Source organism: Papio anubis, chromosome 6, assembly GCF_008728515.1.
Source record: "Papio anubis isolate 15944 chromosome 6, Panubis1.0, whole genome shotgun sequence".
NCBI classification, from domain to species: Eukaryota; Metazoa; Chordata; class Mammalia; order Primates; family Cercopithecidae; genus Papio; species Papio anubis.
Window position 1 is genome coordinate 165,780,747 of NC_044981.1, and position 72,089 is coordinate 165,852,835.

Below are 72,089 nucleotides of genomic sequence, written 5' to 3' on the forward strand. Positions count from 1 at the left end.
GCCCCCACTCTCCGTCGCCCTCTCCGAGGGTGGCTCTATGCACAGCTCCCTCCCCTAAACCCCTCTGCCCACCTTCTAGCTCCCGCTAGCCATTGTTTTATTATTCATCTAACAGTTACTCCAAAACACCTCAAATTAGCCATTTTGATTCTTCTATTGCATTAATTTAGGTTGATTCTTACAATAGCCCCATGAGGAATATGTTATTTCTGTCGCATCGCGGATGAGGAAACTGAAGCTCAGGGGAGACTAGTGACTTTCCCAGGAACTACACAGGCAGTCAATGGCTGAGGCAGACTGAGGGACATGGCCCGCTGTGCTTGCCAGCCTCAACACGATACACACTCCCAAAAAGCTTCACATTTCCTCAAAGATGAGGTCAGTAACACACTTCCCTGCAAATAAAAAATAATAATTAAATTTCACTGACTACATGTTATGTGTCAGGGAATCTGCAAAGAGCTTCACCCATGTCCCGTCATTCTGGCATCAAAACAGTGAGCCGGGTGCCGAAATGGGCATCCCCACGCCACGCATGAGAACACGGAGGTACCCGAAAGCCAGGCAGCGGACATGCTGGGATTTACACAACCCTACCTCGGGCAAGAGTCCTACCCTCGTGCCATCAGCCTCCCCAGGTACACAGAGGTTGTGTAATCATTACCTACCCAGGCGACTCTTGAACTGAGCTAAGCTTTGGGTGGTATAAGATGCATTAACGTTTAGACATGCCAGGATTCCAGGTGAGGCAAGCACGTTCTCCTCCAATGAAGCCACGAAGCCCCACCCCACTCCTGAGAGGCCAGGAAGGAGACGGGGGCAGATGGAGAAGTCATCAAACAGCCCTCTGGACACAGCCCGGGAGCCCCGGCCAACACCATCCATCCCAAAGGCCAGCTTGGAAGTTCACACCCTCATTCTTCATCGAAAGAAAGCATGATTACTCTGGCAGGAGAGAAAGGCTTCCCAAAATCCAAACTGGCGAGACAATGGAATTCTTCATAAGAAAACTCCAGATGCCCCCGAGCTTGCTCTCCGGCAGAACATCCTCAGCACTGTCTGGTCTGCGCTGTTGGATGAGACACACAACACAGCGCCCACGGCAAGGTCCAGAATCCCTGTGCTGCCACAGCCGGGCACGGGCTGGGGGACCTCAGACAGGGGCTCCATGATTCTGAGCCCCAGCTTCCTCATGGGAGACCCAGAAACAGGTAGTGAACACAGGAATTATTTGAAAATATAGTGAGCATGTAGCATCTATCTCAGGGCTGGACACACAGCCTTCAGTCACTGAATATACATACACACACATGCACACACACAGGCATGTGCACACACACACGTGTGCACACACACGAAGCACTATGGTATGTCAAGAAACACTCTGTCCAATACAACAGCTTGTAGAAATTTTAAGATCATGACCCCTTCAAGAAACAACGAAAGCAATGGAACCACCAGCCAGAAAAACAAAAGGCCCTGTATATATAATAATCCAGTATGGAGCATTCGGGGAGCCTGGCGGCAGGTGGAGAATCTCCGTGAGAATGAGACGAGTCGATACCTTTCGTCACACGGCGCAGACCCCCGATGGGAACTGCAGAGAGCCTAGCAGAGGGGGCCCTGGGACGATTAAGGGGAGGCCGCAGGAGGCCCAACATCACTCAGAGTGAAGATCCTCAGCCTACAATTTTCTCCTTAGCTACTTTCCTAGCACTTCCTTCGCAAACAGAGGCAGCCACCTGCACTCCTCTGCCTCCGGCACAGGCCTCCCGCCACTGCTTCTCCTCTGTCTCTCAAAACTTGTCTGTGCACAAAACCTGAGTGGAGGGGAAAGAACATACACGTGTGGGAAACTCTGTACTGTGCACACACATGCATTAAATACACAGCCTCATTTGGCCTCGCGGAAACTCAGGGAGGCAGACAGTGTGTTCCCATCTTAGAGATGGGAGCAGCGAGGCTCAGTGAACATAAGTTACAGTGTGGCTGGTGTGGTGGAGCTGATATCACACATGGATGCCCCACTCCAGAATGTATCCTTCCCTCCATGTCTGCATCACCACCAGAGAACAGCAGGCGTGAGAACAGTTGGACCTAGGGGAGCAGGGAGACTCGGACTCCTCACAGCCAGGTCTGCCGTGGTCCACACACTTACCTTGGTTTCTCAGCTATATTGAGGGATAGTTGGTGTATGAGGCTGATCTCACACTGCTATAAAGAAATGCTTGAGACTGGGTAGTTTATAAAGAAGAGGTTGCATTGGCTCACGTTCTGTAGGCTATGCAGGAAGCATGATGCTACTCAGCTTCTGGGGAGACCTCAGGAAGCTTACAATTATGACAGAAGGCAAAGGGGAAGCCAGCGCATCGTACATGGCTGGAGCAGGAGGAAGGAGGGAAAGCGGAGGTGTCACACACTTTTAAACAACCAGATCTCACGAGACCTCACTATCACAAAAACAGCACCCAGGGGATGGCACTAACCCATTCATGAGGGCTTCACCCCCATGACCCATTCACCTCTCACTAGGCCCCACCTCCAGCACTGAGGATTACAACTTGACATGAGATTTGGGCGGGGACACAGATCCAAGTCATATCCATTGGTAAATGAAAATTGTTTGCATTCAAGGTGTACAATGTGATGTTTCGATATACGTATACATTGTGAGATGCTGACCCTAGTCCAGCTGCTTAATGTGTTCATCGCCTCACATAGTTATTGCATGTGTGTGCATGCATGTGGTGAGAATATAAGATCTACTCTCAGCAAATTTTAAGTATTCAATACATTATACATTAGTTTGAGATGTAGTCACTGCTCTGTACACTAGATTCTCAGAAACTGTTTATTTTATATGTGTAAGATGATAAATGTTTAGGCCTAAAGGCTTAGGCCTTTTCTCAATCAAAGAAAAAAACATATCTTAAGGTCATTTTATTAGTCTGACAGTTTCATTTACTGAGTGTTTACTGTAGTTATGATTTCTTTCTTTATCTTTTCTTTTCTTTTTTTTTCTCTTTTCTTTTGTTTTTTGAGATGGAGTCTCACTCTGTCGCCCAGGCTGGAGTGCACTGGTGCGATCTTGGCTCACTGCAACCTCCACCTCCCAGGTTCAAGCAATTATCCTGCCTCAGCCTCCTGAGTAGCTGAGATTACAGGCGTCTGCCACCAGGCCCGGTTAATTTTTTGTATATTTAGTAGAGACGGTATTTCACCATGTTGGACAGGCTGGTCTCAAACTCCTGACCTCAGGAGATCCACCCAACTTGGGTCTCCAAAGTGCTGGGATTACAGGCATGAGTTACCACACTGGCCTCTTTTTTCTTGTTAAGGTGAAATTCACATAATATGAAAGTAACAGTTTTAAAGTATGCAATTCAATGGCACTTAGTACATTCACAATGTTGTTAAACTATCACCAAGCATATTCATCACCTCAGAAGAAAATCTTGTACCCAATTAGCAGTCACCATCATTTTCCCCTGCCCCCAGCCCCAGCAAATGCCAATCAGCATTCTGTCTCTACGGATTTACATTTTCTGTATATTTCATATAAACAGAATTATATCTATTGTGACCTTTGTGTTTGGCTTCTTTCACTTTGCACAGTGTTTTAGGGGATTATCCATGCTGTAGGTGTATCAGTATTAAATTACTTTTTACAGATGAGGAAAATGCAGCTGTATGTCCACGCCATGTTGTGCTTAGCCGTTTATCCATGGATGAACATTCGGGTTGTTTACATGTTTGGGCTACTGTGAATAATGCTGCTATGGACATTCAGGTATGGAACTATGTTTGTAGATCTGTTTTCGATTATTTTGGCTATATATCCCTAAGAGTGAAACTTTTGGATCAAAGTTAATCTTTCCTCAAGATTAACTTTCTAAGGAAATGTGAAGCTGTTTTCCAAGGCATCTGCACCATTTTACATTCCCACCAGCAGTGGTACACGGGGGTTCCAATTTCTCACAAATACTTCCCTTTTTAATTATTATTATCACCATCCCAGTGAGTGGCAGGTGGCACCCCAATGTGGTTTCCATTTTCGTTTCTCTAATGACTGATGAGGTCGAGAGTTTTTTCATGTGATTTTTGGCCATTTGTATAACTTCTTTGGGGGAAATGTCTATTCAAATCCACTGACTATTTTTGAGTTGAGTTCTTGGTCTTTTCGTTGTTGAGACACTAGACACTTATAAAATATATAATTTGCAAATATTCTTCCCATTCAGTCATACATCGTTTTACTTTCAAAAGTAAATAGTTTGCTTATGAGATTACACAAAAGTTTTTAATTTTATTTGAATAGAGACCAATTTATCTAGTTTTGTTTGTTGTTGCTCATGCTTTCAGTGGCATATCTGAGAATCCATTGCTAAATCTAAGGTCTTGAAAATTTACCCCTATGTTTTTATCTAAGAGTTTTATAGTATTAGCCCTTACAGTAGGTCACCAATACATTTCTAAGTTGATTTGTGTATATAATGTGAGGTAGGAACCATTTCTTTCTTTGGTATGTAGAGATACAGTTGTCCCAGGGCCACTTGTGGAAGAGCCTGCTCCTTCCTCATTCAATGGTCTTAAGACTCTGTTGAAATCAATTCACTATACATACGTATGTTTCTTTCTGGACTCTCAGTTATGCTCCGTTGGTCTCTATGTTTATCTGTATGTCCATGCTACACTATTTGATTACTGTAGCTTTGTAGTAAGTTTTGAAATCAAGAAGTATAAATTCTCCAACTTTGTTCTTCTTTTTCAATCTTGTTTTGAATTTTTAGAAGACACTGTAATTACATATGAATCTGAGTATAATTTTTTCTAATACTGCCAAAAACCACCCAACCATCAGAATTTTGATAGCAATTGTACTGAATCTGTGGATTACTGTGGGGCAATATTACCATCTTTACAATATTAAGTAGGTGATGTCACCAATAAGGCAAAATAGAAGGTAACTAGCTCATATCCTCCCACCACAATAAGAATTCTGCATCCACGGTCACGTCTCTGCTGGAGCTTCAGGATTCAGGTAGAAGTTTGAAGCCCAACACTGTGGAGGGTCATTTTAAGAGTTTAGACCCACACTCGGGTGGCTGGTCTGCTGAGCTTGCTCCCAGGCTCAAACCCAGAAATGACTCAGTCTTCCAAGGGGTTTGGCTACAGCCCCATTTTGGGCTTGAGGCTGCAATCCAAACCACCTGCCAAGGGATCTGGAAGGAATCACACACACTAGGGCCTTGGCAGAAGGGCTCATCTGCCTGCTAACATCAGTCTCAGTGGTGAACCTGACAGTTTCCCTGTGGTTCGGTCCCAGTGTCCCCCAGTTGAGGTGCCAGCTCAGAGCTGCTTGCACAAGGACCCAGAGAGAGATTCACCCATCTATGGAAGCCCAGGTGTCTGCGACTGCCTGATAGGATTGCCAACCTGTCTCCCACAGCAGATCCTTAGGTGACCCAGTCTCAGCTCTGGCCCCTTCTGCTACAATCAGAGAACTATCCCATCTATACTGAGACATGCAGGGAGATTTGCACGCTTTTGAGTCAGTGAGACCGGGCTCTCCAGCCTGCATGCCACAGCAGATCCTCAGGGGACCCCATCTCAGCTTGGCCCCTTCTGATACAATCAGAGAACTATCCCATCTATACTAAGATCTGCAGGGAAATGTGCACCCCTCTGAGCCAGTGAGACCAGGATCTCCAGCCTGCATTCCACAGAAGATCCTCAGGGGGCCCAGGCTCAGCTCTGGCCCCTCCTGCTATAGTTGATGAACTATCTCATCGATGCAGGAACTTGCTAGACAACATGCATCACTCTAAACCAAGATCAGGCTCTCCAGCCTCTGTGCCACAGCAGATTCCAAAGGGGCCCATTCCAAGCTCCAGCCCCTTCTGCTACAGTTATGGAATGATTTTATCTGTGCAAGAACTCCCTGGGAGATATATACCCACCTGAGCCAATGTGAAAGACCCATAAGCCTTCTTCCAACAGCAGATTTCTAGGGGACCCAGTCTCAATTTCAGCCACTCTTGCTGCACTTGAGAACCCAGCCCAACTGTGCAGAGACCTGTTTGGTGGCACATCCATCTGGGCCATTGACACAGTCTTCCGGACTCAGCTTCCTGGTCGGCATTCCCACACAGCCCAAGTACCTTCCCTGGGTCTTCCCCAAATTAATCTCAGGTGGAAAGCCATGTCAACCTCAGAGTCTTTACAAGACTTGTAGCAAGCCTAGACTTAGAGTGTCTTCTAGTGCAAATATGGTTGCAGTGGTCACAGGCTCAGGGAATTCAACAGTCAATCTACTTAGAATATACTTTTTCTACTTAGAAGAAGGACAGGCACAAACAAAGCCAGACTGTGAAGACTAAAATAAACATGTAATCTTTCAATGTGCTGACATTACCACATATCCATAAGCATCAATGACACTCAGAAAAATGTGACTTCACCAAATAGACAGATCAAGGTGCCGGAGATCAACCCTAAAATGATGGAGATATGTAATCTATGAGACAATTAAGTAAAAATAGCTGTTTTAAGAAAGTTCAATGAACTTCAAGAAAATACAAAGAATCAATTCAGAAATTTATCAGAGAAAATTAACAGAGAGATTGAAATAAATTTTAGAAAAAAAATCAAACAGAAATCCTGTGAAGAACAATGAATAATATGAGAAATGAAATAAACAGTATCAATAACAGAAATTGACCAAAGAGAAGAAAGAATCAGTGAGCTTGAAGACTAACTGAGGAAAAAAAAAGGAAAGAAAAGAGATGAAAAAGGTGAAATGGAATGAAGAAAGCTTTAGAGTTTCTATAGGATGACAGGCAAAAATCAAATATTCAGGTTATTGAAGATAAAGAGAAAACTGAAAAACAAAAAGGGGTAGAAACCTTATGCAGAAATATAAGGTTGGGTGCAGTCACTCATCCCTATAATACCAAGAGTTTGCGAGGCCAAGGCAGGAAAATCACTTAAGCCCGGCAGTTTGAGACCACCTTAGACAACACAAGTGAGTTCTTATGTCTCCAATCACTTTTTTAAAAATTAGTCAGGCATGACGGCTGATGCCTGTACTTCCAGCTATTCGGGAAGCTGAGGTGGAAAGATCCCTTGAACCTGGGAGAGTAAGGCTGCAGTAAGCCAGGATCTCTCCACTGCACTCCAGCCTAGGCAACAGTGAGATCCTGTCTTAAAATAATAATTATCATTATTACTTATGAATAATAATAGAAAACTTTCCAAATCTGGAGAAAGATATGAATATCCAGGTATAGGAAGGTCAAAAGTCACCAGTCAGTTTCCACCAAATTAAAAATACCCCAAAACATGCTACAAGTACACTCCAAGGTCAAAAACAAAGGTAAGCTCTTGAAAGTGAGAGAAGTGTGAGAGAAGAGTAGGAAATGGCATATAAGGAAGATCCAATATGTCTAGCAGCAGAGTTTTCAGCAGAAACTTTACAGGTAGGAAGGGAATGGGACAATATATTCAGAATGCTGAAGAAAAAATACTGCCCACCAGGAATACTAAACCCAGCAAATATGCCCTTTAAAAATAAAGGTGAGATAAAAACTTGACCAGAAAAACAAAAGCTGAGAAAATGTGTTGCTACCAAACATGTTCTATAGGAAATGCTAGAGGGGGTTCTTAAAACTGAAAGAAAATAATGCTAATGTGATTGCTACACTAATATGGCAATCGTGGTGTGTAAACTATTTGTGTATTTACTAAGAAGACTAAAAGGAAAAGCAATTGAAGTAAAAACGAATACAACAATATTTAAGAAATTGACAATATTAAAAATACAAATTGTGACATCAAGATTTAAAATGTGGTGGGAGAAGGGAGTTAATGTATACAGGTTTTCCTGGTTATTTCTTTCATTTGTGATAAAGTTAAGTTGGTATCAATTTTAAATAACTACTTATAATTATAGAATGCTTTTTGTAAGAATCATGGTAACCACAAAGCCAAAGCCTATAATCGGTACACTAAAAATAAAATGCAATGAATTAAAACATACAACCAGAAGAAACCACTTAACCACAAAAGAAGGCAGAAAAAAGCAGAAGAAAGGAAGAGAAGGGTTACGAAAGAACTAGAAAACAAGTAACAAAATGGTAGTTGAAAGTCCTTACCTATGAATAATAACATTGAATGTAAATGGAATAATTATCCATTTCAAAGACATAGAGTAGCTGAATGACTTTTTTTAAAAGAAGAATCAGCTATGTGCTGCCTACAAGAAACTCATTATATCTATAAAGTCACACATAGACTGAGAGTGAAAGAATAAAAAAAGATATTTCATGCAAATGCAAACCAAAAAAAGAGCAGGAGTAACTGTACTCATATCAGATAAAATAGATCTTAAGTCAAAAACTGTAGAAAGAGTCAAAGAAAATTATGATAAAGGGAATTTATCAATTCAGCCAGAGGAAATAAATAAATAAGCACTCAACACCACAGCATGCAAATATATAAAGCAAATACCAATAGAACTACAGGGAGACATAGATTGCAACACAATAATAGTTGGATAGTTCAACACCCCACTTTCAACAGGGGACAAATCATCCAGACAGAAAACCAATGAAGAAACATTGGAGTTAAATTACACTCTAGATCAAATGGACCCAACAGACATTTACAGAATATTTTATCCAACTGCTGAAGAACTTATATTCTTCTCCTGAGCACATGGAACATTCTTCAGGATAGACCACATGTTAGGCAATAAAACAAGTCTCAGGAAATTTAAAACAGTTGAAATCATATCAAGTATCTTTTCTGACCACATGGAATAAAACTGGAAATCAATAACAAGAGGAACTTTCAAAACTGTACAATATGTGGACATTAAACAACATGCTCATGAATGACTAATGGATCAATAAAGAAATTAAGAAAGAAATTACAAAATGTATTAAAACAAACAAAAATGGAAATACACCCACATCAAAAGCTATGGGATATTTTTAAGAGGGAACTTCACAGTGATAAATGTCTATATCAGAAAAGTAGAAAGACTTCAAATAAACAACTTAACAATGCACTGCAGGAACTAGAAAAGTAAGAATAAACCAAAAGCAAAATTAATAGAAAGAAAGATGTAATGAAGTACAGAAGAGAAATAAATAAAATTGAAACTAAAATAATACAAAATATCAACAAAACAAAATGTTAGTTTTTTGAAAAGATACACAATTTGACACTCTTAGCCAGACCGAGTGAAAAAGAGAGAAAACCCAAATAAATAAAAGCAGAGATAAAAACGGAAATATCACAATTGATTCCACAGAAATTCTAAAGATAATTAGAAACTAAGCAACTACATGCCAACAAATTGGAAAACAATGGTAAGAAATGAATAAATTTCTACACACATAAAACCCACAAATATTGAACCATCAAGAAATCACCAATAATAAGTAACAACATTAAAGCACTAATGAAAAATCTCCCATCAAAAGAAAAAGCCCTCAAGACCTGATGGATTCACTGCTGAATTCTGTCAAACACTTAAATAGGAAGTAATACCAGTTATACTCAAACTATTTCAAAAAATTGAAAAGGAGGAAATGCTTTCAAACTCATTCCGTAAGGCCAGCATTATCCTGTTGCCAGATCAGACAAGGACCCACACATACACACACACACACACACACACAAAAAAAAAAAAACTATAGGCCAATAACCCTAATACACATGGATGCAAAACTTCTCAACAAAACACTAGCAAACTGAATTTAACACCACATTAAATAGATCATTTACTGTAATAAAGTGGGATTCATTACAGGGATGTAAGGATGGTTCAACATGTGCAAATCAATATGCATGACATAGCACATCAACAGAATTGAGGACAAAAACCATATGATCATTTCAATAGATGTTGAAAGGTATTTAATAAAATTCAACATCCATTCTTGATTTTTAAAAAACTCTCAACAAATAAGGTATAGAAGGAATGTACTTCAGCACAAGAAAGTCCATATATGACACACCCACATTTAATATCATAGTCAACAAGGAAAAATGGAAAAAGGAAATCGGCCCTCTCATGTTTATTACGACCAGAACAGCACGGTACCAACACTAAAACAGACATGTGGACCAATGGAATAAAATGATGAATTCAGAAATAAATCCACGCATTTATAGCCACCTATTTTTGGCAAAGACACCAGGAACATACATTGGGGAATGGACAGTCTCTTTGATAAATACTGCCAGGAAAGTTAGACATGCAGAAAAATGAATCGGGACCCCCCTCTTTTATCATATACATACATCAAATCGAAATGGATTAAAGACTTAAATGCAAGACTCAAAACGATAGAACTACTACTAAAAAATAATAGGGAGAAAAAATTCCAGGACATTGATCTGGGTAAAGATTTTTTGGTAAGACCTTAACATTACAGACAACTATAACAAAAATAGAAAAATAATATATATATCAAACCAGAAAGCTTCTACACAGCAAAAGAAACAATCAACAAAGTGAAGAGACAACCCACAATATGGGAGAAAATATTTGCAAACTACCCATCCAACAAGGGATTGGTAACCAGAATATATGAGACACTCAAACAACCCAATTAAAAACTGGGCAAAGGACCTAATAGACATTTCTTAAAAGAAATGGCCAACACATATATGAAAAAAGGCTCAACATCACTAGTCATTATGGAAATGCAATTCAAAACCACAAGAAGATATTATCTGACCCTATTTAGAATTATCACCAAGACAAAAAATAGCAAATGCTGATATGAGAAGGTGGAAAAAGAGGAACACTCATACACTTGGTAGGGATGTAAAGTAGTACACCCACTAGAGAAAACAGTATGGAGGTTCCTCAAAAAACTAAACTAGAACTACGTTTGGTATGGTCCAGCAGTCTTACTGCTGGATATACACCCGATGGAAAGGAAATCAGTATATCAAAGAGACATCGGCCCTCTCATGTTTTTTACAACACTACTCACTAAACAGTCGAGACATGGAATCAACTTAAGTGTTCATCAATAGGTGAATGGACAAAGAAAATGTTGTATATCTACACAATGGAATACTAGTCAGCCATAAAAAGGAATTAAATCCTGTCATTTGCAGCAGGATGGATAGATCTGAAGATCATTTTGTTATGTAAAATAAGCACGACACAGAAAAAGAAATATTGCATGTTCTCATTCGTATGTGGGAGCTAAAAAAGTGGGTCTTGTGGATGTTGAGAGCAGGATGGTGGATGCCAGTTGCTCGGGTGGAATGGTGGAGAGGAAGATGAAGGGGAGCTGGTTAAGGAGTACAAAAATACAGTCAGAAGGAATGAGCTATCACATGCAGTATTGTAGGAAAATTAAACTTAATAGTTTATTGTACATATCAAAATAGCTGGAAGAATTGTAATGTTCTCAATACAAAGAATACAAAAGTGTATGAGGTCATGGGTATCCCGATTACCCTGACTTTATCATTACACATTTTATACAGATATCAAAATATCACATATAACCCAAGAATACTACAGATATTATAATCAATTAGAATTAAATCTTCCAAACTATACACAGAGGGTATCTTTCCATTTATATAGGTTTCCTTTAATTTAATTGGCATTGTTTTTGTTTTCATAGTACAAGTCTTCAGCCTCCCAAGTTAGATTTATTATGAGGTATTTTATTGTTTTGTATGTTATTGCAAATGGTATTGTATTTTTAACTTCCGTTTTAAATTGTTTCTGTCTGTTAAACAGACGCACAACTGATTTCTGTGTGTTGATCTTGTTCTCTGAAAGTTTGCCAAATTTTCTACTTTTTTAAAATCCAGAATAAGTATGGCCTGAGACAAGGGAGAAGGTTTGTGTATTCATGATGCATGTTAGTCACGTGTATGTTGCTTGCGTATATAGCATTCAGTAATCAATACATAAATATAAATAATGCATATCTCCATTTTAACAACTGTAATTTATTCCTAAAGCCATATTTTAAAATAATTACATTTTTAAATGGGAAAAGTCGTATGAAGAATTCTGTCCCACCTCAAGATAACTAAACAATTTTTCAGTAGAAAAATAAATCTAAAAACAGAAAAAAATATCATAAATATTTTAAAAGTAAATAAATCGTACGTAAAGCGAAGCGCAATTGAGTTTTGTTGCACTAATACTTTCTTCCTCTCTCTACACCATTTTGTTTGCAGAATCGACCTTTTGAAGGTTCCTGGTTTCCCTGCAGTGAAGCTGTCACTCAACCAGAGTCAGGGCCCAGGAGAGAGAGCAGGGAGGGCGCAGGCGCGCAGGGAGGGCTGGGCATGCGCTCGGCGGGGCCTCGGGCTCCGGGGGAGGCGCACGGGCGGGGTCGCCGGGACTGAACGCGCTCAGCTTCCCAGGGACGCGCCGACCCAAGCCCTGCAGTCCACGCGCGTCTGGGGTGTCCGCTGAAAGCCGGAAAGTTGAAGATCACTTCCCATCCTGCTTCTGCTGTGCTTTGGGGTTGAAAAAGCCATTATGTAGTAAAAAGTGTCTGAAAAGTGGCAAAAGTCTTCAAGGGCGTGAAAATGACCGAGACAGGAACTGAGAAGCTGGCAGGAGGTCCTGCTACGGCTGCAGGGTCGGCGGGTGTCCTGGGTGGGCCACGCGGCAGGGACGGCCGTGGCTCCACGCCCACCCTACCCGTGAGGGGCCAAGCGCAGACTCGGGGGAGCCAGAGAGGCCGGGCCCCTGAGCGAGGGCTGGGGAAGGGTGAATCGAGGGCCCCTGTGGGACTGCACGGGGCGGGGGGAGCTGGGGGCCGGGACCTCTCGGCACAAATGCCCACGCGGTCCCCAAAACTAACGCCGGTTGCGTGGGCCGCAAGCTGCTCTGGACCCACAGCTCACTCCGCTGGGCACAGGGCTGACACCCGGGCGAAGCAGGGGTGTCCAGGCTTGCTTCAGCCCCTCCCCTGGGCCCCCAGACTGGTGGCTCCAGAAGGAGCTTCCTAAGAGGGTGGGAAGCACCAGTGCAGTACCTGCCCTGGGCTAAGGGCCTCGTCTGGGTGATCTCAGCCCTCAGCAGGGCCCTCCCATTTGGGTATTGGCAGCCCACGGGGCTGTGGCCATGGAGCTGAGTGGCAGCTCCTGGATCACCCCACACCTGCGTTCCTCAAGGCCTAGGCACTACTTGCTCCATGGTCAAAAGCATCACTTTGTGAAACTCAGGCTGAGCAAAGCTGGCCTAAGATTTTTTGGTCCTCCAGGAATGATGGAAGGAGCCCCTTCCCGCCATGTAGCCTACAGCTGGGACACGCAGCAGCCAGTGAGTTGGTCACGGTTTGAAGGCCTCTCTCCTCCCGGCAATCACAGATCCCAAGCTTGGGTACTTGGGAATGAAGATGTGTTATTTCACCCACCGACTCGTTCCACACGACCAAGGCCTGTGCCTTGCCCTGAGGGCGAGCTGGTTGAGCCTGGTACAGTCGACTCTCAGAGCGTGGGCCTGGGCTGAACCTTTCCCTGTGAGCAGCAGCGGCAGCAGCGTCTAGAACGATGGCCCTCCCTGTCCACGGTGGAAGGTGCGGAGCTCGGGTGGTGTGCTGGCAGCCGCTCGCAGAAGGGAGATGGAGGGGCACAGAGCAGGCCCTCGCACGGAGTCATTGAGGTCCAAGGACACCTTCCTCCCAGGTCAGCTCACAAAGGCACCAGAGATTAATCCTTGGAGACAACCATTCTGATGTGTCTAAGGCCATCGACAGGGAACATGGCTGTCAGGAAACCTCAACTTTTTGATAAATGACAACAAAACCTGAATGCACGAGAAATGTATCTAATTTAATGCCTGACTTCTAAGCATCCTTATTCAATACAGTTTATGTATTTTTTGTTTCATGAGTAAAATGTGCATTGAGCTTCCTCCAATAGCTGTCCATAGACCAGCCACTACCATTGCCATCATTATTTTGTTTCTAAACTTTTCATTTACACATGTAGATCTAGCTCTTTCCTCCATATTGATGAAATGAAACTCACCCATTTCACAACTCAAAGCCAGGGCCTTCAGTTCACAGCCTGTTGCCTCAGATGGCCTTTCCTATATCTTATTGCTTCACTGTCTGACTCACTCCAGCGTGTTTCAGCCAAATATACTTGTTTTTATTCATCTCGCTCTCTTTTCCTCCCTCCCCCACACTCCCCCTCTGTCTCTTTGTCTCTTTTTCTCTCCCCAGTCCCTCCCTCTCTTCCCCTTTCTCTCTGGATGCCCTCTCTCCCTCTCTCCCTGTTTTTCTTCTCTGAGTCTTTCCTGTGTCTGGCTCCGTACTACTCAGAAATCCCAACAAGAACAGCTGGAACTGCTAAAGAAACCCCAGCATCCTGTGCTGCTGCCGTTGCCTCCTCCAACTGGTGAGCCCGATTGGCCCGTTTTTAGACAGTGCTATGGTTGGAAATGGGCCCTTCCTCTGGGGTCTGCTACTTCCCTCTGCCTCACTCAGAAGAATGAGTCAAGAGGGAAGAACATTTTGTATTAGGGAGAGGGTCCCTTGTGCTGTTGCCTTTTTCTGAATCATTTCAATCATGTTTGCCAAATTCCCTACAAAGTTCTGTTCCCTCGTTTGACAATGAGCAGAGGCAGGAGAGATGAATTGCTAAATGGTTGTATCCCACACCGCGCTGGGAGGCTCAGCAGAACAGAGACCTGTGTCAAGCAGGGCTTCCTTCTCCACCAGGCCCTTCAGCCTGCATTTTAACCTGTGACTTGTGAGGAGATAGCCCGTGATCACACCGCAGGCCTGCTTACATTAGAGGAGGCAAAATGCCAATTCCTTCTACCCCTTTCCCCCCAGTAGAAACCCTGCTAATTCTTTTTAAAAAAGGGAGAGAGATCATGTATAGAAAACCTTTTTTACAATTTATTTCCTGTTGTTAATCTTTAAAAATGAGGTTCTAGCTAAGTGTAGGGTTTCAGTGGTGAAATTTTGACCATGTGAACACATAAATAAATATTTACAGTCTTTGGCAAAACACATGACGTTTCATCAACCTATAGGATAAATTTGTTTAGAAAAACATAAATAACTTACAAAAAATATGGTACATTCTAAATATTCACATCATCATCATTCCCACACCATTGTACGGTTGACCCCGCAACACGGAAACAGAAAACCTGCACGCTGTTGACAGTCGCTACATTTAATGAAGTCTCCCAACGCTTCGTTGGTCTCGGGAATACAGCTCCACACAAAAAAGTAAAAAGTGCAGCAAAACAACAATACAACGATCAACCTCAAAGGAAACAACAAAAATAATTTTATCAAAATGCAATGTGTACATTAAGACTAAAGTTATGGATCGTTCCCATTTGGCATAGAAATGTGATGACTATTAACAGAAAGGGGAAAAAGATTTGCCCCCTATCAGATAGACAGACTTCTCTTACTAAACCCCTTACGTGGAGTGGGATGAGCGACTATTTCCTGCAGAAAGATCATGCAACTTAAAGAAAAAAAAAAAAAAACCAACAAACAAAAAACAAAAACAAACTTGTGCATATCACACATGACTGATTACTGGGTGTGCCTGGCAAGACTAAATACTGATTCGTTTTCAGCATTTGAATTAAAAGAATTCCATATACAGCAGATAGATAACAGTAACAAGTATTGAACTAAAATCACTGGCAATATTATATATTAAGGTTCCGTCATAAACTCCTCATTATTCTCTATTTATTCTGTTACAGCTTCTAGCATGCTTCATCATGACAACCTAATATTATAAAGCCTCATATTTTCACAGGATTATATACTTGTTAGATGTTTGTTTCTAGAAATTATGCTACATATGTGTTACTAGGCATATTTAAAATAAGTTATTGGTAAGTGGAGCTGCATTCTATATTCATTTAATAAATATTAACAACATTTATAACTGGAACCTTAATGAAATGTATTATCAAATTAGGTAAAAGCAACTTGTCTGCAGTTACCAAAGCCTAGATACGAGTTAGATGTGCCTTTTCTGGCCTGTGCGTCTGCTCTGCCTCCTCTCAGGCAGCAAAGCTGGGGAAGGAAGCTCAGGCAGGAGCCTCCCCGACACCACAGCGGCACAAGCAGCAGCTGAAGCGCAGCACTTTGCTCTGCTAACCTTTTACTTAAATGAGGTTTTGCCAAATCCACATCTGGAACCGCGTCACACCCATTTTGCAAGGATATTTGTTCTTTGATGAAACTGCATCTCTACTGCACATGAGGGCTTTCATTGTAGGACAAGAGGAGAGTTCGTTTATTTTTATAACTATTTTACATGTTCCAATTAGTTAATTGGTAGCTTATGTCATTTGCTATGCCTGTTGTCTTCTAATCTCTCCTTATTATAACATTACTTCAAATTTGAATTGAACCTTCTTTATAATTGATTTAATGGGATTTGTGTGTCATTGTAGAGCAGCTCTAATTCAAGAATAGTGACAACTTTAAGCACCAAAAGTAGTTCAGCAATATTTTTCATGCTTAATTTATCATAATGGCTTATGCACAATATTCCCTTCAACTCCATATACACATAAATACAATAAGTAATTACATTTTATATGTAAACGTCATTCTTTTTAAACAAACAAGAAAAAGCAATGTAATGGCATGCCCAATTTTCACTCCACATAAAGTCTCGTATATCACCAAACTGGTTTCCTCTAGTGGGTTAGATGTTCATCTCTAAGTTCCACTTATATTTATCCTCTGAAGGCACTTGGGTTTGGGTTTGCTGGCAAGAGGTGAGGAACCATCAGAGTTAAGGTCAAAGGACAGGAAGTGCTGCTGGAGAGAGAAGCCGCAAGGACCACGATGAACTGAGGTGTCTGGGGACCATGGCATGCATGGGGCATTGCCGGAAATGCAGCAAATCTTGTTTAAACATCTACAAAAAGAAAAAAAGCAATAAACAGAGTTAGGATGACTGGGCCATGGGTAGTGTTTTATTTTGTTTCACCTAGAACCTGAAATATAACTACTTTAATTAAAAATGAGAGCTACCATATGGATGGATGGATGGATGGGTGGATGGATGAAATGGATGGGTGGATGGATGAGATGGGTGGGTGGGTGAATGAGATGGATGGATGGATGGATGAAATGTATGGATGGATGGATGAAATGGGTGGGTGGATGGATGGGTGGATGGATGATGAGGTGGGTGGGTGGCTGGATGAGATGGATGGATGGGTGGATGGATGAGAGATGGATGGATGGATGGATGGATGGATGGATGGATGAGATAGATGGATGAGACGGATGGATGAGCTAGGTGGATGGATGGATGAGATGGGTGGGTGGATGAGATGGATGGATGGATGGATGGGATAGATAGGTGGGTGGGGGATTAGATGGATGGGTGGCTAGATTGGTGGATGGATGAGTGGATGGGTGGGTGGCTGAGATGGATGGATGGATGGATGGATGGATGGATGGATGGATGGATGGATAGGTGGGTGCATGGATGGATGAGTAGGTGGGCGAGTGGATGAAATAGATGAGTGGATGAGATGGGATAGATGAGTGGGTGGGGGTGGATGAAATAAGATGGGTGGATGGGTGGATGGATGGATGGGATGGATGGATGAGATAGGTGGGATTGGATGAAATGGATGGATGGATGGATGGATGGGTGGGTGGCTGGATGGATGGATGAGTAGGTGGGTGAGTGGATGAGATGGATGGATGGATGGGATAAGATGGAAGTAGGTAGAAGTGGATGCAAATGGATAGAGTAGATAGAGTGGGTAAATTAGATGGATAGATAAAATGCGTCGTCGATAGATAAAGTAGATAAATGCGTCGATCATCGATCATCGATAAGCCGTTCGTAAAACCGATCGATAGATAAATGGAATGTCGATAGATCGATAGATAAAATAAATGCATTATATAGAATTAAATGCGTCGATAAAATAAAACCGATAGATCGATAAAATAGATAAATTCGTATTAAATCGATAAAATAGATAAAGCCGTCATTAAATAAAATAAGATAGATAGATAGATAGATAGATAAGATAGATAGATAGAATAGATAAAGATAAATAGATAGATAGATAGATAGATAGATAGATAGATAGATAAGATAGAATAGATAGGAATAAATAGATAGACCGATAGATAAGCTAAAATAGATAGATAAAGATAGATAGATATAGAATAATAAGATAAGATAAGATAACATAGATGGAGTAGAATAGAGTAAGATGTATATGGATGGATGAGATAGGTGGGTGGGTGAATGAGATGGATGGATGGATGGGTGGGTGGATGGATGGATGGATGAATGGGTTGGTGGATGAGATGGATGGATGGATGAGATAGATGGGTGGGTGGATGGATGAGATGAATGAGTGGGTGGGTGGGTGACTGATATGGATGGATGGATAAGATGGATGAGTGGTGGCTGGCTGGCTGGATGATGAGTGGGTGGGTAAATGGATGAGATGGATGGATGGATGGATGGATGGATGGATGGATGGATGGATGAGATGGATGGATATGTGGGTGGATGGATGGGTGAGTAGGTGGGTGAATGGATGAGATGGAAGGATGGATGGGATAATGAGTGGGTGGGGGTGGATGAAATGGTTTTGTGTGTGGATGGGTGGGTAGATGGATGGATGAGATGGATGAGTGGGTGGGTGGGTGGATGGGATGGATGGATGAGATGGATGAGTGGGTGGGTGGGTGGATGGATTACATGGATAGGTGGATGGGTGGGTGGATGGATGGATGGATGGATGGATGGATGAGATGGGTGGGTGGATGGATGGATGGATGGATGAGATGGGTGGGTGTGTGGGTGGGAGGATGGATGAATGAATGGATGGATGGATGAGGTGAATGGTTGGGTGAATGGATGAGATGGATGGGCGGATGGGTGGATGGATGGATGGATGGATGGGTGGATGGATGAGATATATGGGTGGGTGGATGAATGATATGGATGGATGGGAGGAAATGAGATGCCTTGAAAGTCATCCTAACATAAGAAGAAAACTTCCACAGAACAAACAGAGAAATCAACCCCAGCAGGGTTTTGCCCTGTTGGCCAGACTGGTCTTGAACTCCTGACTTCAGGGAATCCACCCGTCTTGGCCTCCCAAAGGGCTAGGATTACAGGCATGAGCCACTGCCCCCAGCCAAACACATGATTTTCGATGTGCAATTTTTGAGAAGCAGCCTGAGCCTTATTTCCCGCATCTGTGGAAGGGTAATGTGCACGTGAAGTCATGGAATTAGAGCAGATGGGATTCAAGTTATCTTCCAGGTCTATAATATTTTGATTCAAATATACTTGTAGTGAGATAACTATAGAGAAACCCCTTCCTTCTTTCCTTCCTTCCTTCCTGCCTGCCTGCCATTGCTAATGCAAGGGTACCAATCTAAAATGGCGTCAGGAGCCTGGAAGGTGGAGGAAATCTAGGAAACTCTAGGATATGGCACAATGAGGATGGGTGGGACCTGTAAATAATTGGAAAGTGTTCTACCAGAGGCATCCAAATGCAATTACCACAAACAACAATCCAAGCTGACCAAATGAAATGGCTGCTTGGAATGTGCGGGGGTCTCATGTGGTATTGTGCATTAGGTTTATTGCCCTGATGTACAGCTTTTGTAAGTGGAAAAGTGCACTTTCCCTTTCTGGGTGCCACATGCCTTCCCCACTAACCTGAAGCACTCACACTCACCTCTGCATTCGTACTTGAGGTCTGAGAAATAGACCATTTCTTGAGAGAAGACAAATAGACCCAGCCGCCCACCAGCGTAGGTTTGGTCATAGATAGGTCCTGAGTCTGCCATGACCTGTTTTCCTTCATGCACTAAGACTCTAAAAATGGTTTGTAAAAAGAAGAAGAGGAAAGAAAGAGAACATGAACTCCATGAAGCATTCACCAGTGGTGGCAGGTCGGCTCCCGACACGAGCTGTGGATACCCTGCCCAGGGCTTCAGTGCCCCAGGGGGCATTGCTGGCTTTCTCCTTTGGAGCTCCAGCCACCCCTGGTGCAGCACTGATCCAGGGCACGCCTTCCTTCTTGCAACCACACCATTGTCACAATCTGTGAGTTCACTTACAGTTACCCGGGCAAGGGCTTTAGAGGAGACTCTGCCTTTGGTGGGGTGAGGAGGAAACTTCCCACTTCCTGGGAAGCTGCACTGGACTCTCCCTACTTCACCATGTGCTAAAATCATGAGCTCACTGACTTTCCTCCCCACTGTGGAATCTGTGTGGGAGCAGGACCAGATACACCAAGCCCCCAGTGGGAGGATGGGGCGTAAGTGTGAATAAATGGGAGGCCCTCTAGGGAAACGTTCCAGCCAGGCCATGAGCCTGCACTTCACCCACACAGATCTGCCCACTATTGCCAGGGACTCACACACTCCTGGCATCTGTACAGAGTCTGGCCTGATCTTGGTGCTTATTAACTTTGAAGAAACAAAAACGAAAATACCTTGATTTTAAATTGACCACATTTTGTTTCAATAAAAATCAATTACAAAAGCTGTTAAGCCAAGGGAAAAGATTCTGTTGGGCTAACCGTATCAAAACTTCATACAACCGTGTTTTAAATTCAGCCATCTACATCATCAGAAACAGGTACAAATCTAGTCTCCAATAAAGCACATGCTAATTCTGCAAAGATGCAGTTATTCTAATTGCAGGTGTTCTCCCCTGCCTGGGCTATTCATTAGGAGAAAATACGGTTATCATCCCAAAAGTCATTTTAAAAACAAAGCAGATTGTATGTTCTCCTTTTCAACCGTTTTTTAAAACTATGTAATGTTTAGTAGAGATGCAGGATAGAAAAGAGAAGGCAGTTAATGCTGAAAAATCTAGAGTAAAACAAAAAGTTAGAATTCACTTGAGCTTATTCGTCTACTAATGTTCAAACATTATATAATGTGCCATCCGATGGGAAGCCCCTTGGAAGAAATGCAGCTGCGCTGACCTGCCCTCACCTGATGTAGCCAGTCTTGGGCCTGTGAGTCAGGTGCCACCTGTAGGCCGTGTAGTCCTTCCAGCCAATGTTCCTGGGGTCATGCCATAAGGTTCGCACCTGAGGGAGAACACAGCACTCTTGAGTGCCATGGGCACCCAGGACCTTAACCACAGCCCCGTAACACCAAGCAGGAAGCAAAAACATGACTCTGAAAGTTCACATTTAAGGTTCATGGTGCTCCATCTCTCTCTGATGTGTTTATCATCCAAATCTCTACTGTGGATTGAAGCCCATGGACAGAGAGTGTGACTCAGGGCTGACAGCCCAGGCACCTGACCCTAGATTCCTGGGTTCATGTCTGGATCTTCTCTTTCCTTGACACGGGATGTTGGGCAAAATACTTAAAGTTTTGATATTCAGTTCTACCTATCTCCAATTTTTAAAAATGTTTTTCATATTATATCTGATCGTTATGTCCTGTGCTCACTCCTGTTCTCCAGAGGAAGGTAAAAGAGGTTTAATTTGTAAAGGGATTAGCAACTGTGTTTAATGGGTAATAATCAAATGTGTTGAGTTGTAACCCCAGGCACAGTGTCTATAATAAAGTAAAATTATTAAAATAACTGTGCCTGGAGTTAAAATTGATAAAAACAAAATTGGGGTCTCTGGGTTGGGCTAGCCCTGCTGAAACACCCCGCAGCCACAGTGGCACACAGGAGATGCATGGGCCCAGCTGGCCATCCTCACCTGCCCCGGTGTGTTCCCCGTGTGCCACAGCGCGTTCCTCAGGTGCTCGCCCGTCCCTGTGGTGGAGTTCACCACCTTGAGGGACACGCCGGAGTAGCCATAGGCCCGCGTCGGCTGGTCCTCCCAGTAGGTCTGCGTCACCTGCTTCCACATCACCACGTAGAAGCGGCTGCTTGACTGGTACCCGTAGACGAAGCCGGCATAGTCATCATCCCGGTCAGTGTTTACATAGAACGTGCCACTGAAGTCCACGGACCCAAACTCGTCAAAACCTGGATGCAATGCCATGAGGTTTTGTTAGAAACACCTTTCAGGTGGCCAGGCGCGGTGGCTCATGCCTGTAATCCCAGCACTTTGAGAGGCCGAGGCGGGCAGAACACCTGAGGTCAAGAGTTTGAGACCAGTCATGGCAAAACCTCGTCTCAACTAAAAATACAAAAATTAGCCGGGCATGGTGGTGGGCACCTGTAATCCCAGCTACTCAGGAGGCTGAGGCAGGAGAATCACTTAAACCCAGGAACGAAGGTTGCAGTGATAAGATCGATACCTCAACCTGGGCGACAAAACAGACCATCTCAAAAGAAAAGAAAAGAGAGAGGAAGGAAGGAAGGAAGGAAGGAAGGAAAAGGAAGGAAGAAGGAAGGAAGGAAGGAAGGAAGGAGGAGAGAAAAGAAAACAGGTTTCAGGCAGTCAACAGCTCTGTGACCATCTGGGGAATGGATGCGTAGTGAGATCTTCATCGGTAGGCTCTTTACCATGAAGTTAGATTGAAGGATTAAAGATCAACTTTTCAGAGAATTAAGGAAGGGTTATGAGGTCCCATTTCATAGACCAAGTCTATAAAATAAAATGATTTACTGACATTTCAGAGACTTCAGAGTGGCAGGTGCATGTGCCTGTCAAGCTTATCTAGGCAGACAGTTTCACAGACCATGGAAGGCTGGGGGCTTCCAGAAAGACCACACAGCATCCCACCTGCATGATCTTAAAGCACAGTCTGCATCCTCTGTGGGTGCCTCCCCCAGAGCAACGCTGGCACCACCACCATGACTCACAGACTCACCTACAGCAATGCCGGGGTCCGAGTTGGCCGTCTGAACCAGCTCTTTGCCTTGATGGCGAATGACCCAGTTGGGATCAATTTGGGTGGTCCCTTTGGGATCCAAGGGGACCATCTGGAAGTTCCTGAAGTCTGTCTCACTGATGGCATTATTTTCAGGACACACATCATCAATATCTGGGACGTTGTCATTGTCAAAATCATCTTTACAAATATCACCCCGTCCATCACCTATGCACAAAGAACAAACCAAAAAATAAAAAATAGAAATAAATAAAAAAACACACACACACAACAAAGAAGCAAAGTCGGTGGTTTGCCATTTGCTTTTCTATGTCTGAGAAACATGAGTGCATCTTTCCCCGAACATCTAAGACTGAGTGCTTTGCAGTGTTTTGTGGATTCATGCTCTGCAACCTCCAAAACATTTGACTTCACTGCTGTGAGGAGCCTCAACTCTTTTCACAACATTTTTGTGATAAATACACAGCAAAGGCCAGCACAGCAAATTCACATAAAGCCATTTCTCACCGTGTTCCAAACTCAACGCTGAGGGTATAGAACCTGAATGGCTGTCAAGTAATATCAACCTGCATTTCCAGCTTTCTTTTTGGATAGTTTTCTGAATGTCTGTTGTTACTTTTCTTAGTCATCCCTGCCTTTTATAGTCTATTGGGCATCAAAGCGGAACTCACACTAAAATGGTTTTTCCTAGGGAGACATGGACTTCTGCTGTTTAGGAGGTCCTTGTCAAGTTTTCAACAGGCTTGTGGCATAGTGGAGAGTGGGGATGAGGTGGGCCTGGTGCAAATGGGAGGGACCACGAATTTGCCACATGTGTCCAGTCAGTCTACGGCAATGACGATAACCTGACAGGCAGATAGCAACGTACTGAATTAGCTTTCACGTGGCCTGCTGTTTTAGGAGGAAAGGTAAGTTGGATTGAGTATCTCATCATATTCTTCAACTAATTTCCATTCTGTTCAAGAACATACTCCATCTACCGTGCAGCAGGCACGTAGTTGCTATCAGGGCGCTCTGAAATGCTGAAATGCTGCTCTCCCTGTCAGCTTCTCTCCATCCCAGGCCCTCTCTGTGGAAAGGCTGCCTGGGGAGCAAGCCCCTGCCCACCAGAGCACGGAGTCCAGACGAGGCTTCCTGTGCTCACTCCATCCCTTCATGCTGCTCAGGGAGGACCCGGGAGCTGCCCTTCTGATCCCAGCGTCTCCCATGTACTTCTGAGTCATGCTGTCTCAGACGCCCCTCAAGTCCTTATCTCCATCTGTCAAGGACACAGCTTCCAAAAGAGCCTGTGTCAGCCAGACCCCAACTCCGAGTGAGGACCACTTTCTCACAGCCACCCAGGAATCCCCAGAGCACAGCAGTGCCCTTGTTTATTACTCAGGGACTCTGACTTTGAGGACTGCAGCCCATCCAGCTCCTTCCTCAGCACCCCCCGTGCCTATGGGCTACCTATTTATGCTCACCCCTGAGCAAAGCAGCTCTTCCTCTCACGCTTCACACTCATGCCACTTTTGTTTGTTTTGCTCTTAAAAAAATGCTCTTAAAAAAAATCCTCCCTGTCCCCTGCCTGGCCCCATATGCCAAATCTCCAATTCATCCTATGTTTATAAGTGGCTTTGTTTCTAGGAGATCGTCAACGATCTAGCAGTGACATGGGGGCAGGGATTTCTCCTCCTCCCAATGCGCACACACACTTGAGGCAGCACACCTGTTGAAGGGTACACACAGTCAAGAATGTGCTGAGTGTCAGGGCAGAGGAAACTCATATTGCGTGGACCCATAGCTTTAAGAGGCCCAAAGTAACTGCCCTTTTTCCAGCAGCAGATTTAAGTTGATCTCTGTGCATACATGTCTCTGCCCTAGTGGGTTGCTCAGAAGCCATTTTCCTCCACGCCTGATGAGCTGGGAGAGCACCCACCGTCCAAGTCCTCCTGGTCTGGGTTGAACACAAGCCGGCAGTTGTCCCTGTCGTCGGGGACGCCATCGTTGTCATCATCGTGATCGCAGGCGTCGCCTTGGCCGTCGTTGTCGTGGTCGGCCTGGTTGGCGTTGGAGATGTAGGGGCAGTTGTCCTGGTTGTTCTGGTGGCCGTCGTCATCTATGTCCTCGTTGTTGTCACACTGGTCCCCGACGAGGTCGTTGTCCATGTCAGTCTAGGGGATGGGGCGTGAGGGAAACAGCAGAGGAGTGCCAATTTGAGGAGGTGGAGAGGAACCAGCAGGACGCAAGCCTGAGAGCCGCCTCCTCGTCCTGCAGCACAAGCCCCGGGTCATGCAAGGGCGGCTGGTCTAAGGTCACACCGACCCTGACGTCAGGACCAGCACTGGGGCCAGGAATCTCTCCACCCTCTGCCACCTCTCCACAGTAATTCACTTCACTAAAGGAAGACGTTGTGCTTCTTCACTGGAAAAGCACGAACTACCAAGTAATTATGTCTTTTTTTTACATCATTCGCTAGAATATGTCCTATGGGCTGCATCAAGATGATTGTCTTCCCTTGTCTCTTTCAAACGCAAACCTGGGAATAAAGCCAATTTCTAGTTGGCATCAGGAAAATGGGGAGAGAATTCTGTGAAGATGCAACCTCGCTCCAGCTGATGAGGCGAAGGCATTTATTCATTTGGCCTGTAGCCACTGAGATACAAGAATTGTGCTGCAATTTGAGTTGAGTAAATGTGTTCGATTGAAATCATTGAAAACTCCATGTTATCCTGTCTTGGCGGAGCTCATGGAAGACTGCCAAGGCCCCGTGGAGGGGACTGATGAGGACCTGAGACTCGCCTGTCCACGGCTGCCCTCAACTGGTCGGCGTTGTGCACCGGGGGCAGTTGTCACAGTGACCCCCCACACCGTCACCGTCCAAGTCCCTCTGATGAGGACCCCCAAGCCTGCCTGCCCACAGCTGCCCTCACCTGGTTGGGGCTGTGCACCGGGGGCAGTTGTCACAGTGATCCCCCATACCGTCACCATCCAAGTCCCTCTGATGAGGACCCCCAACCCCACCAACCCTGCCTGTTCACGGTTGCCCTCACCTGGTCGGCGTTGTGCACCGGGGGCAGTTGTCACAGTGACCCCCCACACCATCACCGTCCGAGTCCCTCTGATGAGGACCCCCAACCCCGCCTGCCCGCAGCTGCCCTCACCTGGTCGGGGTTGTGCACCAGGGGGCAGTTGTCACAGTGATCCCCCACACCGTCACCGTCCGTGTCCCTCTGGTCAGTGTTGTAGACGTAGGGACAATTGTCTCGTTCATTGAAGACATCTGTTGGTGTTCAAAGGGGGAAAAGAACAAAAACAAACCACAAGGACAGGTGAGTTTAGGAGAAGCTCACTGGGTTCCTATCACGTGAAATTGCTTACAGCCACACTTTTATTTAATGATAATAAAAAGAAGCCTAAGAACACAGTAAAATATAAAGACTATTAGATTTTAGAAGAACATACGACGTATTTCATTACAACTCAAATTCCTTTCATTTGAAATAGAACCAACTTTTGGAGACTTCTGGGCAATGTTGCAGGAGGGGCAGCTGAATGTGCTGTCGCCGTGTAAATCTGAGCTTGCTAAATTGCTTCTTTCTCCCTAATACCCACTCAGAAAGTACGCGTTGAGTTCCTAGGAGCTTATCATCCATGCACATGAGTAGGAAAAAACAATGGCAGACAGTGGCAGGGTTTTTCGATGTCATATCTTATTTTAAGAAGTCTGAAAATGATGAGTTGCATTGATACTGAAGTTATAAAAATATAAACTAGCATTGAACTAAACAATCCCATCAGCGACAGTGTCACAAATGACAGAGCAAAACATGACACGGCAGCGAGTCCACAGGAAGAGCCAGAACTGAGCTGAGACGCTTGCCTTGCTTTGGTCAGGTGAGGTCTGGAGAAGGGAAGTAAGGAGCCCCTAAAAAATAAAAACGGAAGGGACTGGGAGCTTGAGATCTGCATCCAGCACATCACAGACGCCACCCTGGATGAGAGCCGAGGAGCCCCCTGGCCACCACGAGCCCTTAGACAGCAACCCACCACATTCCCGAGACCAAGAAGAGGGTGGAGGCAGAAATCAGGGGAAAAGATTAGATTGAGAACCCCGCCGTGAGACCGAACAGCAGGTTGGGGTGGCTCAGAAGGGGTGTGGCTGGCACCGGGCTGGGAAGAGGACCCCATGAGGCCCAGTGTGGAGGAGTTGGGGTCGAGCTTCGGCGTGGACGTGAGCCTGCCCCAAGCTCTTGCTGGTTCTACAGAAGCGCTCGCCTGGTGTCCAGGCGCCCCGAGAGAAGGAGCGGCCGTGCGGTGACTGTGGCACTGGGTTGCAGAGCTCGCTTACCGAGACCAGCAAGCTCTCCAGGTAAAGCATCAACGGGGAGCAGTGGCAGAGGTAGCCACAATACACCCACATTATTCTAACTGAGCCCTGTGGGAGGAGCTTTCCAATACATATTTAGAAATAAGGGCGCAGAGACAGATGTCCCAGGATGGGGGCACAGGAGAGACCCACAGCTCCTGGAAGCTCAGTTTGATGAAAACATGTAATGGCTTCTTGGAATTTTTGAATGAAGGGTGAACTTTAGAAAAGATGCCATGAAGAAGCATGAGGCCCAGGACTGCGAGGCGGGGGTCAGAGAAAGGAGGATACCAAATGCATAGCTTTCTCTAGGGCGGTCCTGTGGCCGGTGTCCCCGACCCTCAGGAAAAGGCAAGGCAGAATAAGCATGGGCCCCTGTGGGAATAACTGAACGAATCATTTAATCTTATGGTAGTGTAAAAATGAGAGGAGCTTATCAAAATTCAGAATAAAACAAGAAGCTTGCAAATGCCTCCAACTGTGACCCTTAAAACGCATGCATTGGGCCGGGCGCAGTGGCTCACGCCTGTCATTCCGGCACTTTGGGAGGCCAAGGCAGGCAGATCACTTGAGGTCAGGAGTCTGAGACCAGCCTGGCCAACATGGTGAAACCCCGTCTCTCCTAAAAATACCAAATTAGTTGAGTGTGGTGGTGCGTGCCTGTGATCCCAGCTACTCAGGAGGCTGAAGCAGGAGAATCGCTTGAACCCAGAAGGTGGAGATCGCAGTGAGCCAAGATGGTGCCATTGCACTCCAGCCTGGGCAACAACAGTGAAACTCCGTCTCAAAAAATAAAAAAATAAAAAAATAAACTGCATGTGTTGGAAGGAGCAGAAGCACTCACCGTCCCCGTCAATGTCCACGGAGCAGGCGTCACCCTCTCCGTTGTTGTCTGTGTCGATCTGGGCGGGGTTGTGCACGTAAGGACAGTTGTCACAGCGGTCCCCAACCTCATCCTTGTCGTAGTCAGCCTGGCGGGGATTGAAGAGGAGCTGGCAGTTGTCCTGGAAAAACAAGAAAGGGAAGACTTTAACGAAGATCATAGGAATGTGTGTCAAGCCGTTGAGTACTTACAAGTTATGTACTAAAAACTGATGAAAATCAATATAGAACTCAAACAAACACAAAAGCCAGTTAGGGCTGGACAGTGGCTCACACCTGTAATCCCAGCACACCAAAAAGTCAGTTAGGGCCGGGCGCGGGGGCTCACACCTTTAATCCCAGCACTATGGGAAGCTGAGGCAGGCAGGTCACCTGAGGTCAGGAGTTCGAGACCAGGGCTGGGCTCAGTGGCTCACACCTTTAATCCCAGCACTTCAAAAAGCCAGTTAGGGCCAGGCGAGGTGGCTCACACCTTTAATCCCAGCACTTTGGGAGGCTGAGGCAGGCGGATCACCTGAGGTCAGGAGTTCGAGACCAGCCTGGCCAACATGGTGAAACCCCATCTCTACTAAAAATACAAAAATTAGCCGGGCGTGGTGGTGTGCACCTGTAATCCCAGCTACTCGGGAGATGAGACAGGAGAATCGCTTGAACTCAGAAGATGGAGAGTGCAGTGAACCAAGATCATGCCATTGTACTCCAGCCTGGGCGACAAAATTGAAACTCCGTCAAAAAAAAAAAAAAAAAGCCAGTTAGCCCTCGCCAAACACTTTTTCAATATAAAATAATTTTATCATCATTTATGCATCTGTCTTCTGTTGAAAATTTGGAGATTGCTAAGGCAAAAACAGTATAACATACACTTCATGGTGAGGAGAGATGTAAATATCAAATAAATGAATGGATTAGTGAGTCAGTGTCTCCATCAAAGTCAGATGTAAGAAAGCAGTGAGTAAAAACATAATCTATTCTTGCTAGAGCTGTTTTGTGTGCAAATACGTTAAACCATTTGTGTTTGCAGCAATTTTCTCAGAAAAATGATAATATTTTAAAGGTTGCCATAAAGGCAAGTCTGTCACTCGTGGTGGTGTCAGCCTTGCCCATCACTGGCTCCTCAGCAGAAGGAGAGGAGGTCTTCTATTTTTGTGCAGTTAAAATAGAAAAGTTATTCAAAACATTTCCGGCAGCACACTCTGGACAGTCCCATGCACTGAGGTAATCCGCTTTTGCAAGTGACTGACTTTACTGTGACCTTTGGGAACTGCTTATGCACAAACGCTTGCAAGACAATGGCAGTTACGTTGATAAGGGCTGTTTGGTATAAAGCGGCCTCCTGCGGACCTCACTGCTCCTGGAACCCAGGGCAGGTGCGCGGCACGAGCCGCTCCTACCTTCTCATCTGTCACACCATCGTTGTCGTCGTCATCATCACAGGCATCGCCAATCCCGTCCTTGTCAAAGTCTTCCTGCCCAGAATTCGGCAGATGGGGGCAGTTATCCTGCAATTAGAGAAGGAAGAATACTTGGAAAAACATTCAGGAAAGTGCCTCTTTCAGGAATGCAGGTGAAATGAAACCAGCTTGGCTCTGAGGAAGGAAGCGTCCCCCGTCTGTCCTCGATCTCGAGTGGGAGCTAAGAGAGGAGCCAGGAGGCCAGAGGCGCATGGATTTCTTCTCAACTCCTGCCCTGGAAATTATGTCGCCACTACTCATGAGGGAGACAAAAGAAACTAGTGTTCGGAGCCCAGGATCCCCGTGAGGTTGCCAAACAACGGCAGAAACAAGAAGAGAATGACAAGGTATTGCTCTGAGAGAACATGGGAGAGAAAAGAGGCTTTAGTGGCGCTTTCCTTCCCACAGACTTCAGCTCATAAATCAAAATGCCAAAGCTTATAAACGTTTAACCCTCACCAGCCAAAAGATCTCAAAGAAAACAGTCTTTCAAATATGTATGTGATATGTTCAGAAACCAGGGCTGAGAACTTGAAATTATCTGCTAACTCAGCTCTTCACGATGAGTGGGTAATGCATGTAATAGGGCAAAAACCTCATTTCATTTCAGTCCAATTATACCATAATTTAAAACTGAGCTGTACAGACACGAACAACTCGAGGGAACTGGAAATCTAGGAAAAGGTAGAGAGCAGAGCATCTGTTTCAGTTTCCTGAACACGTGTACAAGAGCCCCAACGGGTGTCTCCTCCCCGTGGCTCAAAGTGCATCACTCATTGAATCAGAAAACAGAACGTGGAGGCGTGTCCTGGAGCCCAGAGTTTCAGCGCTCACAGATCAAGAAAGGACAGCATGTTGCTTGTCGTGGAGGACACGGATCCCAGATGGGGGCCCCTGGCAATGGGGAGGATCCAGCACCTGTGTGTCAGGTGAATATGGGAACAGGCACGGGGTCCCTTGTCAAGTCTCTCTTTTAAATTATTTTGTGTGTGTGTGTGTGTGTATGTGTGTGTATATATATATATATATTTTATCTATTTTTGTGCAGTTAAAATAGATAAAATTATTCAAAACATTTCTGGCAGCACACTCTGGGCAGTCCCATATATAGATATAGATATAGATATAGATATAGATATAGATATAGATATATACACACACACACACGTAACTTTGTAAATTATGTACCATTTTCAAAATTATTAAATTTCCATCTAAAATTCCACAACAATGGAAAGAATAATCGGGATATCTTCCAGCAGCATAGTCTCAGCTACAGCTGACTTTCTGAAATCAGGGGCTTCAGGAAGTGTAGGCTGGGTAGGCAAGGGGTGTAACATAGGTTGGGATCAGTGCCTCATTGATTTTAAAACATATTCATATTTTGTTTCAGTATTTTCAGTCAGTATTTGCCATCTTTAGTCAAGAGGGACTGAAAGGGAAAATTAACACAAATTCACAAGTGTGATTAAATGTTAAATAAAAATGAATATAGTTATATTTTCAAGTGGTATTTTGTGTCAGTTTGTGGCATTTCCATGTCTGACTTTCTTAAGGCATAAAACTGCAGTAACACATTTTGGGGCACCCTGTGCGGTGGACTGAGTGGTGGTCCCCACTGTGGATGTCCACGTCGTAATGTCTGGAGCTGGGAATGTCACCTGATATGGCTGAAGTGAATTTCATCTTATATGGTAACAAGTGCAATTAGGTGAAGGACTTTGAACAGAGAGGCTCATCCTGGATTATCTGGGTGGGCCCTAAACACAAGCACAGGTGTTCTTATCAGAGAGAGGCAGAGGAAGCTTCGGGAGAGAAAGGCACTGGAGAAAGTGGTATGAAGACAGACCAGAGGTCAGGGTGATGCAGCCACCAGCCCCAGAAGCCCAGCGATGGCTGAGCCAGAGAAGCTGGGAGAAGCAGAGGGAGCATGGCCCCGCTAGCACCATGACGTCGTGTTTCTGGCCTCCAGAGCTGCGAGGTAACAGATTTTTGTTGTTCTGAGCCTCCTGGACCGTGGTGTTCGTTCCGGTGGCCACAGGAAAGCGGTCCAGCCTGTGATGGGCCCCAAAGGAGCTCCTTCTCCCAGCCAGCTGGGCTGCTCCTTATACCGCAACACGCCTGGGCTTTGGGAAGAAAACCACGTCCTAACTCTTTCCAAGTGACAAAGCCTGGCCAGACCTGCCTGAGACACAATGGCCTCGGCACAGCCTGGAGCTGAGCGTGGAGCCGGCGGCGTCCTCCCTCCACTCACACTTTCGGGTGATGCGATGCACACAGCTGCAAATGTGGGCCAAGGTGCCTGCTGTTCTCTGGTGCCCAGCAGCGGGCAGCGCCAGAGTGTGGTTGTGTCTACTAAGGACACCCAGAAAGGGGACCGGGGGGACGCATTCAACCTGGTGATCAGGCAAGAGGCCTTAGAGACTCTCCCTCCAAATTCACCAGGCTTCGAAATTCGCTGTGCTCCCCCCCTCGACGTAGCGTCCCTGGCACCAGGAGGAGGGCTGACCGCCATGGCCCTGGGTGCCCTGCGAGCCCCACGCCTCACCTTGATGCAGTGGTAGGTGGCGTTGGTGGCGCAGACCAGGTTGAGGTTGGGCCAGCCGTCCAGGTCCGAGTCCTCCCCGCAGATGAGCCCGTCACCCGCGTAGCCTGTCTGGCACTCGCACTTGTACATGGGGTCGCTGAAGTGGCCCAGGTAGATGCACTCCGCGTGCTTGTGGCAGTTGTGTGTCTTGTCCTTGCATGGGTTTTCGGGCTCACACACCTAAGGGGAGAAGGGCTGTGTGGTTAGTGACAGGCAGGACGATGGCTCTGGAAGCGTCGAGGCGGGACGTCGGGCACCGCGGCCCCCAGCAGGCCCCGTCCCAAGCAGACCCAAGTCCTGACGTGGGAAAGGCTTTCTGGACGTGCACTGCAGGTGCTGTTTGTTCCTGAGGCTCTGTGAGTGACTCAGTCATCGTTTCTGAGCCTCGGCTACAGCTCACCAAGGGATGCTGCTAATAGCTGAGAGGTTGTGGCCTGACCTTCACAGGCCCCACCTGAGCACTCAGCCCTTCACCCCGCGCTGAGAGAAGCGGCCAAGCCGTGTCGGTGCTCAGCTTCCCCGGGCCAGCCCCTCCCATGTCTCTCCTGGGCCACACCACCCCTTCCTCTCCTTTCTCCTGCTTCTTTTGCGAACTCATTCGATTTTTCCAAAGCCTCCACAACACTCAAGGAAGGCCGGCCTTGCGTACTTGCTTTTCCGTCTTGGCTGCCTCCAGGCCAACCCCAGTGGGCTGGCTCCCTCTGTATCGGGGTGGGCAGGGCAGGCAGTGGAAACCGGGCTGAGTGTTGACACAGCGAGGCACCTTGCTGGTGGAGAAGCAGATGTCGGGGACCAGGGCACACTGTGGGGACAAGCAGACGTGAGAGGCCACTCCCGACCTCCAGGGCGCCCACAGCCCAGGGCGGGGTCACCCACCTCGTCCAGGTCCTCACAGTGGGTGCCATTACCCAAGAAGCCCACAGGGCAGGAGCCGCATGACCAGGACCCATCGGGGAAGCTGCTGCACTGGGCTCCCGGGAAGCAGGGGTTGGATAAACAGCCATCTGGGTGGGAGAAGGTGCAGCAGAGTTAACCACGCACCCTGCACAGCACAGAGGGAAGGCCGCCCTGTGTGCTGTCAAACACTCTGGATGTCCTTGTCATCAAACTGTGTAGTCAGGAATACTGCGGTGTGATTCTGGATGAGCATCTAGGGGCGTCATTTCCAAGAATGCATTGCTCAGCTGGACACAGTGCAGTGGGTTACAGAAGCACACGCACACTATGACTACACGCCACGGGCCACACCACACAACTACCCACACGCCACCTTCCACACCACCCAACTACCTACGTGCCACATTCCGGACCACACATCTACCCACATGCCACCTTCCACACCGCACAACTACCTACATGCCACATTCCAGACCACACAACTACCATGTGTCACATTTCACACCACACCACGACCCACGCACCATGTTCCACACCACACAACTACCTACACACCATGTTTCACAACACACAGCTACTCACATGTCACGTTTCACACTACACAACTACATATTACATTCCAGACTACACATCTACCCATGTGCCACGTTCCACACTGCACAGCTACCCACATGCCATGTTTCACAACCCACATGCCCCGCTCCGGATCATATCACAGTTTACATGCCGTGTTTCACACCACATAACTACCCACATGCCACATTCCACACTGAGCAACCTACGTGCCATGTTCCAGACCATAGAACTACCTACATACCACATTCCAGACCACACAACTACCCATGTGCCATGTTCTACACTGAACAGCTACCTACATGCCATGTTCCAGACCATACAACTATCCAGATGCCACATCCCAGACCACACAACTATCCATGTGCCACATTCCATACCATGCAACTACCCACACACCATGTTCCATACCACATAACTATCTACATGCTATGTTCCCAGCCACACAACTACCCAAATGCCACAGTCTACACCACACAACTACCCACATTCCACAGGCCACACCACACAACTACCCACACTCCACAGGCCACGCCACACAACTACCCACACTCCACAGGCCACGCCACACAACTACCCACACACCACATTTCACGCCACACAACTACCCACATTCCACAGGCCACACCACACAACTACCCACACACCACATTCCACGCCACACAACTACCCACATTCCACAGGCCACACCACACAACTACCCATTATCCCACAGGCCATTACCACACAACCACCCACACCCACAGGCCACGCACACAACTACCCACACTCCACAGGCCACGCCATTACCAACCACACCCACACCCACAGGCCACGCCCACACAACTACCCACACACCACATTTCACGCCAGCACACAACTGCTACTCCACATTCCATGTGGCCACACCACACAACTACCCACACACCACATTTCACACACCACCACACAACTACCCATATTCTACAGGCCACACCACACAACTACCCACATTCTACAGGCCATGCCACACAATTACCCACACACCACATTCCACACCACACAACTACCCACATTCCACACGCCACACAACACAACCACCCACACACCACATTCCACACTACACAACTACCCACATTCCACAGGCCACACCACACAACTACCCACATTCTACAGGCTATGCCACACAACTACTCACACACCATATTCCACACCACACAACTACCCACACACTGCATTCCACACTAAACAACTACCCACATTCCACAGGCCACACCACATAATTACCCACACACCATATTCCACATCACACAACTACCCATATTCTATAGGCCACACCACACAACTACCCACACACCACATACCACACCACACAACTACCCACATTCCACAGGCCATGCCACACAATTACCCACACACCATATTCCACACCACACAACTACCCACACACTGCATTCCACACTACACAACTACCCACATTCCACATACCACACCACACAACTACCCACATTCCACAGGCCACACCACACAACTACCCACACACCACATTCCAGGCCACACAACTACCCACACACTGCATTCCACACCACACAACTACCCACATTCCACAGGCCACACCGCGACAACTACCCACATTCCACAGGCCACGCCACACAATTACCCACATACCGCATTCCACACCACACAACGACCTGCATTCCACAGGTGACGCCACATGGCATCTTTTCTGTTTTTACATTAGAAATACAGGAGGACTGAAATACAGATGTTAAAAGCAGTTATCTTCGTGTGTGCAACTAAAATGGATTTTTCTTTTCTGTGTTTTTCATCTAGTTTCCCAGAGCGTTTGCGCTTGTCATCAGAACGGAAGCCGGTTTCAGCGCCCCCGCTGCCGCCCCTCACTCACCCATGGGGCAGCTCCTCTTGTTGCACATCTGGCGTTCCTGCACATCCCCCACGCAGGCCTTCCCTCCGTACTGAGGCTCAGGGCTGTTGCAGACCCGGGTGCGCTCCCGGATCCCACCGGCACAGGTGACAGTGCAGGCCGACCACGGGGACCAGGGGCTCCAGCGGCCATCGACTGCGGGGAAAACCAACGTGGAGAGCTCAGAGCAGGGCCCGGGGTAGAGAACACGAGCTGGCTGAGTGAGAGGGAAAAGCAGGTGGGACGTGGTATTCCCTATACAGCCTCACAAACTGGTTTCTCCCCAGGTTGGCTGACTACAGGTCAGAGCGTGATCGAACCACTATGCCTGCTGCAACAGTGTATTCCAGGAGTGGTGCAGACCACAGCGTTTCCAGTGGTTTTGCTGCGATCTCTTGTCCTCCAGAAGACAAATCATACCACCTCCTCTTTGTAATAAAAGAATTTTTTTAATAGAGAGGGTCTCGCTATGTTGCCCAGGCTGCTCTCAAACTCCTGGCCTCAAGCAATCCTCCTGCCTCAGCCTCCCACGGTGCTGGAATTACAGGCGTGAGCCACCGTGCCTGGTCCCACACCACATTTACACCGAGAAGCTCAGAACTCCTTGCCAAGGTGTCCCTCTGTCATGGAGGGTGACCTCAACTCAGAAGCCTGGTGTGACACCGAATGTCCTCATAAGCAGTATCCATGAGGCGTGAGCACCGCTGAAAGCAATCCCCGCACACCCTTTTGTTCTCAGCATGTCCATGCACTTCCTGAGCCAGGTCTCACTGGGGAAGCCCTTGATGCTTTGGACCAAGTGCTCTGTAACTCCCACCCCACCCCAGTCTGCACAGACGCAGGGAAAGGCTATTTCAGAGAGACACAGTTCTGTGCATCTGCATTTGAGTCGAGATTTATTTGACGAGATGATGACGAGATGATGACGAGATTTTCATTTTTGTCGACATTTTATTTTGTTTACATTTTTGTTTACATTTATTTCTTTTTGTTTACATTTCTATTTTGTCGAGATGATGACGAGATGCATTTCGACGAGATTTATTTCGACGAGACATTTTTCGACGAGATTTATTTTGTTTACATTTCTATTTCGACGAGACGCATTTTGTTTATATTTATTTTCGACGAGATTTATTTCGACGAGATTTATTGTTTTGTTTATATTTCTTATATTTCGGACGAGATTTCTATTTTCTATCTATATTTTACTTGTTTATTTCATTTTGCCGAGATGATGACGAGATTTATTTTTGACGATTTATTTTATTTATTTTGTTTATTTGCCGAGATGATTTATTTTTTGTCGAGATTTATCGATGATTTCGCGACATTTTTGTTTATTTTATTTCTTTTGTCGAGATTATTTTGACGCATTTATTTTGTCGAGATTTTATTTTTTCGACGATGATTTCATCGATTTCATTTTTGTTTATTTCTTTTGTTTTATATTTTATTTTGACGAGATTTATTGTTTTGTCGAGCATTTTCTTTGTTTACATTTTGTTCTTTTGTCGATTTGAAATGATGAGCGATGATGGACGATGACGATGATGATGAGATGATGATCGAGATTTATGATGATGCTGATCGAGATTTATTTTGTTTTGTCGATTTATTTTGACGATTTATCTTTTGTTTCATTTTGTCGAGATTTTATTTTGACGAGATGATGAGCCGAGCCGAGACGCGATTTTGACGAGATGATCCAGCGAGCCGAGATGATTTTTGTTTGATTTATTTTGTCCACTCACACCCCATCCACACTCACCTCCCCATCCACACTCACTCCCCATCCACACTCAGTCCCCCGGCCCACACTCACTCCCCGTCCACACTCACCCCCATCCACACCTCACCCCCGGGCCCACACTACCCTCTACCCACACTCACTGCCCCGTCCACACTCACTCCCCACACTTCACAATTCCCCATCTACACTTCACTTCCATCTACACTTCTCCTCTATCTACACTCCTCCCTGTCCACACTCAGTCCCCCGTCCACACTCACTCCCATCCACACTCACTCCCATGACAGAGCTGCGGTGCTGGCTCATTCTTCTTTTAATTACAGTCTCTTCTGAACCGGGATGAAACGGGACTGTCTCAGAGGAGGCTGGTGCTGAGCACAGGTGAGCAGAATTAACCACAAAGGATGGGTCCAGTACTCAGCCAGGCCTGGGATGGCAGCCCCCTTTGCTGCTCGGCTGGACTGGGCTGGAACAGACCCTGGCACCCCGGATCACTGTGAGCCGCCTGCGAACCCACCTACCCAGGGCCCCGCCTTCACCACACTTACTTGGGCATGGGGCACCCTGGCAGGCTTTGGTCTCCCGGCCACTCCCTTTGCAATTCTTGCCCCCCATCTGGGGCACTGGGGAGTTGCAGAGACGGATGCGTGTGATGTTGCCGACCCCACAGGTCACAGAGCATGAAGACCAAGGTGACCAGTGGCTCCAGCCGCCATCCTGCCGGACTAACACAAGAAGCACAGAGAGATCAGGCTGTGCCGCGTAGAGGGGCGTTTGCCTGTAAACCATGTGCCTTATTAACTGAGGAGCATCTCACAGCTGCTGAGGAGAGGGAAGGAGAGTCCCTCCCATCAGCCGGGAGGAAAAGCCTCGCCTGGCCAGAATCCTTGCAAAGGCCCAGCGCCTCCTGAGGGCAGCTGTGTCCCTTGCAAAGGTCTCAAAGGCTGAGGGAAGCCCGGCCCCACCCCCTCAGGCATGCGGGTGTCACATGCCCGACACTCACTGCGGGTGTCACACTTGCTCAGGCTGCAAGCCCGTGTCTGGATGGAGGGTCCCAAGCAGGTGTTGCTGGTGACGTCACAGGACCGGCCTCTCTGCTGCGTCCCAGAGCCACACGTCACCGAGCACTCGGTCCACTCTGCCCACGGAGACCAGCCCTCCTCACCGTCCACCGCTGCCAGAGGAAGCAAACACGGTGGAATCAGGCCCTGCCTCGCAGACGTGCCACAGAACAGAACAGGCACAGGGCAGCTGGCGTGGGGCCGCAGTTCATGCATCCAGGAGTCTCAGGAGCCACTGCCTGGCTGGGGCAGGTGGACGTCCCGGTGGCTGGGCTGTGGCTCTGTGGGACCCAAGTCTGTGACCAGCACAGGACTTCAGGGGCTGCCTTTCAAGGGAAGAGCAGAAACGCATTTCTGGGTCTACTGTTGGGTGCTGCGGGGAGCTAAATCTTTGTGTGTCCAGGAAAGTCTTCTAATCGATTTTATAAAATAGCTTGCCAAAGACAGTGCTGAATCTTTTCTACCTGAGGTTTCATTAAAGTTATAAAGACTTAATGTATTTCCATTTAACCTCTGTTCACTGATTTACGTAATGTAGTGAAACATTTCAATTATTGGTGAAAATTACAGGTCACTTATTTCCAAGTAAACTGAAACAAGCTAATAAAAAGGAGATTCCCTGTAAAGAAATTCCTCACGGGTAATCACAGCCCCCAAATGGAAAGAAAGAGCAACCTGATGCAAGAAATCGTTCCCGTAAGGAGAGAAACCCAGTGAATGTGCCATGACTCAGTGTTCCAGAAAGCAGGGAAAGAAAAGAAAAGAAAAATGGTCAAGGCGATCTTTTCCTGGTTTTGGTAACATAAAATATCTCCTTCTAGTCTAATGTGGGCCATTTAATTATCAAGATTATATTTTTATGCTGTGCCAGGAGCAATCTGGCTTTGTGAATACATAACAGGCACTTCTATGCGTACTGAGTTGTTGATTTTCATTATAAGACTAACCGTATAGGGGATACATTTTCTGCATTTTACAGGCAATAAATCTGAAACTCAGAAAAATCCCATTGTATTCAAAATCACAGAGTGGCAGAGCGCGAGCTCTGAGTCCCTTCATTCTCTGTCCGCATCAGAGTTGAGGTGTCCTGAGGATGACAGAGCTCTGGGGCCACAGGGACATTCTGGGAATGTTTGGGGGATGGTGACTAGTTTAGTTTGGGAGAAGCGTTGCCTGCTCTTGGTGCAGCAGCAACTTGGGGGGTGGACCTGAAGCACCTTGCCTGGATGGCAAGGCACTGGGGAGCCATGGATGGCTCAGGAGCTCTGGGTGGGGTCAGCAGAGCCAACTTGGGAAGGGAACTCGGGGCAGGGGTGGGAGGCAGCACAGAGACCCGAGGGCAGCGTTGGGGTCAACTCAGTCTCTGAACGTGCACTGAGTTTCCAGGGTGGCCCGGGACCCCCAGGGTGTCCACGCGTGGTTCCGCTCTGTCTGAGGTTCTGTTCCTTGGAACGTATTTCTACATATTTCTATCACTTAGAACAGATTCTTTGGGTAACAGTCTTTGGTTTTTGTTTGTCTGATTTCCTGTGGTTCTCATCCAGGAGTATGTGTACAGTGATGGCTCGCCGCCATAACACAGTCACAGACCTACGTGTGTTCTCTGACTCAGCTGGCTCCATCGAGGCCTGTTCTGGGCTCACCTGCATGACCCCTGGGCTCAGCTTCCTCATCGGAGAAGCATCAGGACAGGCCTTCCCACCCCCACGTTCCCAGGGCTTCCACTCTCTTTTCTGGCCACGAGTCCGTCCTCAGCGGACGACCAGTGGCCTAGGGTGGCCCCCTGATTCCCTCACCTGTCCTCATGGGGCTGAACCTCACTCTTCTCTGCCAAAACCAACCAATGAATCAATAAACAAACAAGCATGGACGTCCTAAAGATGCAGGATGCGCTCGCCGGCTGCTGATACTCACAGTGGAGGCAGGAGGGGCAGCATTCGCCTTCCATGAAGGACGGGCTGGCGCAGGTCGCGGGCGGGCAGGTGATTTGGTGGCAAATGGTTTTAAATTTCTACAAGTGAAGAAAGGCATGTATGAAACACTCATTTAAAAGCAGGGGACATTGGTACAAGGGCTGAGACTAGAAGGAGTCGACAGAATGGCTGAACGTTTTCCATCCTACGGACCGTACGTTACAAACAGAGATGTGAAAATAAGGGCATCTTTTTCTCCCATTAGTGCTCAGAGCCTAACAAGAACAGGGCCCCCAGATGGTTCTTTGCGTCCATTCCGTTCCTTTCTCCCTTCACTGAGCAGCAAGGAAGCAATAGAGAGCCCCACGTTTCCTGGAAGGAGGGAAGAAAAGACAGGCAGCAGGAACTCCCGTTATCTAAGGCAACTCTGAGGCCATTGTTACAGAAATAGAGTAACACTAAAAGCTAAATTGTCTGTCTATAAGACTTCAGGCAGTGGCTTGTATTTCCCCCAAATGTTTCTGCTGAGCCTCAGGCTCTGTCAGAACCGAATGGAATTAAATGCAGAGTCTAGGGCCACGTCTGGCTTCTCTGTTCCTCCTGTTTCTAACCCACTGGTGACGCTGGCCAGGTCGCTCCCCCGTCTCTGGGCTCTGGTTCTTTATGTGCAAACAAAGAGGTTGATTCGAGTCATAAATATGGTTCCTGGCCCGTCTGTGGTTCTTACACTCGGATGTCCTCACATAGCTGAGCAGGTTTTATACATCCGCACTGAACGCTGGCATTTCCAGGCAGTCAAGCTCTGCCGAGTGTCCAGTCGTGGCTTCCTCCCCCCAGAGCCGTGTTCTGGGGCCTCACCTTGCAGGTACACGTGGTGCAGCTGTCCACCACCCACGTCTCATTTTCTGCAAAGAACCGGCCATCCTGCCAGCAAGCTGACATGTTCCTTGTCTTAGGAGGGCCACCAATGAGCTCCCAGAGAAACTGGTTATCGTTCGACTGGAAAATCAAGTGAAACATTTAAGTATAGACAAGAAAACAACATATTTAGTCATCATGCTTGTGGATGAAAAACAGAGTTCCTCCTTCATTAAAAAGCTCTAAAGTCGAGTAGGACTTGACTTATCCCTGGGAGGAAGTCCCAGAAGCTGCCCTCCATCCTCAGGGAGCTTTCTGAGCCAGTGCCACAGCTTGTCACCGCCTGGGCTTCTGCGGCGACCCATCCACCTGCCTTCCAGGGGAGGGGAAACTGCGCGGCTCACATCACACCGGGGTCAGTGCAGAGCAATGCTGGGACTCCTTCAATGGGAACCCAAGGTGGGACTGCGGGTGGGAACAAGGTCCCCAGGCAGCAGCCATAAGGACAGGCAGGGATACAGCCAACCTCTTGCCCTCACCGCCTTCCCTGCCCCAGGCTCCTGCCCTCGCCACCCTCCCTGCCCTGGGCTCCTGCCCTCAAGGCCCTCCTTGCCCCGGGTTCCATCTCCTGGCATCATTTACTTCGTGTCTTCTAGGTACAAGTCAGCATCACTGCAGCCTGGTTAGCCATGTGGACATCGTGGGGCACCGTGGCCCAGAGCACCTCATTATGTTCAGTCCCTTTCTCTAAACTGCGAGCTGCCCGTCCTGAGCCCCGCAGGCATCCCTCGCTCTTCCTGGCCACGCTGTGCTGCTAAAACCCATTTCACTCCTGCCAGCCTCACAGGGACTTCTCATCCTGCTTCTTCAGCTACTCCAACATGCAGTCCTTTAAATAAAAAGTATTTTCCTCTGCAGGTGTGTGGTGTGTGTGTGTGTACACTCGTACCTACAGATTTACCGAGGAGGTAAATTTCCCCAAATTAAGAATGTACTTTGGAGACTGTGCCCAGGACTGTTTTCCTTGGGAATACTTCCCTAGATCTACCCAACTTCCCTCTAACAACGCTGAATATTGAGCAAGGGTCCCAGCAGACACCTCCCCTGAGAACTGTGGGTTTTTACATCGAGCACCAGGCACTGCCAGGCCAAGGAGTGTTGAGATCCGCCGAGATGGGCCAGTGGCGGATCTGCCCGTGCCCTGTGACCCCTGCAGCCCCGCGCGGGCACCCACCACTCTCTTGAGGTTCTCGCTGAGCTGGTTCACGAGGACGTGGAGCCCGGAAAGCTCCTGGACCATGTTCCCCAGCTCCTCGCAGGAGCGTTCGCACACCTCGGGCCTCCTCTCCGAGCTGGGGCCCACGTACTCGGTGGTGACATGCGGACCCAGGCGCAGTGTCTCCGTGTTCTCACTGATGGCGTTGATCTCAGCTGAGGGGAAGCACAGAAGGGCCGTGAGCGTCACGGAGGACATGGCCAGCAGCAGGGGCCGGAACCACAGGGAGGATGACCTGCCCTGGTTCCCAGAGAGGCCTGGTGCTGGGTGACACCAGGAACAGCAGGGACAGGGGACAGCGGCTGTTTCCCACACTGCCACGCGTCACAGAAGGAGCAGAGCCGTGGTTAGCTTAGGAGTGGGGAGACACAGAAGTATAGGACAGGCCCACACGGTAGCAGGAGCGGCCACGCATGTCACTCAGACCCAGGTCCCCTCTTTCCAAAGCTTCCGACCACAAATCTGCTTCTTGAACAACACATCCCCTACAAGTTCTGACGGCTCCTCTAGACTCTTCATCCTTTTTTATTTTCATCCCCAAACACCCTTTCTTATGGCTCCTTGCTCTGCTTTGAAGAAAATTCACTCATCCTCTTGCTGAAACAGCCGGTCCCCTCGAGACTGTGCCTTGCTGGTCCCGGCCTTCCCACCTTCCCACCTTCCCATCTTCCCACCTTCCCCCCGCTCCCACCTTCCCACCTTTCCACCGCTCCTACCTTCCCAACTTCCCACCTTCCCCCCGCTCCCACCTTCCCACCTTTCCACCGCTCCGTCTGAAACCCTATATCGTGGGACCTGGATGGGTATGGCACATAATTTACAAATTGACCCAAGGCAAGTTGGGGTCGGAGGCAGGTCCCGTCCTCAGGTTCAGTGGGGCCTGCACAGACGCAGTAGGGGCCCAGGCTCTGCGCCGGAGCTCACCTCACCCCCATCTAGGACTCCGCTCCCTCTTAGGGGTGAGGATCCCGTCTTTGAAATGCCTGACTTCTCTCGGACAGTCCATTATTGAGGAATGACTTACACATTTTACAGCACTGTCAGGCATTCCGTGGTCGAGTTTTTGTCACTTGGTTATAAACTGTGCTGCAATTCACATTAAGCTCAGAAGCTTCCCCTCAGATTCATCGTGCCCATAACCATGTACAATCAGGACAACATCAATGTATTCGCAGAGAGAGAGAAACCACCCTGAGTGGATTTTACCCAGCACACTGATCTTTAGCTAACCTAGGGTATTTGCTTTTCATCCCTTTAAAAGTTAAACAAAAGACCGCATATATCTTTGCTTCTGCTCCGGCTCTGACAGGAATGTAGTTTTACTTGGTGGTAAAACCTTCCAACTAGCCTGCATTTCTCCAGGCTTCTGCCAATATTCTCAGTTGTAAAATAATAATGGCTCAGCCTCTTCACAAGGTTTCTCTCACTTTTAACAAACAGTGAAGAAGGGAGTGTCATTACCAAGCACCACTCCATGAAGTAGCTATTTCTATAAAGACCCATTTTCCTCACATCTGACATAACCAGTGAAGAAGAAGTCTTCGTTGGCAAAGATCTCCAAATGGGACATCAGCATCCACCTGGCTTTGAGTAGACTAACTCAGGGCTGATTGCCACATATGGTAGGTAGATACATGTATAGAGATCCATACTTATTCTACATCTGGAGACAACAGGTCTAGATTTCTCTGTAAGTCTGGGGTTTTTTTGTTTTTTTGTTTTTGTTTTGGAAGATCTAAGAGTTTCCCGTAAGTTTTAAAGGTTTGCTTTTAATAGTTGCAGGGATTATTCACTGGTACCTATGAGCCTAGGAAATACCTGCTGAAGGAACTGCACCTGCTAGGGCGTGTGCTGGTAACACACACACACACACACACACACACACGGTGTTTGCGTACATAGAGTTGTAAGTCGTGTTTGTCATAGTAGGTTAGTTTTACTCCCTAACCATTATGACAACGAATTCAACGTGCCATAGATAACCTGTGCTCTAGTTTAACTGAACTCACGTGAAATTATGGTACGAACGTGTGATTAGGAACACCGCAAAGGGTATATTTTCTTTCATACAAACCATATTTGCATATATGTTTTGTTTATAAAAACAATATTTTTCTATATTAGTGAAAATACACACACACAGACACACACACCTGCATATATACATATAAATATATCAGACTGAAAACATTATTGCAACAAAAAGTACCCAAAAGCCCCACAGCCACCTGCACCCCAGGAGCCCGGGGAAGAGCACTGCCTCATGAATGAAGCTGAGGCCCTGGCACTCGGAGTGCTGGAGCCAAGATAACGCCGCCTGTGCTGCAAATTACCCCTCAGATCACAGGCACAGCAAGGGTCATGGCGGGGTGAAAGTCGGAGCTGGGATGAGGGTTGGTCTTAGAACACGCTTCCCCCTGCACTGATGATCAAATGTCTCCCTGTTCTCTTTCCCCACAGGACATGCACAGCAATCAGGACCTGCAAAGTGTAACTGAGGAGTGGGCTACACACCCCGGTTCTGAAGTAGGCGATGGGATCACAGAGTCATTGTGCATCAAAGATACCAAATCCCACATCTTCCTGATGACATAACAATTTACACTTGTCATAATTTGGAATTGAAATGGCCTGGCCTTCATGCGCAGACAGCCACACCGTGTGGCAGACGTGAGCTCCGCTTTGAGGCTGTCAGACCCCGGCAGCAGCCCTGCTGCCTGCTCACTGGGGAGCTGAACACGGCAGCCACACAGCACCCCCTTGGGCGCCAGACTTCCTCTTTGTAAAACGAAGAAAGTGAAAGTACGCATCTCACGTAGTGACTCTGAAGATTAAATGATGTATGGCATTTAATGAACCTGTCGTAGCAACCTTCGGAATGAAATGCTCAAGAAAATATTGGAAAGTATGCTTGGAAATACCATTCACAGCTGTAACTAACAGAAAAGGTGAGATCATCTGTCAATGATTTAAGTAGCATAGATTTCCATCATATGATGGAGATAACAACTATGAACAGTATAAGAAAACTTCTAGGCCAGAACCGTGGCTCATAATCTTTGGAGGCGGCGGTGGATCCACCAAAGGTCGAGATGAGACATACTGGCTAACACTGCAATCCGTCTCTACTAAAAGTACGAGATGGCGAGGCAGGTGGGCGACCTATAGTCTCTTCCTCTCAGGGGCCAGGAGGCAGGAGGAGTGAACCGGGAGGCGGGCTGCAGTGGTTGAAGTCAGCCACTCAGCCTGGGGGACAGAGGCGGGGAATAGTCTCAAAAGCACATAGGATCAGTTCGATATCATGACAACAAGACAGACAAGGCATGCATTTAATATGGAAAAATTTGCCTATTTGGTCATAATTAAAAGTACCTTTATATTTTGTCTTCTATAATAAAATTGTTTGGATTATTAAAATCTGCTTAAAATTAACTGTTTAATCAATTTATTATTTTCAGATATCAACATGTCTAAGGTGACCAGCTAACTCACTCAAAGACAATAGTGGTAGTTTCAAATATTTTTACTTAAATTTTTACAAGCATGCATGCACATACATACATACACACACACACACACATACATCATGTCGCAATAGAAACCCATCCAAGCCAGTAAATCAAATGCATTTTTGAAAACACACCTACCTCCCTGGCCTTGCTGGCAACCCTTCTTGCTCAGAATATCTTCCACAGAGTTTTCAAACACTAGGTGGACATTCTGAAGCAAACCCTGTAAATACATACAAGCAGAAAAATAGAGCCACAGATAAACATCCAACGTTTGATGCCAAGCTCACTGACATTCTAAAAACACAAGATGTAATCTTCAAGTAGTGAAAGTATTTCCTTCTACGTAGCAGGTTTGCAGTCTCTTTATAATCAGATTTTCTGTATATAGGACTTTTGAAATTTTGCTTTTGAGCATGACACAAGAAATGGAAGTGTAATGTAAGAAATCTACCTAGAAGGAAATGTTTCATAAATGAGTGAGATGACCCTTGGAGAGGTGTGGCCTGCTGTGTGTTCTGGGCATGTTCCCATGGACGTTCAAGGCCATTCTTTCCTTGCAAGTCACCATGATGAGCGAGTTTCTGCACTAGGCTAAGGAGCTCACAGAGGCCCACTGGTCCACTCAGAGACACAGACTCTGAGTGCCTCCCGCAGCTGAGTTACGGTGGGGCTGGGCCAATCCTATATAGTATGGAATTCCTGGGCACCCATGAGAGATTAACTCAAAAACAAGCTATGCATCTCTAGGCCTTTTACTCAAATTACTGAGTTTAAGCATGTACTTATTTCCAAGGCCCTACATGACTGGGAGGGAGCAAGGTACCACACCCTGTTGTGATTCTAAACACCTGCAGTTTAAGGAAGATTCATTTCCAAACATATTTGCACCAAAATGGACATGAAACCATTCCCTCATAAATCAGTAGCCCTTTCCCTTGGAAAAGGGCACCTGCTACTTTGCTCTCCCATCATTTTGCCACTAAAGCAAACATTTAGGAGTGGTTTTGGTTGTGATCAAAAGAGTCTGGGATTGCTAGAAACATTGGAATAGGATTGATTCCCTGATCATCAAACCAGCCCTCAATCACAACTGACGGTTATTAGTGCAGTTAGGAAAGCACAGCTGGGGCGGCCCTCTCTGATTAATCATGACTTAGAAAGGCGTGCGTTGTGTGTGTGTGCGCGCTTGTGGGCAGTGTTTGCACATGAAAGGGTGAGTGCATGTGTGAAAGTATGTATGTGCTGACAACTGCCTGTGGCTCTGCATGCATTGCGTGTGCATGTGTGCATGTGTGTGCATGTGTGCCTGTGTGTGTACACATGCATGGTGGACATATGTGTATGCATGAGTTCACATGTGGAGTTTGTGTGTGTATACGTGTGTATGAGTGTGTGTGCATGTGTGTTCATGCGTCTGTACATCTGTGGTTCTGTGTGTGCATCTATATGTGTTTTTTTGTGTGTGTGTGGGATGTGAGTGAATGTGAGTGTATGTATGGTGTGTTTATGTGTGGAGGTGTGTGCATGTGTGTGACTGTGTATGGTGCTTTTGTGCACATGTATGTGTGTGTTCACATGTGTATGATGTGTGTGCACTGAATGACTGTGTGTGGTGTGTGCACACCTGTTTTGTCCACATGTCTGTATAAGTGCCTATATATGGTTGTGTGCACATGTGCATGTGTGAGAGTATGTTCACATGTGTGTGTGGTGTGTGTGTGCATGTATGGCACGTGCACACATCTGTGTGAATGTGAGTGTATGCATGGTGTTTATTTGTGTATGTGCATGTATGCCCATGTAGGGTGTGTGCACGTGTGTGCATGTGTGTGTTCACATGCATGTCTGTGGTGTGCATGCATGCACATGAGTGTGTGAATGGTGTTTATGTGGGTCTGCATGTGCGTGTGCATGTACGGTGTTTGCACACGGGCATGCATATGTGAGGGTGTGTTCACATGCATGTGTATGTGGTGAGGTGTGTGTCTGTGCATGTGTTGTGTGGTGTGTGTACATGTGTGATGTATATACATATGCGAGTGTGAGTACATATGCAGTGTTTGTGTATATGTCTTGATGTGTGTTCATGTGTTTGTGTGCATGTGTGTTCACATACGTGCATGGTGTGTGCATGTGTGATGTATATACATATGCGAATGTGAGTGCATATGCAGTGTTTGTGTATATGTCTCTGGATGTGTGTTCGTGTGTGTGCATGTGTGATGTATATACACATCGAGTGTGAGTGCATATGCAGTGTTTGTGCATATGTCTTTGGATGTGTGTTCATGTGTTTGTGTGCATGCGTGTTCATGGGTGTGTGGTGCATGTGCACGTGTGCACATGCCTGTGGTTGCATGTGGTGTGCAGTGTGTGCATGTGTGCGTGTGAGCACATGTGTGGAGGTGCAGTGTGCTTCTCTAAGGCCAGGCTCCGCCTGCTCAAGCATCGCATCACCAGACGCACTCGCGGGTCAGTTCCCAGCAAAGCTCTTTCCTCCCTCACCGTGGCCGCCTCCCTGCAGAGCGTACCCTGAAGTGACTCTCTCTGGCAGAGCCTTTGGCCACGTACATCCGGCTCTTTTCCGCCTGCAGGTGCTCGTAGAAGGGCTCGTCCAGAGCGAAGCTGTCTATGAGGTCGCAGCCCACGTGCAGGCTGTAGGTCTCGCCAGCCACCTGCACGGTGACGTTCTTCCACTGCGAGTCAGCCAGGCCCACGTCCTCCAGGGAGACCACGTGCCGGGTGCCGTCGATCCAGTAGATGAGGTCCAGCGTGTCCGCAGGGCCATTGGAGACGATCTCGAACTGCCTCTGGGAGAGACCGGGGCCCTCCAGAGCCAGCAGCGTGCCCCTGGACTTGCCGTCCTGCTTGAGCTGGGCCGTGAGGAAGAAGCCCTCCTTCTGCCGCATGATCCTGGTGATCTTGCTGAGGTCCTCTGCGTTCACCGGTGGGATGTAGTCGAAGCGCACGAAGCGGTAAGCCGGCACGCCAGGGTCGGGCCCGCGGAACTGCTTGGCGCCAATGGTCTTGCGGTTGATGTTGCTGATACTGAAAAGGTCGAAGGTCGTGCCTCTGTCCTGGTGACCAGCTGCAAAGGGAACCGCAGTGCAGAAGAGTGACGTAGGGGAAGAGGGCGAGGTTGGCCGGACCCAGGGTGACAAACCAGAACCTCCTGTGTAAGGAAATTAACCAGGCCTCCCAATATCCCACAGCTTCTCTCCCTCTTTTATAGGAGTGCTAGAGCCATCTCTGATGAAAAGCCACTGCCAGTGCTGCTACTCAGAGTGTGGTCCCAACGCAGCTGCGGGTCTGTGGGGTCAGCTTCTGTCCCTCGCTGGCCGAGGAGCGTGTGCCAGAAGGTAAATCGGTGGGGCCAGGCAGCGCCCTGTCCGTTCACCTGGCCCTTTGCATAGCCCGACCTTTGTGGTGAGGGAATCCGGCCTCGACTGACATTCTGGCACATGTCCCAAGTCACTCTGTCTGGCTCTTCCATCTCAGATCTGAGGCTGAAAAGCAGCCGTCCTCTCTACCAGTTGATTGCTCAGGAAATAAATGAATGAATAAACTAGGAAAGACATTGATCTTTAGCCTTGCTATTGATAAAGTGTCTGAAAGCGGCTCACTCGTATGTTGCTTTATTGTTGAGATCGACTGCCTAAAACCCGTTATGTTAGCAGGTTGCTATTTTGTAAAAATGTATTCTCCAGCTCTTAACGCACCCTGTGGGTAAGGATCTGAAAGAGTGATCAGTGTCCAGTACAGAAACAAATGGTTTTAACTCACCACCTAAGCTATTGGCAAGAAAAGTGATCAGACCTCACCAAAATCATAACAGTTTAAATAATTTGAAGTAATACACTGAACGGAAAGTTTAAACAAAGCCTTCCTTTTCATGTAATATTTGGCAAATTAGAACAGTATAATACACAGTGTTGCTGATAGAAGCGGGCATGGGACCACTTTCCATAGAGTTACTTGGCAAGAATTAAAAGCTTTGATTCAACAATTCTAATTTTGTAACCTATCCAAAGGACATAATCACAAATGCTACTTAAGATTTATCCACGTCAGTATTTTTTTGTGTCACCGTTTATGCTAATGAAAATAAACCAATCTAAGTGGGAATTGATTGAAAAAGATCAAACTTCATCTGTGATGAAATATTACGTGGTCATTAAAAATCATACTGTAGAAAAGTAAACACATGGGAAAATATTTAAAGGAGGAAGAAAGTGGAGCAAAAATAATTCAACAAACACCAAATGCTTGCAGTGCTGTGAACATCCTCTACAGAAAAAAAAGGATAAACTGTGCAACTCTAAGTGGAATGGCATTTTTCTCTAACACCTGAATTTTCCAAAGATAAATTCTCTCATGTCATATTGGCTCTGAAGTAAGTTACTATTAAGGAGCTAGAAGGTCCTCACGGGTAAAATTGTCCTACTACACACTTTATTTTGTCGTCTCTCGCCTTGCAGCTAAGCCACATCTCACAAGCCCAAGAGACCACAGGCTCTGAGGACACTCACCTTGTGTGCTGGGCCACACCCACAGAGCCAGCAGGACCAGCCCCCAGACCATCCTGCCTCCTGCAGTTTAGCTCCTGGGGATACAGGAAACCCTTGTTAGTGATGAGTCCACAGCTGCAACCCTGCCTATGAGGGAGACTGGCCCAGTGACTCACATGACCATTGAAAAACAGTTTGCATATAAAACTCAGCACCAACTGGATTTGTGGGAAACTAAGAGCTAAGGAGGAAATTTACTTTTCAAGCAGGATTCTTCTAACTATAACTAAGATTTATTAGGCTGGCATTCACCGGCAAGCACTGTGCTCATCACGTTCTAAATATTCCTATTATTTCATCTTCATAATAGCCGAGGAGGTAAGTGGTGCTCTAATTGTCCTCGTTTTACAGATGAGCAAATGGACGATGGGCAAGGTCAGCGCTTGCCAGGAGTAATTCTGTTCATATGACTCGTAGACAGGACTTAGATCTGGAAAGTTTGAATTTAGAAAAATATCCAGCCTGACAAAAATAATCTGTGAAAGCATTTTGTGTAAATATCCAGAAAAAAAAACAGTTACACATAACCTAATTAAACAGAATAAATACTAACTGTAAAAAAAAGTTAGAAATAAACTTAATTTGGTGAATTATACTTACAAAAAAACAGAACACTTGACTTAGCCATCATTTTGACCCTGCCTTTTTATTTTCCTGCAGGCCTGTTTTTCCATTCTTGGGGATTTTAAGTTGGCACAGCTCAGTGGAGGCTGGACCCGGAGTCAGGAGACGTGGCCCAATGCCCTGCTGCACGATTAACCCTGTGGGTCTCAGCTTCTCCTCTCCCGAAGGAGCATGAGCCTGCGGGTCCCGGGGCTCCCCAAGTCCCTTCCAGCAATTGGTCATACCCTGCTCCAGGTTGAAGCAAAGACTGAGACCCCAATTCTTCCCATATTTCGAATAGCAAAGGCTGTTAACTTCTCATTGTTAATCCAGGACTCTCCCTCTCCAGAAACAACATTTGGTAACCTGGAAATCCTCACCTTCCAGAAGCAGGCGTTCCAGAAGAAACATGGCGGCACCTCCCGGACCCAGCATCTGCTCCTGGACCACCCGCACCCATCAACCAGCCCCCGCGCCATCTGCTCCATACACACACTGCCCATCTGCTCCTGGACACAGCTCTTCTTGCTGCACTTTACGCGCCCATCTGCTCCACGAACCCACTTTGTCATCTGCTCGCCCCCCGCACCCATCTGCTCCTGAGACCACCCCAGCTCATCTGGCACTCCTTTTACCCATCTGCTCCTGAGACCACCTGGACTCGCTCACAGCATACACGCCCCATGGCCAAGCAACTGCCCCCAGGTGCCCCGGACCAGCAGGTAGTTGTTCCATCTGTCAAACCACGAACGCATAAACGCCCGGCGGTAGAGGGGCAACAGGCCCGTGCTGGTGGCTGTTGGGAAGAACTGCTTAACCTCTCTGTCTCAGTTTCCTCATCTGAAACATGGCTCATATAAAAGCAGCCCACTTCATCGGTTGTTGCCGGTGGGAACTATTAAACCGAATCTTCACTGGGGCTGACTTATTAAACAAACCACAGGCGTGGACCACGGGCAGAATGTGCCTCTGGGTCTGGGGCACTTTCTACTCTAAATGCCCGAGGCAGCCGCAGTAATAACGGTAGTGCTGACAGGACCTTTCTATGGAGCTCTTAAGAGGGTTTAATGACATGAGTGAACACTTGACCATGAGCTTAGAACAATGCCTGCACACAGTAAGCACCACAGAGAGGTGTTAGAATTACGCAGCTCAGGTACAGCCTTGGCAGGCTCTTCCCACCTCTCCACCTTATTAGCCCACACTGCCGGACACATCGAAGTCCCCTAAGGACAGCTCTGTGGGGCTGGCCCTGCAGAGGCCAGCCAAGAACAGGATGGCAAACGCGAAAGTTCTGGATGCCCAGCTTCATAAGGACAGGTTGGAAAAAGTAAAGCAAACTCCTTTGACAAAACCACATCCTACTGTCTCTGCCTTGAGGTGGATTCTTACAGGAGCAGGGTCTAACAAAGCATCCGCGGCTAAGGATTGTCAAAGGACAGTGAGGCTCCATGCCACAGGAAGGATGAGCAGCCGGGCTGCCTGGCCTCAGCCCATCCAGGGACACCGGGCAGGGATGGAGCCACGGACGAGCCAGTGCCGCTCACCCCTGCCCCAGCCTCTGCACGCCACGCACCCACGTTTATGCTTGTGTCTTTCCAAAAGAAAGATTTCAGTGCCTCTCTGCAGCAGAACACAGTTTGAATTTGCAAAGGTCTTTGAAAACTCTTTTCAGTTGAACAATCAAAGTAAAAGATAACTTTGCAGAGAGCTAATTGTTTACCGGCCATCCCCCACCAAGAGCAGTCTGATGAAACAGCAGACTCCTGGGTGCTCAGCCCCCAGCCCTGGGCGGCCAATCCCACCTTCCTTAAGTGGTAGCCAGGCAACCCGCCAGCTGGCTTTTCATATGCAAACTGCCGCAAAACTGTTAAAAGTCGCTGTGTGTCCCGGCAGTCACAGGACTTTGCATAGACTTACCACAAATATTCTCTAGTTAGGTTCAAAACACTTTTCAGCTACGAATAATGGGAATGGAATGACATCTAATGGAATGGAATGGAATGGAATTGAATGGAATGGATCAGCCCTGAATGGAATGGAAATGGAATGGAATAAATAATCGAATGGAATGGAGGATCAGGAATGGAATCAGAGTCTCTCTCTCTAATCTACTAATAAAGTTAACAATCAGAGTCTCTCTCTAATCTACTAATACTGTTAATCAGAGATCAGAGTCTCTCTCTAATCTACTAATAAAGTTAACAACTGAGCCCTAATCTCGGCTACATTTTCATGTACTCCTGTGAGTGGTTTCACCCTCCCTCAGTCAACAAACTCCTTGCATGGGAATCTCTTATTCTGAAGTTGTCATGCAAAGCCTTTACCGGGTTCCCGGGCAGGTACATGCATTACAATAGCAGCAACCACAACCCTCAGAGAGGAAGGGGTGCCGGGCCAGCCGGCGAAAGGCGCCGCAGAGGAAAAGCTTAGCGGCGGCCACGTGCCTTGCTCTTCCAGTGGGCAGTAAAAACTCCACGTGAAGAAAGGCTTGCCGTTTAGTGTTAATAGATGCACCACCCACCTTAAGAATCTCGATAGCTCTTTTTTCTTCTCCCCTTCTTACAGTTCAAGAGCTCTAATTTCTTAAAATTGGAGCACGATGAAACAATTGAGTTTAAGAAATAATCGTACCTGGTTTGCTAAAAAGATGCAGGGATGACTGATTTCAGTGTTCCGGACTGGGTCAGAAAGGCTCAGGCTCTGCCGGAGCGAGAGACCGGCCCCGCCGTGCAGGACGCTCCGGTGGACGTGGCCGAGCGGCTCCCGGGCAGTGCGGCTTTATATGCCGCTTCTCCTGTGCAGTGCTGTCAATCAGACACACGAGGAAGCACGTTTAATTCATTCCTTCGAAGGAATGACATCATCCCCCTTCTGATCTCACCATTTGCTCCGAGTACCTGCTGCAGGGGTCCAAGTCCAGCCCCTCTGTACTGGAGGCCGCCTCCTCCTCCTGCACCCCGGCCCCCGCCAGACCGGCCTGGGAGGAGCCAGACAGAGAGAGGGAAGGCAGGGACTCACTTTTCCTGTCTTCTCTCAGGAAATAAGATGCTATAAATAACACTAGCAAGATTGGCTAGAACTCCTCATTTTGCTTAAGAGAAAAAAATGCAAGTTCTATGCCTTAAATATGTTTCGAATTATTCAATGTGATATTGGTCTTTCTAAACCAAATGACTGACTCTTAATAACACATAAAATACATCGGTGAGTATCAATAATTAGTCTGTATATTAATAAAGTTATTATGGTCAATAACCAAGTTTATTATGTGACAAAAGTGAAATGTAATGTCAAAGGAAGTTGCCAACATTTATCTCAGGCAGTTAGAGGACTGAAAAACTGTACTGCAGCTTTGGGAAAATTCATTTTAACCCAAATTCTGCTTCATCTGCTCAGTGAAGATCCCCTACAAGGACGTCTCCCAGTGACATGCAATACCCGACCAAGTCCCCTCGGTGCACACTTTCACATGGTCCCATCGCAGCAACAGCCTGATGTGCAGCCGCACAGAGCAAGGACTCAGAGAACCAGAAGCAGTGGCAGCAGCGAGCCCCCGCCCCTCCCACACCTGCCAATCAGGGTGCACTCTGCATGGGGGTGGGAGGGGCCGCTTCTCAGAGGTCAGGGTGAACCATGCATGGGGAGGGGCTGCTCCTCCCGGGTCAGAGTGGATGGTGGAAAGGGGAGCTGCTGTTCCAAGGCGGAGGTTGATGGTACATGGGGGAGGGTCTGCTTCTCCCAAGTCAGGGTACATGGTGGAAAGGGAGCTGCTGCTTCTCCTAGGTTGGGGTAGATGGTAAGTGGGGGAGGGTCTGCTTCTCCCAATTTGGGCTGGACAGTGGATGGGGGAGGTGCCACTTCTCCCAGGACAGTGTGAAAGGTGGATGGTGGAGGGGCTGTTTCTTCCTGGACAGTGTGAAAGGTGGATGGTGGACGGGCTGTTTCTCCCAGGTCAGGGTTAATGGCAGACAGGTGAGCTGCTGCTTCTCCCAGGTTAGGGTGGACCTTGGATGGGGGAGGTTCTACTTGTTCCAGGTGGGGTGAATGGTGACTGGGGAGGTGCTGCTTTGCCCAGAGCCACCTGCACCTGCTTCCTGTCGGCACCTGCCTGTTGGGTTCCTTCACGTGTGTGTGGAGTTGTCAGCCTGGCCATGGACCTGTCAAGTCTTAGAGAACATTAAAGAGAATTTCTATGGACACAGCTTTCACTGTCTCTGTGGCAGGGGAGCATCTCTTAAGCCTCCTGGCATTCCCCCACAGAGGTCCAGCACCGCAGAGGTCGGCAGGCATCATGAAGATCAAGCCTCGCTTTCTTACCTCTGTCTTCAGGGAGGATATGTGAGCAGGTGTGGGAGAGGGAAGGAGCTTTCATTTGCGAAAACCTCTGTTTTTCCTAATGGCACTTGTTTGTTTATCACTTGGTAAATATCAGTTTCTGACACACGCACAGACAAGAGACTAGACTCCAAGAGTGTATGTGTCATGTTTAAGGTACGTTATTTTGCTTTTTTAAGCTATTGGGGAGAAAGTCATCATTTGAATTAAAAAGTAGTTTAAATAGGTTAATGTTATCTCAAATTCAAGAAAAGTATAACCCAGTTCCCCTTAAAGAATTTTCAGTGGATAATTACCCATTCATCGGTTTGAGTTTTTCTGCCTCCAGGTCAGTTTTTCCTGGGGCCGGAATGTGGAGGGTGGCATCCGCGTGCCACAGCCTCCCCTCTTCCTCAGTCCACGGAACGCGTGTTTCCTGATTAAAGGTGAAGACACGCAGCTCTGCTGCTCAGCACTTCGGGAGCATGCGGTGAAGACTGTGACACTCACTGGGGAGGAGGAAGGAATGTGGTAATGACCCTCCATGTGCCGATGGGTGGGTGCAGAGAAGACGGGCCTCCTTCTGTAGAATCTGGCAGCCCATAATCAGGGAAGTCTGTTTAGAGGAGACAGAAGGTAAACCGACTGGAACATGGCCCATGAATGGGGCGTCCCCGGTTGAGAAAGTATGTCAGGCAGAGAGAGTGGGTAGGTGTTCATGGTGCAGAGAACAGCAGGTTCCTGGAGCAGCACCCAGGCCCAGATGCATGGAAAGGGCTTCATAGGCGGTGGAAGTCACAGAGAGGTGCCTGGCAGGGTGAGGCGGGACTTTGCAGCCCCACTGTGCAGGGGGCTAGAGGGGGAGTACAGGGGACAGCGCCTGGTCAGCATATTCCCTGGGCCCCCTGGGGGTGAGCAGGAAGGGAGATGTGAGGATGAAACAAAAAGCAGTCAGAGGCCTCGGCGGGAAAGCCAGCGATGCTGAGGGAAGCATCATCGCGTGTGAGCGCGGGAGGACGAGGGACAGACACGCAGCAGGTGGAATCATGCCCCCCCCCACAAGTTCACCTCCACCCTGAACCTGTGAATGAGCTTACTGGAAATACCACAGTGTTTGTGGATGAAACCAAGTGTAGACATCGTCGAACTGACATAGGGCAACCTCCAAATCTAATGGCTAGCGTTCTAATAAGAATAGAGAATATGAAGACGGAGACACAGGACAAGCACCGCTTGATGAAGGAGCAGAGAACGCGGTGGTGCAAACACGAGCCAAGGTCACCAAGGGCTGCCAGAAACACCAGAACTGTGGGAGATGGGGAAGGGGCTTCTGCCAGAGCATTCCAAGGACGTGCAGCCCTGCCACCCGCTGCACTTAAAACTGCTGGACTCCAGAGCCGCGGGACAATACATGTGTTGTTTGTGATACTTCATTGCAGCAGGCCCAGGGAACTAACACAGGCACACCTTGGAGATACCGCAGGCTTGGTTCCACACCTCTGCAATAAAGTCAGTTGCGTGGATTTATGCTTTCCCAGTGCATATAAAAAGGACGTTTACATTCCACTATGGTCTATTAAGGGTGCAGTAGCATTATGTCTAGGAGAACAATGGTGTATATCTTAATTCTAAAACATTTCATTGCTCAAAACTACTAATGGTCATCTGAGGCTTCAATGAGTCGTCCTATTTTGCTGGTGGAAAGTCTTGCCTCAATGCTGACAGCTGCTTACTGTTCAGGGTGGTGGTTGCTGAAGGTTGGAGTGTCTGTGGCACGTTCTTAAAGTAAGACCACAATGAAGTTTGCTGCATCTATTGACTCTTTTATAAAACGTTTCTCTGTAGCATGTCATGCTTTTTGATAGCAGTTTACCCACACAAGAACCTGTTTCACAATTGGTGTCTATTCTCTGAAACGCTGCTGCTGCTGCTTTTTCAACTAAGCTTATGTAATATTCTAAATTATTTGTTGCCATCTCAACATCTTCCCTAGGAGTGAAGCATTTCACAACATCTTCACTGGGAGTACATTTCATCTGAAGAAATCATTTTCTTTGCTCATCCACAAGAAATAACTCCTGATCCATTCAAGTTTTATCATGAGAGTACAGCAATTCAGTCCCATCCTCAGGCCCAGCTTCTAACGCCACCTCTCTCCCTCATTTCGTCACATCTTCAGTGACTTCCTCCACTGAAGCCTTGAACCCTCACGGTCATCCCTCTTGATGGGAATCGGCTTCTTCCAAACTCCTGTCACTGTTGATACGTTTCCCTCTCCCAGGACTCATGAATGTCCTAGTGGCATCTAGAATGGTGAATCCTTTCCAGAAGGTTTTCAGCTGACTTTGCCCAGATTCATCAGAGGAATCACTGTCTATGGCAGCTATAGCCTCATGAAATGTATTTCTTGAATAGTAAGACTTGGAAGTCCAAATGACCTCTTGACCCATGGGCTGCAGAATGGATATTGTGTTAGTAAGCATGAAAACAACCTTAGTCTCACTGAGCATCTCCCTCAGAGCTCTTGGGTGACTAGGTGCATTGACCAAGAGCAGTAATACTCTAAAATAGATAGTTTTTTGAGCAGTAGGTCTCAACAGTGGGCTTGAAATATTTAGTAAGCCATGCTGAGAACAGATTTGCTGTCATCTAGACTTTGCTGTTACATTTAAAGAGCACAAGAGTAATACATTTAGCATAGCTAAAGGGCCTGAAGATTTCCAGATTGGTAAATGATCACAGGCTTCAACTTGAAGTCACTGGCTGCATTAGCCTCTCAGAGAAGAGACAGCCTGGCTTTTGAGTTTTTGAAGCCAGGCATTGACTTCTCCTCTGAAGCTATGACAGCTGGACATGGCCTCTTCTTCTAAGAGAAGACTGTTTCATCTTCATTGAAAATCGGCTGTTGAGTGGAGCCACCTCAACAACGATTTTAGCTAGATCTTTTGCATCACTTGCTGAAGCTTCTCCATCAGCACTTGCTGATTCACCTCACACTTTTATCTTACAGAGACGACTTCTTCCCTAAACTTCATGAACCAATCTCTGCCAGCTTCGAACTTTTCTTCTGCAGCTTCCTCATCTCTCTCAGCCTTCACAGAACTGGAGAGAGTTAGAGCCTTGCTTAGATTAGGCTTTGGCTTCAGAGAATGTTGTGGCTGGTTTGATTTTCTCTCCAGGACACTCAAACTTTCTCCCTGTCAATCAGCGATAAGGCTGTTCTGCTTTCTTATCAATTGTGTGTTCACTGGAGGAGCACTTTCCCTTTAAGAACTTTGCCTTTGTGTTTGCAACTTGGCTAACCGGTGCAAGAGGCCTAGCTTTCAGCCTGTCTCAGCTTTTGATACGCCTTCCTCTCTAAACTTAATAAGTTTTTATTTGCAGTGAGAAATCAAAACTCTTCCTTTCACTTGAACTCTTAGAGGCCATTGTAGGTAATTAATTGGCTTAATTTCAATATTGTTGCATCTCAGGGAACAGGGAGGCCCAAAGAGAGGGAGAGAAATGGACCGGCCGTTGGTAGGGAAGTCAGAGCACACACAATCCTCATCGATTTTGTTCGCCATCTTACATGGGTGCAATTGTTGATGGCCCAAAACAATTAAGGTAGTTAACAGTGAAGGTCACTGATCACAGATCACCAGCACAGACAGAATAATAATAAAAAACGTGAAATATCATAAAAATTACAAAGCATGACACAGAGCCATGAAGTGAGCACTTGTTGCTGGAGAAATCGAACCTGCAGACTTGCCACAGACCTTCAGTTTGTAAAGACGCAGTATCCGTGCAGATACATTGCCTGAAACTTCCATTATTCCAGATGTTTCTAAAGTGGTCATGCAGTCCCAAAGATCCCCCATTACAGTGGGCATCCCTAAAAGAGATAGAGCATTCTGAGCCCTGTGATAAGAGACAGACTCTGAGTCCAGGGAGCAGGTGCCTGTGGTGCTGATAACGTAGGGAGGAGGGAAGGCAGACAGAGGACAGTGATTTGAGAACGGCATGAGGAGGACCGTGGGCTCTGTGCACAGCCCTGGCCATGAGCATTGCCATCAGTGACCGGTGCCGCAGAGGAGACAGCAAGCAAACTCGCATCTGTGGCAGCCCTGGAGGCAAGGTCAGTGTGTATGACGAAGGAGCAAAACGTCTCAGCAGGCGGAAAAGGCGGCCCAAGATAGTCATCCAAATGGCCCATGCAGAACAGGAGGAAGCTTGCCTTCCAGGGGCACCAGACTGGGCCAGATCAAAGTCTCCAGAATCTGGAAACCAAACTCCCCAAATGGAGGGCACGTTAATGCAGGGGCTGGGAGGCAAAGAGGGGAAGTGAGGGAGACATTCAATGTCTGCAACGCCGGCACCTCCGCTCCAAGGCTGACCTCCTCTCCAGGCATGACCTCCACTCCAAGGACGACCTCCACTCCAGGGACAACCTCCCTCTACTCCAGGGACGACCTCCCTCTACTCCAGGCATGACCTCCCTCTACTCCAGGCATGACCTCCACTCCAAGGCTGACCTCCTCTCCAGGCATGACTTCCACTCCAGGGCTGACCTCCACTCCAGGGATGACCTTCACTCCAGGGCTGACCTCCACCCCAGGGATGACCTCCCCTCCAGGGATGACCTCCACTCCAGGGATGACCTCCACCCCAGGCATGACCTCCACTCCAGGCATGACCTCCACCCCAGGCATGACCTCCACCCCAGGGATGACCTCCCCTCCAGGGCTGACCTCTACTCCAGGGATGACCTCCACTCCAGGGCTGACCTCCTCTCCAGGCATGACCTCCACTCCAGGGCTGACCTCCTCTCCAGGCATGACCTCCACTCCAGGGCTGACCTCCACTCCAGGGCTGACCTCCACCCCAGGGCTGACCTCCACTCCAGGGATGACCTTCACTCCAGGGCTGACCTCCACCCCAGGGATGACCTCCCCTCCAGGGATGACCTCCACTCCAGGCATGACCTCCACTCCAGGGATGACTTCCCCTCCAGGGATGACCTCCACCCCAGGGCTGACCTCCACTCCAGGGCTGACCTCCACCCCAGGGATGACCTCCTCTCCAGGGATGACTTCCACTCCAGGGATGACCTTCACTCCAGGGATGACCTCCACTCCAGGGCAGGGGACAGGGGGAGGGGGCGTGGGCTGCACCCACAGGAAGCCTGGGCCATGAACACAGCCCTTGGGCCCCCTGATGTGGAGCGCATGGGCTCAGGTCCATGCTGGGTTTACCAGGGGAGTGATGGCCGGGCAGGTGAAGAAGCTGGCCACGCAAATGTCCTAGAAGGCCCTGCCACTGCCTTGGAATGCTCGCACAACACCTGGAAAAGGGAATCTGTGGTTTCTGGGACATAATTAGAATTTATGCACAACAGAAATGAGCAGAAGATTCCTGCTTACCCCTTAACAGCCATCTGTGAGGCAGGAGGCTGCAGTCACACGAGACACAGAGCACCAGCCGATGGCCAGAGTTCCACGAGGCTTGGTGGGAATTCAATTAGGCAGCAGGCCGGGCTACATAGGAGCCCCAAAGGGCAGGGACCTGTTTACGCCTCATGCGTACTGTGCTGTTTGCAGTGTCTGGGACGTGTTAGGTGCCACAGATACTCAATGAGTATTTTCTGAACAAATGGATGAGGAAACGGAGCCTTGGGAGCCTTAAACAAATTGACAGCGTGGCCCCCGTTCCTTTTCCTGTGTGTGCTCCAAGTCAGTGCAGCTTGGGTGGAATCAGAGCTGGAAGGACTGGCCTCAGCCCTGGCCCTGGGAATTCTGGGCCCCTCTGCACGGGAGGATCCTGGTCCTGAGGATCCCAGGGTCGGCAAGGCAAGGCCAGAGCCAGGAACCTTTGCTTTCTCCTCTGTAGAATGGGTGGTGGCCCGGATAACAGTGCCCTGGTGAGTTCCAGTCACTCAAGTCTTGCTGCTCCAACGTTATCTTGGAGTAGGGGAGCTTGTTCAAAACCCACCATCAGATTCCCCAACCCTACACCTACTGAGTCGGAATCTGCCTTTGGGCCAGGCCCACTGTCCTGTGTGCGCATTTCAGCTGGAGAAGTCGTGCAGGGAAAGTCCGTCCGCTTGCTCTTTTGATAATTTTAACAAGCTCCAAGCAGCGCCCATCCGGCAAGTATCCCCAGATCACCCTGGGGTGCTTGGGAAGCAGGTTCAGGCCAGAGAGAAGAGCAAGGGGAGGTGACATAAAAACCTCTGAGTCAGAAGGGCTGTGACGAGTGTGCCTGGCCCTGGTCCCCAGCCCGTGCTCTTTTCTTCAGCTCAGGCCTCTGCCCATTCAATGTGTCCCCTTGCTTTTCAATCCCTCTGTGTCACTGTGAAAGGGACAGAGCCACACCAGGATTTGCTCTTTCTGACGCAGTCCATGCACAACTGGACAGCGGAAACCATGGTCAGGGGCAGGAGTGTCCGGGGGAGAAGGGAGCCCTCACCCTTACCACACCTGTGGTTCAGCTCCAGCCAGAGGCCCATGCCCTGGGCTCCGTCTGCCCCTCCCCCACTCCCTCTTTCCAGAGGCCTCACACGTCTCCTGCCCCTGGGTTTAAACATCACATCGAACAAAGGATCGCCCAGGCTTTAGACTCATCCATCCGGCTTCCACTGAAATATGCCCATCTGATGTAAAACTCCTCCCCACTCCCCAGGAACGGAGGCCACCCCACCCCAACCTCCTCCAAACCAGCAAGTGTCCTGATCACCTCATCACAAGGCAAGACCTCTGCTTCACCTCTGATTCTTATTTCTCCCTGGAACTGGGGTCCAATCCATCTGCAAGTCCCAAGAGCACAGCCCTGACCCAGGCCCCCTCGAGCCTCCTGCACCCGCGGCCACTATTGCAAACCCAGGGTTCCACCAGGCCCCTCCGAGCCTCTTTTACCTGCAGCCACTACTGCAAACCCAGATTTCCACCAGGCCCCCCAAGCCTCCTGCACCCGAGGCCACTATGGCAAAGCCAGGCTTCCACCATCTTCTCCCTCTGGATCCCGGCCATGGGATTGGTCAGCAGACATCCTCACTCAGGGTCCTCAGGAAGCTACCTAGCCACCTTCTGCGCCGGCACAATCATAATAAAATGGGGATGAGCCTGGGGCCCTCTCCTAGGGAGCTGAGGCCACGTCCCACAGAAAGCTCAGAACAGGTCCCAGCCTAACAGCAGAGACAGGTCAGTGGCTCACTAGTGCCAGGCATCCCAATCCTCCGTCCCTGCACACACCCTCCTGCCAGCCCCTCCCCACATAGTGACCACAGGGACATGTGTAACGGAGACCCCACTGGAAAAAACCCCCAGGGGCCTCCCAGTGCACTTAGTAAGAGCCGACTCTCACAGCTTCCTACCACAGTCTGGTCCTGCCTTTCCAGGCTTCCCCTCCCTCCTGGCTGCCTTTCTGTGCCTCAGACGCTGTCCTTGAGCTCACTGTCCTTCTCCCATCACATCTTCAGAGGCTGGGTCTTTAGTCACCCAGACCCCAGGCCCAAATCCTCCTCCAAGGGTCTTCTCTGACCACTCTGGGGCCCCAAATACCCCACTCTGCATCCCAGTCCCTTTCTGGGTCATTTCACTTTTTCCTTAGCATCTGTCAGCTGGCTCTCTCTGAGGTCAACTTGCTGGCCATCTAACACACACATCCGGCTTCTTGCCCACCAGCATGAGCTCCTCTAGAAGAGAATCTCGGGGACCAGCACCCAACGTTCCTCTCCTGGCTGCTCTGCATCCCCTACCAGGAGCAGAGCACGGCACAGAGCCAGCAATGGACACTGACTCAGGGCATGAGCCTCTCTGTGGACGGGCCCGCTCTTGGCTGTGAGCCTGGGTGTTGATGTTTAGCTGAGAGAGATGGAAAGTAGCCAAACTGATCCGACCAGAATCTGACTGGTGCTCACCACATGCCGTCAGAGGAGAAGAAACTCTGGTTTTTGCACAGAAATGAATGAACTAATATCTTTGTTCATTTGTTAAGTCAATCATAAATTTACTAAATACCATAAACCCGGGACTCTGCTAGTCAATGAGCATGAACTAGCTGTGAACACAGCACACAGCACGCTGAGCAGGTGCCGGCTGTGAACGTAGCACTCAGCACCCTGAGCAGGCGCCGGCTGTGGACGTAGCACACACAGCACCCACGAAACAGAAGCGCCGGCTGTGGACGTAGCACACAGCACCCTGAGCAGGCGCCGGCTGTGGATAACACAGCACCCTGAGCAGGCGCCGGCTGTGGATGTAGCACACAGCACCCTGAGCAGGCGCCGGCTGTGGACGTAGCACACAGCACCCTGAGCAGGCGCCGGCTGTGGATGCAGCACTCAGCACCCTGAGCGAAGGCTGGCTGGGCGTATTAACACACAGCACCCTGCTTTTGTGGAGGGAGAATCCAATGCAATGATGAGTTTCAAGGCTGCTTCTTACAGAGTTCTTTATCTGAGATGTCAATCTCAAATCTAAGGAAAAGAGCTGAGCTCCTGCTTTCTGGAATTAAGAAGGGCGGCTTCTGCCCCTGGAAATCTCCTGTAAGCGTCGCTGGCACCACAGAGGTTTCACTGTCACAGGTTCAGAACCCCCACTCCCGGTGGGCCCCAGAAGGCAGCTGCTCAGCCTGGTGGGAGAGAACCGGGCAGGGGCTCTGAGGATGGCAGAGGGAGCAGAGGGTCTGGTCCTGTGCTGTGGACACTGTTTCACAGGGATGGCACAGGAGCACAGGTCCAGGGATGGGCACAGGAGCACAGGTCCAGGGATGAGCTGTGCCCTCCATTCAATGCATCTCCTCTGATCCTCACAGGCAGTGAACATCATTGGCCGCATTTTACAGAAACTGAGAATCAAAGACGCTAAGTAATGTGCTCAGGCCAAGGGTGGTAGAGCCCGCTGGCATCTGCTGGGCCTGCACCAGTCTCTGCCCCTGACCTGCCCCATGCCTGTCCCCAAATATCACTGTGGTGTTCGGAGTTCTTGGAAATACTAGCGAAGATGCCAGGTTGAGCGCCCACCATGCCACAGAAAACACAGCATGGGCCTCAGAGGAATAGGAGGGCTGGAAACCCATTTTCAAATGTGTCCCCGAGATCCCCCAGCATGTTTCCTGAGGGTGTGGGGGTCCCTTCATGTGCCCTACTCCTGAAGCTGGCACAAAGGTGGGGTGGGGGGGACTGCTTTGCAACTAGGGTGGGCTGAGCTTTGCAATTGGGATGGGCTGACCGACAGCCACATCCACAGAAGCGGACGTCAGTGCCACAAGAGTGGATCAGGCTCCGGGAGAGGATCCAGCTAGAAGTGGAGAAAGCACTGGGAGAAGTAAGTGCAGGGAAAGCCCCGTCTATGAAGTGGCAGGAATCAGACCTTTAGGTGCAGCGTCCACACACATAACATTAGCCCCTGTCTGAGGGGAGGGGCCGGTCCTGGCTCGGGATGGCATACAGGGCAGAGTGTGAAGGCACACAAAGGAAAAGCCTTAGAATCCAGACAGGTGCCTATGGCCCCGCGAGTGCAGACAGTGGGTTGGAAAGCAGCAGGGACAGGGGAGCGAGTCTCAAGTCGAGTTCATCTGTGGGAAGCAGGGGAGCAGCCAGCGCCCTCGGGAAGGACTGAGTTCTCATCAGGCACCGGGCAGTGTCTCTCCACCACCCGGGCCTCTCCCGGCTCCCCACCTCCCATCTCTGAGCCATGATCACTCTGTGACGTTGCTTTGTAACAGTGTGGGCTCAGGGGCCACACACGAGGCCTCAGCTAAACAGGCCATGGAAGGAGGAGACCGGGAGGAGGGGCAGAGGAGGAGCAGCTGAAACTGAACAGATGAAGCTGGAGACACTGGCCTGGCCTTAGAGACAGAAAGGCAGGTGCCCACGCCCCATGGCAACCTGGCTCCAATGCATACAGGCTTCCTGGAGGCAAACCCTGGTGTCGGGTTCTTTAATTCTGCAAGCCTACTGGGCAGTGGAGGACGTTGAGGCCACAGTAAAATCTTGAGGTCACCTGGGTCCTGGCAGCAACATTTGGGGAGAGACCAGAAATGCAATCCTGCTCCTCTGACGAAGGGAGTGAGAAACAGGCCCAGCTGAGGGCCAGGATCTTGCAGGAGCCAGCACAGGTTCTAAAAGGGTTCTGGCTTAGTGAGGATGCCAAGTTCAAGAGAGAAAATCCAAGGTGGGCTCGTGCATGGAGTTTGGGTGTACAGAAGCGTTGCCCCAGTACTGGGAGATGTTGGGGCTGGGTTGCAAACCTACTTCTGGCTTGGTCAGGATGGACCCATGCAGAAGGGGAGGGCTGGGCTTAGGGTGGCCCAATTTCTAGAAGTTTCTTGAATTGGGAGAATACAGGAAACACAGGGATGGAAGAATAAGCCAGAATGAAGAGAGATTAGGGGCATTTCCTGTGACTGGATCTTATGCTGGTTGTTAGTAAGGGAGCAACCTCTTCCTCTTATGAACAAGCCAGTACCCTTCTCTCCGGCGTGGGAGCTCATGCGTCCCAGGTCCCCCGGGGGTGGCGCAGGGAGTGTGCTGTCACTCCCCATACACAGGGGTCGGCTGAGAGATCCTCTGGGGGTGGCTGCAGCCATCTCTGTTCCATGCAGAACCCAGGCTGGGCCGTCTCTGCTCACACTCATAAGGTCTCATCAGCTGTTGAACCTGCAGAGCAGCAGCCTCGTTCAGTGAGAATAAAGGGTTTGCATCACGTCTTCGACAAGGGTCCACTTGCATGCATTCACGTTGTTTAACTTGGTAGAAATTCCCGGTGCCTTTACTGTTTACAAATCCTAAAGGCTGTCATCCTATTGGCCATAATATAAAGAAAACCAGGTTCTGCCACACCAACCAGATCTGGGAATGGGGATGGATTTTAGACACAGTTGGGTCTATTTCTTATCATCATATGTGATAGGAAGCATGAACATTCATGTCGCGTTTCAGCAGGATTCTGTCCTCATTTGCTTAACTTTAGGGGTGTTTTCTCAACATTCGTCTTCTGCAGGGAAATATGTTGGTCCTGAGTCACCCTCTGTGTGGTGTCCTGGGAGGATGCACACATGGCCGTGGGGTTTTCACAAACAGATTCATGTGACTGACATTTGCACAATATTTTTGTAATTAGGCAGGAATTTGAGCATGGAGACCAAGTTGAGGATGCTCAGCCATCCCCTGTGTGCTCGCCACTCACTTGCTGTGTGCATGTGCGTGCTTTATTATTGTGGAATTTATTATTTAGTCAAAAAGGGCAGAAGAATTTCAGTGATTATAAAATCTCTAGCTGGCATGACAGAGGTAAATATGACTCCCAATATTGAGCAAGCTTAACCTTTTGCAAAAGGCAATCATGGAAAGAGTTTAGAGCATCTTTCTTTTCAATGTCATTGCAAGTTAGTGATAAGGCCAAATTTTGCAAGATTCCCTAAACTGTATGACCTCATAAAGAGGCCTCAGGTCTTTCATTTTCTACTCAGTTTTGGGCAGTTTTGAAAAGTGCTTAGCAAACCTTGTGTATTATCCAGGGCTCTCCAGAGAAACAGAACCAATAGAGAGAGAGAGAGTGTGTGTGTGTGTATGTGTGTGTAGAGAGAGAGAAAGAGATCTATTGTGAAGAATGAGATCACATGATTAGGGAGGCTGACAAGACCCTAAGATCTGCAGTCAGCAAACTGTTGACCTGGGGGAGCTGGTGATGTAGTTCTTGTCTGGAGGCTGACAGGCTCAATACCTAGGAGGAACCAATACTTTGATTCCAGCCCCAAAGAAGGAAAAAGGCTGATGTCTCAGCTCAAAGGCAATCAGGCAGGAGTTCTCTTATTTGGAGGAGGGTGAACCTTTTTGTTCTGTTCAGGCCTTCAGCTGATTGGACAAGGCCCACCCACACTGGGGAGGACCATCTGCTCTACTCAGTGTTCCAATTCAAAGGTTCATCTCATACAGAGCATCCTTACAGATACCCCAGAAGTAGCATTCAACCAAATATCTGGGCACCACATGGCCCAGTCAAGTTGACACAAGAAATTAACCTTCACACCTTACATGAGCAAAATTTAAAAGCTAAAAGAAGAGAAAGCAAACGAATGGCCTCTGTTGAGTGGAGTTTCCCAGTGAGCACAGGTCAGCCATGAGCCAGGCAATGACACTCACGGAGAGCACACTCACTCCTCCAGCAACTGCCTTAAAGCTACAGGGAAGGGAGGGGGGATAAAAAATGAGCCAAAGCAGGAGGGATTTAAAAGGAACCCTCTTCGTTTAAATCTTTGATTCTGAAAGTGCTTCCTATCACACGCATTTTGTGTGCTTCTAATTTTTGAAGATACGAAAAATGGAAAAGATGGAAATTTCTCGGATTGTCATCAAATATTTTATTTCGCTCATTTAGAAGAGCAGTTAGATGCTGAGAGGCTTTTAGGGTAGAATCAATGTTTGAACAACTAAAACTGCTGAGATTTAATGAAAATTTAGGTGTGGATATGTGCATGTTTCTCTGGGGAGAAGGTCTACGGATTTCAATTATACTACAGAAAGGTCCATGTCTCTAACTGGATTACATGTTACTGCCTATAGGTACCTGGAATTTTGGAGTTTATAAAGAACTGCTGCCCTAGAACAAAAGCTCCACGAGAACATAGATTTTTAGTCTCTTTTCTTCCAGGGCCTCGAATAGTGCCTGGCATAGAATAAGTAGCAGCAGTGATTTTTCCCATGACATTCTTATTCTGGTCTTTGCATCTGACCTGTACAGTAGATCATTAACTGTAGAGAAATCACAGAAACCCAGAGATTTTAATGCCCTCTGCAAAATGAGCCTGGAAGGCCAGAATATTGCTGCCTTTCTCACTGTAAGTCCAGGCTCAACTCCTCAAACCAGGGGCTAAGAACTGCTGGTGCAGGAACCAAGGATGGAAGAGATGGGTTGTGGGATACTGACCCTGCATGGAGCCACACACCCTTGTTGCTGTCATTGCCAAGCCCCTGCATGGAGCCATGCACCCTTGTTGCTATCATTGCCGAGACCCTGCCTGGAGCCACACACCCTTGTTGCTGTCATTGCCGAGAGTAAAGTTCATTTCATTGCCTGCCATAAAAGTAGAGATAAAATTTAACAAAATAAGTGAATTCCAAGATTTGTTCATGCATGTTCCAGCTCAGTTGTTTTGCAATGACAGAGGCAGGTGGGGCTCTGGCCGCTGTTTACTATAATAAGTGGGAAGTAAGCTGGACAAGAGTACGTCAGCTGGAGCAGAAGTTGGAAAGAGCCTTCTGCTCGTGATGTGGGAGTTGACAGCACAGAGAAATCCCAGAATAAGTAGCTGAACTTAGAAAAGAAGTTAAAATTTGGAAACTGCTGTAGTTGTAAGAGAGATGAAACTGGAAGCAAACTCTATGAGTCAGTTCCTCATTCAAACATTACAGACCATGTGCCCTGAGACAAGGGATTCAGTATCTCTAAACCCTGTTTTATCTCTGCTGTCCCAGGAGCAGTCCAGAGTCCCTTCCTCAGAATGATGTGCCAAGGTCTCATAGGAAATTATAGAACAATGCAGGTGAATGTGTATATCAAATAATAAAATAATACCTGACTTTACCAACCTACATCTCACTTGCATTAGACTTGTCCGTACAAGAAACTGGGGGCTAAACTCTGGTGTTTTTATCTTGCCCAAATTCCTATCTAAGGGGACTGGGGAGTCATGCCCTCTCATGAATTTTACTTTCAATCTGACTCTGGCATAACATTATGAGACAAAGAAGAAAATCCAAATATTTTACCCCAAAACATGTTTCTTTGTCATATTCTGAAATGGCCCTGCAAAGCTGTTCTTTGTGGGGGAAAATTTGCATCTGTAAAGAATCTCTATTAACATAGCTGGATCTTTTTCTTCCAGACTCTCCTAATTCTAAAGAGATTAACTAAGATATGAATAGGAAACATTTGCCACCTATTGTCTCTAAGGGCAGTCACTATAAGACTTCAAAAGGATTTTGATCTCCACAATCTTTATCTTAACCCGAACATTCCCTATCTATCCCAGGTCTTTAGACAAACTCAACCAATTGTCAACCAGAAAATTTTTAATTCACCTGTAGTCTGGAAGCCCCACCTTTGAGTTGTTTGACCTTTCTGGACCTAACCAATGTATTTCTTAAATGTATTTTATTGATGTCTCATGCCTCTCTAAGATGTATAAAACCAAGTTGCACCCCGACCACCTTGGGCACATGTTCTCAGGACCTCCTGAAGGCTGTGTCATGGGCCGTGCTCACTCATATTTGGCTCAGGATAAATCCCTTCAAATATTTCAGAGTTCAACTCAACGACTTTCAAAGTGCTTTATAATCATTAGTCCATTCAACTTTATAACACTGTATAAGGCAGAAAAAACCATTTTCTTAATAGATTTATTCCTCCTAAATCTGTGCAAAATTCCATCCCATATTTCCAGGCTGGGATAAAAAGAGTCATGCTAGGCAATTCCTAAGAGGTAGAACGTATAGTGAAGCCACTTGGTTATACATCCCAACTCCTCTGAGTCCAGAGTGGACTAGAAAAACACATACCAAAAACATTTTGTTCTTTCATTCTTGTTTTTTAGAACTATTTCTTCTTTACGCACAAGACAGTGCCTGACAAAGTATCATTCTTAACGGCCAATCACTAATAGAAAAACCAACAAATAGGAGGGTCTCTTTTCCATCCAAGAAAGATCAAATAGCAGCAATGAGATTTGCCCTTCCACCTGAACCCCCCCCAAAAAAGACTGTATAAAATATATTCAGCAAAATATGTAAAGAAGCAAATTTCCAGATACTACATATGTACAACTAAGTGGAGTGAAGCCATAGGGATGAGGAACAAGCGAGCTGGGCCCTGTGATCACCTGGATTTTCTCCTGGAGATTGTCTCCAGGCCCCACAGGAGGAAGGCGACAGGGAAATCCCTGTGGGCTCCCTGCATTGAGCCAACAAAAGTGAGAGCCTGGGGAGATGGAGAAGTGAGGACTCACAGGAGAGAAGTCTTTAGAAGACAGAGCTAAGTAGAGAGAATTGCAGAGATCTGAAGCATCAGGGCATTCCTGTGCGGAAACCACGCCCCGTGGGAGAGGGTGCCCCGTGATCACACAGCACTGGAGTCATCCCTGCCTCACTGGCCTGAGTGAAAAGCTTTATGTTTCATAGGACTGAGGAAAGTATTTGGAAAGCTCTTGCCTGTCATGAGGAATAATTGGCCCTAAACTATGTTATACTGCACTCATTCCACCTCATGAATCTTAAAAGCAAGACCTGAAAGGATTAAACTGTTCTTAAGTAATTTAGATGAACCCTAAAATAAAATACAAGAATATGTATAGAGGTTAAAAAATCCAGCATTCCACAACACAAAACTCACAATATCTTGTTTTCTAATCATAGATTACCAAGTATGCAATGATGTTGGAATACAGAATGTAAAATGAGAAGAAAATTCAGTCCAGTGAAACTGCCCCAGAATTAACACAGATTTTAGAATGAGCATAAAATGACATTAAAACAGTTTTTATAACAGTGCTTCATATGTTTACAAGGTTAACTACATGCATTGAAGATATAGCATATACCCAAATAGAACTTTGTTTGGTTGGCAGAACAAAGATATAAATGCAGAACGTTTATGTGCAGAACCAGACATAAATGTCTGCTCCTATCAGTTCTATTCAACATCATGCTGGAAGTTTTAGCCAGTGAAACAGGCAAGAAAAAAAGAACATCCAGGTTGGAAAGGTAGAAGTAAAACTGTGTCTTTATTTGAAGACACCATGATCATCTATGTGGAAAATCTAATAACCTATCCAAAAAAGTCTACTGAAAATAATGAGTTTAGCAAGGTTTTAGGGCACCAGATCAATACACACAAAAAACTATATGTTTTATGTATATGTTAATATGTGTCCCAAAATTATAGGAGATTCCTAAAATTCTGATATGTTGTGCAGATATTATTAGTCACAATTATGATTATTACAGGCCACAGAAATCACCAGATTTTTTTGTCAGCTGCATTTTTAACTATGACCATAGTAAGTCTTCTTCACAGTTAATTGCTTAATTCTGATGCATTTTCTGAAAGCTCTTTAGCAAGTAAGATTCAAAGGAATTCATGGAAAGGATGGAAAGGATGTTAACAAGCACTCTTAAATACAAGTTTCTGATAACTTACTTTAGACTCATAATTGCTTAGACTGGGTAAGAATTTCTAATTCCCAGAACTCTAATGAAAAGAGTGACTGGTTTATAAAACTATTAACCCAAGCAGGACAAAAAGTAATTAAATACCAAGGAAATAGTTTGCTAGATTTTTATGCTACATCAGCCAGTACTGAAATTGTTAAGATATGCAATTTGAATGACTTTCATGGTCCAAGTCAAATTACGTAAGACAACTCATTGAATAAACAGCACTATGCACCTGACACAGCTTGGCTATTTGTCCCCGCCCAAATCTCATGTTGAAATCTAATTGCCAGGGTTGGAGGTGGGGCCTTGTGGGAGGTGTTTGGGTCATGGGGGCAGATTCTTCAGATTCTTGGTGCTTTCCTCACCATAGTGAGTCTCGCGAGATCTGGTCATTTAAGTGTGTAGCACCTCCCCCACCCCTTGCTCCTGCTCCTGCCATGTGAAACCCCTGCTCCCCCAAAGGCTTCTACCATGACGGTAAACTTTCTGAGACCACCCCGGAAGCAGATGCTGGTGCTATACTTCCTATACAGCCTGAAGAACCATGAGCCAATTAAACTTCTTTTCTTGTAATTACCCAGTCTCGCATATTTCTTTAG

General features: G+C 47.5%; 1 protein-coding gene across 1 annotated transcript; it reads right to left on the minus strand.

The window, feature by feature from the left end:
• Positions 1 to 14,890: 14,890 nt before the first annotated feature.
• On the minus strand, positions 14,891 to 53,875 carry THBS2 (thrombospondin 2). Its single transcript, XM_031667587.1, has 22 exons — positions 53,613 to 53,875; positions 50,337 to 50,410; positions 48,339 to 48,895; positions 45,943 to 46,027; positions 42,254 to 42,450; positions 41,020 to 41,160; positions 40,163 to 40,259; positions 38,191 to 38,361; positions 37,736 to 37,912; positions 35,417 to 35,590; positions 32,959 to 33,086; positions 32,732 to 32,884; positions 32,044 to 32,262; positions 29,436 to 29,543; positions 28,007 to 28,166; positions 25,958 to 26,076; positions 24,733 to 24,967; positions 22,794 to 23,021; positions 21,731 to 22,002; positions 21,003 to 21,100; positions 19,733 to 19,872; positions 14,891 to 16,920 (listed from the first exon to the last, which is right to left on the minus strand). Exons 2-22 carry the CDS (start codon positions 50,386 to 50,388, stop codon positions 16,913 to 16,915), a joined length of 3,519 nt encoding a protein of 1,172 aa, XP_031523447.1. The 5' UTR covers positions 50,389 to 50,410; positions 53,613 to 53,875; the 3' UTR covers positions 14,891 to 16,912.
• Between the last annotated feature and the right edge of the window lie 18,214 nt (positions 53,876 to 72,089).

Bases quoted from the DNA above. Each gene is read 5' to 3' on its own strand.
- THBS2 (XM_031667587.1), bottom strand. From the start codon at position 50,388: ATGGTCTGGGGGCTGGTCCTGCTGGCTCTGTGGGTGTGGCCCAGCACA. The intron at 40,260-41,019 runs GTGAGGCCCCAG...CTTCACTTGTAG, and splicing joins GCACCACGTGTACCTGCAAG to AAATTTAAAACCATTTGCCA. The intron at 33,087-35,416 runs GTGAGTGAGGGG...TCTCCCACCCAG, and splicing joins CAAGAGGAGCTGCCCCATGG to ATGGCTGTTTATCCAACCCC.